Genomic DNA, 71,584 nt, shown 5'->3' on the forward strand with positions numbered 1-71,584 from the left:
TTAAACAGAGGGTGAGGTTGGACTAGATGGCCTGTATGGCCTCCTTCCAACTCTATGATTCTACGATTCTATGACTTTCTAATGTGTGAATTGGATGAGTGAGATAGTCAGAGTAAAGTAAGTACACAAGCAGCCTTGTCCTTTCAGCCTACACACCAATGTTACCAAACTGACTGGCGGTCTTTCTCTTTAACAGAGAAATCAATTGAAGGTGGTCCTTAGCAAGAGCAAACAAAACTTTCCGGCCAGGGTTTTTAAAAGCTTCCTTTGCATTGTGTTGTAACTGCACCAGAAATACTTCTTGGGAATTCTTACAGCTCTTGCATCAACGCCTTCCCTCTCCTTGCCCTCTTGTCGCAGTGACTAGAGCGTAGCTGTGCCAGACGGGAGGTATGAATCTTGGGCATCCTCCCTGCTTCCCTACCCTCAGGCTCTGTTTGGCAATAGAAAGCACATCATAGATCCATTTGCCAATATTCCACTGTCTCATCTGGTCTGACCCCCTTTTCCTGTTTCAGCAGTTCTAATCAGTGCCACAAACACTTAGCATACTTGCCAAGAACTGCTTCACACATCACACTGCCAGGTGGAGGTTTGTTCCCAACCATAAGCTGAATAGTGAGCAACAGCCAATTCTGACACCCAGATGAGTGTACCTGTACGACACCTGTGCTGCTTGTACCCACACTTAAGGGGAAACATTGATTGCATTTCATAGGGCCCCAGAGTTGTGAACTCAGGATGTTCTTTCCTACAGTGCCCACTCATCTGTTCCTGCTGTGAGCACGTGAGCATGTGAGGGGGAAATAAGAGTTTACCTTTCCCAGGAAACCTGCAGCAACCAAGGAACCTGCACTTTGGAAAGCATGTTGTTTATAAATTCACCGATCATGGATGCAGTTGTGGGATTTTGTGAAAGCATGCTGGAATAGTACGTGTGCATTGTGTTGCAAGCTGGTCACACTGAGAAGCAATCTCACAGGTAGTCCTGCCACATGCTGACCTCTGTATGGATCTGTCAAGCCCATGTTCTCATCAGGCCAGTTTAGCCCCGTGAACGAGAGACGGCTCTCATTGAGTAACCTCAGGTGTCTGACTCGCATGATCCAAGAGGTATGAAAACACAAATCTCTCTTGTTGTCTTACAGTGAGTCAGACTGTTGGGACCAGTATTGTTTACCCCAACCAGTAGCAGAAAAAGTCTTTCTCAGTTGCTTCTACCAGAGTTCTTTACATAGGAATTGGCCAGGGTGTGAACCAGGGACCTTCTGCATGCAAACCATGTGCTACCAATGAGCTAAGACCCTTGATCAGAGCTATCTTGCAATTTTCAGAGATTGCTGGGGGGCAACTCCCAGATCTGCGAGCAAACCAAGGTTGGCTTGGAGGCTATGACGTTGCCCAGAAGAGTCCACATTGGGTTGCAAACTTGGCATCATGCAGTCTGGAAGATCACAGCCAAACTTCTGAGGGCAACTCAGGGCAGAAGTACATGTTACTAAATACCACAGGGCCGCCACTAAAAAAAAACCCCCAGCCTCTCGTCCTCCTCTTCTATATCATACAGGTCATTTTACTATGACCTACATGACCTGATGTCATGTTAAATCTTTCCTTGCCCCTGCTCTGTTCCATTGGCTGTTCTGTCCTGCAAGGGACAGAAGGTATCGCAAACCAAACACTATGGCCTGTGGGAGGAAGGAAAGTTGATATGAGATTTAGGGAAAAGGTCATGGCTCAGTGGTAGAGCAGCTGCTTTACATACCGAAGGTGGCAGGTTCAATCCCTGGCATCTCCAGTTAAAAGGACAAGGTAGGTGAAGATTCCTCTGCTATTTTACATAACAAATTGAACGTTTTTTCTTCCTGATCAGAGTGTTCCCCACTGTGTAACCACAGCAGGAGCTCTCAATTACCATTTTTTAAAAATGTCAGCAAACACCAGTGAGACTTCTTTTCCCCCCTGCAACATCTGCACATCACAGGCTGTACACACTCCCTCTCCTGTGCTGGTGCACATCTGTAAACTTTTCCTAAGGACATGCAATCTCCCAGCAATTCACAGACAGAAGGATAGTTGCTCTCTTTTTCACTGTCCGTGCTGTACCTTTAACAACAGCCTGGCTCTCAGAAATTTAGCTGGTAGGGCTGTGGCTCAGTGGAAGAGACTCTGCTTTGCATGCAGAAGGTCCCAGGTTCACTCCCTGGCATCCCCGGTTGAAAGTACTAGGTGGCAGGAGATGTGAAAAGCCTCAGCCTGAGACCCTGGATCACCGCTGCCAATCTGTGTAGCTAATACTGACTGTGACGGACCAATGGTCTGATTCAGTATAAGGCATATTCATGAGTGTTCCCTGAAAAAGTTTCACCAGCTAAGTTTCCATGCATTGGGCTGCTTATAAAAAGGCATAGTGTTCAATGTTGGCACAGCACAAACTCGCTGAACAAATGCTGGTCCCAAAGATCCCACCAGATCCAGAATCATACTGTGGATGGCCAGTATTTGGTTCATGATGGAACTTGTGTTAACCGACGTCACCAAGAGAGGAAGAGTGTCTGCAGATCTCAGGCTCAAAACAGAATCCTTTCCCAAAGCTGGCGGAAGGATGAGTTCTCACCCCCCCCCCAGTGCCCTCCATCATTAGCTCTAGTAGTTAAGATCAGAATAAGACCGAAAAAGAAAGGAAGAGGTAGGAGTGTCTTTTTCTCCAGGAAGAAAGAGAAGAGAGAGAACACGATGTTCACCGACAGCAGCTGTTCTGCTAGAACATTGCAAAAGGATGAAATCAACCCAAGATTCCAAGAACAGAAGTGCCTTCTCGTGTGGATGGAGCCTCCCAAGGCATCCTTAGGCCACCGCCTCGCTCTCGTCCCAGGGATGCTACGGGAGGAGGTCAAGGGAGCTCCCATGCTTCTGTTCTTCTGCAGAATGTGTAAAATGGAATTGTTTAGCTGGGCCTTTTTATAAAGGGAACGGGACTGGAGTTTACTGCACTGCACTGCGTAAGGAGCCAGCATGGTGTAGTGGTTAAGAGCGGTGGTTTGGAGCGGTGGAGTCTGATCTGGATAACCGGGTTTGATTCCCCACTCCTCCACATGAGCGGTGGAGGCTAATCTGGTGAACTGAATTTGTTTCCCCACTCCTGCCCACGAAGCCAGCTGGGTGACCTTGAGCAAGTCTCTCTCAGCCTCACCCACTTCACAGGGTATCTGTTGTGGGGAGGGGAAGGGAAGGTGATTGGAAGCTGGTTTGAGTCTCCCTTAAGTGGTAGAGAAAGTCGGCATATAAAAACCAACTCTTACTATTATTGTATGTATTGTCGTCTTTTTACTGCATTTTCTCATCTCACTTTTGTAATCTAGTTGCTGCCTTATTTGTGGCATGTCTTCTACTCTTTCCCCGGTTGCGAAGAGGGACCTGGCAACCCTTAGCCCTCAATGGGGATTCGAAACAGGGTCTCCTTGATCCTAGCCTGACACTCTGACCTTAACCCACACTAGTTCCTAAGCAGGCACTACACAAGTATATGTCATCTAACATATTTCCCGTTTAAGATGCAAATTGTGCCGCTTCCCTCCCCGCCCCCACATATATTCTCCAAGTGCTCATTTTTCATCTTCTTTCAGGCAAAGTCTACTGGATCAACACCCACAGAGTGCATCTCTATCTCCCTGTCACAATACAGACAGGCAGCAGTTGTGAAAAGATGCTGATATATCATGCATACTGTTCTATTTACTCCTGTAACAAAACTTGCTGCATCTCTGACGCTACATTCAGACGACATGAACAAACCTGAGGTCGTTCATGATGAGCATTAACTTGGTTTGTTTGTAGGCTCACAGCTCCCTCTTCCTGTATTTGGAGAGGTGGCTAACATCTTCCTGATTTAGGAAGCAAGTATTCAGTCTTATCTCAGTTTGATGAAACATCTGAACTAAATCATGATTTAGAATCCTGGTTACTGGGAAAGAAAAATCCAGCAAACAACTGGTTAAGTTGCCCTCATTCAAAAGTCACAAGAAAATGCATTTCGAAGACTTGCTAAACCAGGAAATTACCAGTAGAAAAAAGCAAGAGTCCAGTGGCACCTTAAAGACTAACCAAATTTCTGGCAGGGTATGAGTAGAGTTGCCAACCTCCAGGTACTAGCTAGAGATCTCCTACTATTACAACTGATCTCCAGCCGATAGAGATCAGTTCACCTGAAAAAAATGGCCGCTTTGGCAATTGGACTGTATGACATTGAAGTCCCTCCCCAACCCCATCCTCCTCAGGCTCCGCCCCCAAAATTTCCTGCCGATGATGGAGAGGGACGTGGCAACCCTAAGTATGAGCTTTCGTGAGCCACAGTTCACTTCTTCAGATACCAGGAAATTGCCAGTCTGTCTCATACATCCACACAATAAACCGGGTTTCTGCTTGTCACACAAAAAACTGCAGCTTGTTTGAGATTGAGAGTTTGATGCAAACCCATTGGGCTTCCATTTATTGGCTTCAAACACCACATTAAGCCACTAAGTCCTTGCCAAGGGCGGCTGCTAGGGCTCCTAATCCACTAAGTCACAGCTACGCAAGTCGTACTGAGTTCAAAGATAGGTTTTGGATTGTAGCTTTGGAAACTGTAGTTTGGGTGTTGGGGGTGAGTACGGGAGTGGAGGAATCTGGAATTCCTCCCACAGAACCCTCAGCACTTTCACTGAACGACAGCTCCCAGGATTCTTTGAGGGAAGCCATGATATCTAAACGATTATAAAATCAGTAGAACGCGATAGTGCACCCAGGCTTCCTGGTGTCAGCTAGCATCCAGACGCTGCCAGACACTTGAGTCCACATGCAGTCATTGCTTCCCGGCATGATTCACATGTTTATGGTTTTTGTGGCAGGGCTCTTCTCCCATACGTCCTCATCTCACACCTCCGGGCCTTCTGAAACTCATTGGCTGGCTATTTCTCTCCCCTATTATTTCTGCCACTCCCACAAGACCAGGTGAAGGCCAACGGGAGCATTGGTGAAGCCAATTTTATGGAGGAGAGGTGTATCAATTAGGCTGTTAGGCATGATAGCTATTTAGAATCTCCATGTCCAGAGGCAGTGTACCCCTAAGCGTCAAGAGACTGAGGCTGGGAAAGGCAGCCATGAAGAAGCTACAAAAGATTGTTAAGTGTAAGGATGTGTCGCTAGCAACCAAGATCAAGATAATTCATACCACCGTTCTCCCTATTACTATGTGTGGTTGTGAAAGCTGGACAATGATGAAAGCTGAAAAGAAGAAAGTAGATTCCTTTGAAATGTGGTGTTGGAGGACAGTTTTACGGATATCGTGGACCACCAAGAAGACAAATCAGTGGCTTCTAGAGAAAATCCAGCCAGAACTCTCCCTAGAAGCTAAAATAACTAAACTGAGGCTATCGTACTTTGGTCACATTATGAGAAGACAAGACTCATTGGAAAATACAATAATGCTAGGGAAAGTTGAAGGCAGCAGGAAAAGAGGAACATGAGATAGATTGACTCTATAAAGGAAGCCACGGCCCTCAGTCTGCAAGATCTGAGCAAGGCTGTTAATGATAGGATGTTTTGGAGGACATTGATTCATAGGATTGCTGTGAGTTGGAAGCGACTTGACACACATATAGAGCCCCTTGACTTCCCAGTTGGGGGGGGATATTGGTTGGGGGGGGATATTTGGTGAGATACATAAATCTTCACCAGGGCTTTGAGGCTCTGCAGGCAAGCAAGTGTATACAAATGCAAAATTTTGCAAACATCCATACTTCACATCATTTTTCATGGCTGCAGAATTTGTAGCTTTTTCTTGATCTGGAGTATTTTGGATTCTCCCTGCTGCACTCTGTCCATGTCCTATCGGATATGAGAATTGGAGATAATGCATACAGATCACCAGACCCCCTACAACATGCGCATTTCCTGTGAAATTACAAAAAAATCACCAGTAAAGATGCAAGGAGGATAACGCTTCTAAGCTGCAGCTTGGGGGGCAAGCTCTAAGGAACTGCAATGAGTACCCAGAACCAGTAGGCACAACCCCCCATACACAAATATGCTGACCCCCACATACTTTTGCAAGTGTAAGACAGCACTGAAAATTTACAAAGAATAGAATTCCTCTTGGGGGTACGAAAACCAAAAGAGGTTGAGCGCTGTTTTTATGAGGATAATAGATAAGGTTGGCTCTTTGCACTGAGATTTACACATGAGATGCTTAATCAAGACACAAACCTGATCCCCCCCCACAAATATTGAAATAAAACACATCCAAATGCCTAGATTGCTTGGGTCACCAACCTCCAGGTGGTGGCTGGAGATCTCCTGCTATTAAACTGACCTCAAGTTGACAGAGATCAGTTCCCTTGGAGAAAATGGCTGCTATGGCATTGAAGCCCCTCCCCTCTCCAAACCCCACCCTCCTCAGGCCCCACCCCCCAAATCTCCACCTATTTCCCAACACGGAGCTGGCAACCCTATAGATTGCATACCTATCTCAACTTTTCTATGAAAGAATCACAACAGGGCAGCAAGTAAACATGGAGAAAGGGGAGATTTTTTCCCAATCCCCACATTTCCCAGGCCCTCCTTATGGTGCCAGTTGAATCTAGTTTAAGTAAGGATTAACTATGAAACTTATTTTCAAAGCAGGCACTCTGCACTGGAATATGTAATGGAAAAACAAAGACCACTTACAGCGTGTCTTTCCTAGAATATTGGGGAACCACAGCTAACCCACCTCCTGCATCCAGGAACAGGGGAAATGGTTTCCGAGACAGAGAACAGGGTCAGGTGGATTTAAGCCTGCACATTTAACATTCTTTAGAAATCAAAGGCTACCTTACTTTCCACCGCTGAAGACCTACATCTCCCCAAATAACAAAGTCTTATAATTTCTTTCCAGTGTGTGCAACAATCAGGAGAGCCCAATTTCTAAAATTCTGCAAATTTAAAAATAAAACGAACCCTGTGCGAAAGCAAGCAACTTTAAGACGCAGGTGCTAATTTAAGTAAACAGTTTTCTTCAGCATTAGAGTAATGCCTGTAGTGAAATCTGGGATTTAAAAAAAAAAGTTCAAATCCTCTCTCGTTACATGGCATTAATCCGTTCTTCCCAGTCTGCCAAAAAGTCAATGTAATTATATTTTTCACACTTGCAGAAAAAGAAACTGCTCTCCAAGCACTATACAAAGCATGCAATTAACGCAAAGCTAACATTTGTGATAACCTTTCTGTTTCTCGTTATTTACTGCAATCCGCTGTGTTGCAGCATCTTTAAGATTACTAACAATATTGTAGCAGATGCTTTCATGTATCCCAACCCACTTCTTCAGATGCATCATACAAAGCCGGCTGTAGCCTATGAAGATGTCTGTCACAATAAATGTAAAGGTGCCACGAGATTCTTTGTGGGTTTTGAATAACATATTGTTTATTCTAATGCTAGGAAATGTGATATATTTACAGTGCTATCCTAAACAGAGCAGCATCCTTCTATGCCCATTGTTTTCAGCGCACTTAGAAAGGTGTAACTCTTCTTAGGATTGCACTGTTAGGGTCTGATCCACAAATGTCCGGCACTATTTTGCCTCCTTCCCTCATGCTAGCCCATTCCTGGCTAACCTAGTGCAAACCTGACCATCAGACACAGTAACAGTGGGGCAACCACCCGCGGGTTCCCTGATTTGGACAGAAAATTCTGCAAGTGCTCTGGCCGCAAAACGCCAGATTCCACCAGCTTGAAACACCATTCAAACAACTATCACTGAGCAACCAGACGCCAAGACTCAAGTTAAATACAGCACAGGAATTGGCACCCTTCATTCTAGCAGTGGAATTTTTAACTAATGAACTTTAGGTTTTTTCACACATGTACATCTGTCTTTTCCCAGAAACGTCCCTGACCTGAAGTCACAGTTAAAAGAAGCATGGCACCGCCTCTTCTGTCCAAATCCTGACCCAGTTCTCAAATGCTTGTGGCTGGGCTGACGCACCCCCAGAAACTGCTGGGATCTTCAGGGAGGATCTGAGCCCAGCCTCCGACCTTGAGCCGGCTGGCACCCAAAACACGAGGCGTCGGAACAAACCCTAAAAGATACACCCCATGGCGATGAGTTTCATGTGTTCCGGTTCCCACACGTTCCGGGTCATGCTGCTTCACACTGTGGCAATAAGCCCTGCCTTTGCCTCAAGAGCCAAGCTCGGTCTGAGAAGTCCGACCTACATTCCCCAGGTGCTATCACATCCGGATGGAAAACAGCCACCCAGAAATCACCAAAACCTTTCCTGTGACATGACTACCCTTACCTTTGAAGCGAAGGGCTGTTAAGAGGGGACAGGAAAAGCCACGAGGAAGTCCCTCTTCTGCTGCTGGACCCAGGCCATGAGGTGGGGAAAGGGCAAGAGGTCACTGCCAAAGAGACCCCATTTCCCCGCAGGCCCCGTCTGCGAAATCTCCCCTTGCCTGCTTCCTGGTTTTGCCTGCACTTTTCTTTGCCTGCGAGCTGTGTGTGTCAGACCGGCGAGAGAGCGGTGACATTCCTCTGAGCAGGCAGGCAACCTGCCTTGACAAGAAACACCCACCTTTCCCCCCTCCCTTGTCTGCGAGGGTCAGAGAGACTCACCTGAGACTGACAGGAGCGGGTTCCTCTGCGGGGTCGCCCTCTTTCTTTCTCGCCTCCCCTCCGAGCGTGCTTTTCCTCCTCCTGTTAGAAGAGCAGGTGAGCAGAACTTTGAGCCGCCTGCCTAAGCGTAAGCCTGAACCGAGTAGGAGGACTGATTCTGTCGGGAGGTGGTTTTTCTTCCCTCTCTCCCCCTCACAATTATTTTTATGTAACCACTCCCCTACTTCGGGCTGCCCACTTCCTTAAAGAGCTCGGAAAGGAGGAGAGTGTGTGTCTGAAACTCAACCGTACATGTTCTGCAAGCAGGGGACTTCCGTCATCGCTGCCACCCAGGAAGCAGGAACAAAACACAAAACCGATCCTCTTCGTTCAGCACAACTTTTTTTTTTTAATTGTGATGCTATTCTAGGAAAGAAGAGAGACAGAAGCACTAATAGGATATCTTTTGTGTGAAGACAGCCTTGGTTAATATGAAATAGCCAAGCTTTCAAGTTGCGGTGGAGTCTTTGACTGCCAGAGGAAGAACTTTGTATGATACAAATGCTCGCACACTCTGACTTCAGTATTTCAATATCAGTATTTCAATCATCGACAAACTCACCTTCTGACAATGCCCCAAATTAGATACCTTTGGGGGCAATAAAATAAAATCACAGAGATTTAAAAGCTGTTGTTCAACTAAGAACCTCAAATTCTGAAAACAGGAAGCAAATGTATAGCATCAAGAGCATGGAAAACTGGCATTTCTCTTTGAATGCTCAAAGGAGGCATGGCTTTAATGGGTGAAATTGTATGCAATCTCCTCACAATTAAGAGAACAATGTTCTTCTTCTTTTCTTTTCTTTTACCATGACAGATGCTTTTATTTTTAAAGTAGCAGCTGGGCTGTGCATGGGTTAGCACCTTTGCACTAGAACCCCCTGCTAGTGAGCATATGAAAACCTGTGGGATTTTCTGATTGCCGTGGCAGTGATAGATAATCCCCAACATCATGTCTTAGGTATCAGGCTCTGCTGTATAAGGCATAAGAAGAGCTCTGCTGGATCAGACCAGAGGTCCATCTAGTCCAGCATCCTGTCTCACACAGCAGACAACCAGTTCCTCTGGAGGTCCAAGGCAAAATCCCTACATCTACCCCTGACTGCCTCCTTGCTGAGATTTTGCCCATGCTCTACTGAGCGGGGAGCAGATTGCAGTGGCCCAGCGCCGGAGAGCAGACCTGTCTCTATGCCAAAGTAAACCCTCTCCCCCAGCCTGGCCCTGCCACCCAGGTGTGTCACAAGCTCTTATTGCCTTGCCACATGGCATCTGAGTTTCCACAACAGTTCCCTTGCAGATCTGCCCTCTATCTCCCCCTACCAGTGTGCTATGGCATTGGGTACAGGTAGCAAGAGAAAGGAGAGGAATCCTATGGGTGGCAGATCTACCAGTGGGTTCAAAAAGGATCTTCAGTGGACTTGCTCCCTTGATTGTTCTTTCTGCTGCCTCTTTTAATAAATGAATTATGAGGATCCATGATAAACGCCTCGCCCCCCCCCTCCAATGTACATGCATCTCTTGGGCAAGATATGCACAAGGAGGTATGCACTAATCAGCCCCGCAGTAAGGCTGCCAACAGACCAGAAGACCAAAAATGCCTGCTTTGGCGTCAGTTGCCAGAAAAGCAAATAACGGGGTTGTTTCTGCCCTACCTCCCCCCGCACGCACACACTTTAGATAGACAGCTTTTTGAATTGGACTCTGGACCAACAGTGAAAATCAAACTCTTCCCCCCATCCCCCTGAGCTCTGGCTCTATCCACAAACCAGAATTCTTGATCTCAACAGTGGGTAATCCTGTCTAGAGTAGTCAGGGTAGGGTTTGATGCCTGCAGTGTGTATTTCCAAGTTGGAAGCCCCACACAGAAGATGTGTGTATCACAAAAGGGCCATGATGGGCCAGCGGAGGCTGATACTTGTTAAGTCTGGCAGTTATCAATTGCCTGCTCTGAATGGAGACTGTGGATTCAGCATCGTTCCCACCCTTACCATGCAGGCTGAGCTTTCCGATAATGGGAACCAACAAGCCACACGTGGCACATGGTTCTGCTGAATTGGTTCTCACTTGCAGAATGGCCAAGTTTCAAATTGCAGAAAGTCCCAAGTGAAAACAGCCTCTGTTTCCCCATTACAGCCTTCCAGAGACAACCAGCCTCATCACCCCAAAGGAAGAAGATACTCAATCTGCAGCTCTTTCTCCCCTCCCGGATGTCAAGAAGCTTTGCAGTAAAGGTTTGTGTGTAAATATCACAGCTTCTTCTGCTAGAAAATTAAAATAGGAAGTGAAGCATGCACACCAAACAGTTCTGGAGCACGGGAGGGTTCTGGACAGTTCCGGACAGAGGACTTCTCCCCACCTAGAAAGAAGCATGAACTTACTTTTAAAAGCAGAGGGTTGCTCCGACAGACAAAAACAGGAACACCAAGTAACGAAATGTGCATGGAGACAAGAGATTGTAATGATTCCCCTGTTAAAGAAAGAAACAACCACCAACCCCACCAACCCCCATAAATACATAAAACTGGGCGCAACTGGAAATACTTGTGCCTGTGCTGACACCTTGTGGCCACACCATTCATGCATTGTGAACAGGGTCGCCAACTGGCCTGAACAAAAACATCTCTTAAATGCGTGTGTGTGTGAAAGGTGCCGTCAAGTTGCAGCCGACTTATGGCGACCCCTTTTGGGGTTTTCATGGCAAGAGACTAACAGAGGTGGTTTGCCAGTGCCTTCCTCTGCACAGCAACCCTGGACTTCCTTGGTGGTCTCCCATCCAAATACGAACCAGGGCTGACCCTGCTTAGGGTCTGAGATCTGATGAGATCAGGCTAGCCTGGGCCATCCAGGTCACTTAAATAGAGGTCTCTTAAACAGAGGTTTAATGTGTGGAACTGGGGGGCTGGAGTAATTTAACTGGCCCTCATCTCATTAAATATTGGACACTCCATGATAATATATGTTCGATAGTTTCAACTCTGTCATGTGAGCATCTACGCGTTATATCTGCCCTACAGAACCACCATTCTTATTTTATTTTTCAAATTTGTAGCCCTCCCTCCCCGCAAGCTGGCTCAGGGTAGGTAACAATTAACTTCTTGTCAAAGTAAAAGCTCTTCTGGGCTTTGGTATTGTCAGGTGATAGAAATGCTTCGGCAGTTGCTTCAGAAGGGCGAAATGGGCATCATTTTACACTTCCTTATATGAAAAATTTATTTGCCATGTTGCTGACCACTCACAGAGCTCCACTATCCATCTTGGATTGCATCATCCTCATTAATATGGTGTCACCGGCAAACTTGGCCTCTACACTACTTACCCCCGATTCCTGATAATTTACAAACAAATTAAATAACACCAGCCCCAATACTAATTCCTGTAGGCCCCCACTACTCATTTCCATCCATTGTGAGACCTGCCCATTTATTCCTACTCTCTTCTTCCTGTCATTTAGCCAATTTTTAATCCATTACAGAACCTCTCGTCCCTTTCCTTTCCTTTATTTCTGTTCTTTATGCTCGCAGAGAAACAGGTCATGAGCAAAACAGATTCAACAAATTCAGTAATATAGAAATAACCAAACACTTCTCTCATCCCATGACTGCTAACCTTACTCAGGAGGTCCTTACTTTAGTGAGGTCCTTTTTCAAGAGCCTTTTGGAAGCCCAAGTATATAGCTATTAGATCACTGTGAGTGTCTGCAATGACATCAGGGTTGCGAAGGGCCAACACATCCTCCAGGGCCTTCTTATAAGGGGCCTCAGGCTAGAGAGGGGAGGGGGTTAACAACAATCTTGGTCTTGGACCTCCCTTTCTATGGCCCTTCCCTGTAGCCAGTAAGCTGGCAGGAGGGCTAGATTGTCCTTCCCAGCTTGAGTCCCAGGCCCTTATGAGGGAGACTCCCTGGGGTATGCCCACCTCTTCGTGCCCACTGAGTAGGGTTGCCAACCTCCAGGTACTAGCTGGAGATCTCCTGCCATTACAACTGATCTCCAGCCGATAGAGATCAGTTCACCTGGAGAAAATGGCTGCTTCGGCAATTGGACTCGATGGCACTGAAGTCCCTCCCCAAACCTGGAGCTACCCATGATGTCTGAGGTACCGTTATTTGTATGCTTGTTCAAATATTTACTAACATTGTTTTTAAAGAAGAAGAGTTGGTTTTTAAACCCTGAATTTCTCTACCTTTTAGTCTCAAACTGGCTTACAATTGCCTTCTCTTCCTCTCCCCATAACAGAGGCAGTGGGGGCTGAGAGAGTTCGGAGAGAACTGTGACTAGCCCAAGGTCATACAGCAGGCTTCATGTGTAGGAGTGGGGAAACCAACCCAGTTCTCCAGATTAGAGTCCACTGCTCTTAACCACTATGCGGGCTCTCTAGCTAGCAAAAAGCATACTGGTAGCAGTGGGAGAGGAATGTGTGTGTGTGTAAAATGCCTTCAAGTCGCAGCCGACTTATGGCGACCCCTTTGGGGGTTTTCATGGCAAGAGACTAACAGAGGTGGTTTGCCAGTGCCTTCCTCTGCACAGCAACCCCAGTATTCTTTGGTGGTCTCCCATCCAAATACTAACCAGGACTGACCCTGCTTAGCTTCTGAGATCTGACGAGATCAGTCTAGCCTGGGCCATCCAGGTCAGGGCGAGAGGAACAGGGGAAGGAAAATGCTGCCAGAAATGGTTGAAGAGGTTTGGAAAGCTGCACTTTCCCATCCACATACAGGCTAACCTGCTTTCATACAAAACATGTTGCACAAACCTCAGAGCCAAGGAGAGGGAGCTGCAGAAGGAGAGGTGGAGGTGGATGATGTCCTGTGGGTGTTCTGAAAAGTCCTGCTGTGGTTGGAGAGCCAGGCCATACTGTTTGTATGGAAGTAGCCCCTGTTGAGTGTACACTCAGCAGCCATTTATGCAGGGCTGTTTCCCTCGCGGTCACCCCCACTGGCTGTTTCGGGGCTTCCTTTTGATTATGTATGCCTTTCCCAACCGTCAGAGGTTGCCTTGTGCTCCCTGCACGTTTCCAAGCATTTTGCCCGCATTTTATGGATTCTGGCTAAAACAGCATCCAGAAAACACAGGCGAAATGGGCGGAAATGTGCGAGGCGAGCAAGGCAACCTCTGATCATCGGGAAAGGCATGCATAATCAAAAGGAAGCCCCAAGGTGGGGGTGACCACGAGGAAAACAGCGCTGCATAAATGGCCAATGGCAAACCCTCTTGCTTAATGTGTGAAATGGCCAAAAAGAAAAAAGAAAAAAAAAGAATCAGGTTTGCCTACACTAGTTAGTTTGCAAAGATTAAAGACCTGGGAAACCAGCTTTCTAATTGACTGGCATTGAAATTGTCAGCATAAAAATAGCTGGTTGGACTAGATGACCCATGAGATCCCTTCCAGGTCTATGTTTCTATCTACACTATCATTCTGGTTCTGGCTGATTATCCTATAGCCAGTCTGAATGCTAGAAAGGGAATTCTACAACAAGAGAGGATCATCATAATGGAGTCCTCCATCTCTCTGTCTCAGCGCTTGAAAGGATGAAGGTGGTGAGTCTGGTGACATGCCTTGCTGGTTGCTTCCTCCACCCTTATATGCTAGCATCCCGCAAGATATGTAGGTCAGTTCAGTGCTCATTTAGGGCACGGAAAACTGGAGCAACAGGGATGACTTGGGAAGTTTTGACACGGGTTGCTTAAACTGCTTTTCAGCCTCTCTGTCAATTTCACTCCTGAGACAAGCATCTGATTGTCCCTCACAAGGCTTAGGAAGCAGAGAGGTATGAATAATGTGCGAGAGCATCCTGGCCAGTGTTGGGTGAGTCCTCCTTCCCTGGCCTTCTGATGGGATATGAGACCTGCAGCTTGAATGATTTCTGTTGCCCCAGAAGGTCAGACCAGAACCATCGGGTTGAAATTAAATCAAAAGAGTCTAGACATTAGGAAGAATTTTCTAACAGTTAGAGTGGTTCCTCAGTGGAACAGGCTTCCTCAGGAAGAGGCAGTGGCGGACCTACATTTTTGGGGCCCTGAAGCTTGAACTGTTATGGGGTCCCCTTCGCAACCAGCAACAATAGGGAAACATCCAACAAGGTCCAAAGGGCCGTGCTGCCCTTGCAAGGACCTTGAGGCTCAAATGGTGGAGAACAGGGTGGTGGGGTGGAGTCCTTGAAAATGGGCCATACAGTGATGAACTAAAACTACAGAACTATTAAGCCATGCACCAACAAAGGATCTGACAATCCAGCTGCCAAAATGTAGGCTGTGAATGGATTCTGGCGAGCTCAGTAAGCCCATACAGCTGGGGGTTCGGGCTCTGTAAGCCCTCGGGAAAATTTTGAAATTTAACCAATTACAGGGACACTTTGAGGCCATATGAAATGGGTATTAGAGCATATTCTAAAGTCAATATTAAGTACTTCAACCCATTGGCTTCTGGTTCTATCACTTAAAAACGCCATCGATTTTGTTGAGAAATTCACTCATTAAAAAAAGTTGCTTCAGGGGGGCCCTCTGGGATTAGGGGCCCTGAAGTTTAAGCTTCATTAGTTTCACAGTAGATCCACCTCTGGGAAGAGGTAAGTGCTCCTTCCCTGGAGGTTTTTAAACAGAGGCCAGATGGCCATCAGTCAGCAATGCTGATTCTATGACCTTAGGCAGATGATGAGAGGGAGGGCATCTTGGACATCTTCTGGGCATGGAGTATGGGTCACTGGGTGTGTGTGGGAGAGGTAGTTGTGAATTTCCTGCATTGTGCAAAGGGTTGATGACCCTGATGGTCCCTTCCAACTCTATGATTCTATGATTATGCCGGCTGAGCTAGAGGGACACAACTCAGTGGTGAAGAATGCGTTTTGCATGCAGAAGGTCTCGGATTCCAGCCCTTATAATGCCATGCAAAAAAATTAAAATACATTTTTTTGGTCTCAGGTGCTTTTCAGCCCTGCCACCAGAGATCTTTTTGGGCAAGTGCTTTAGATGCATCTAGGATTGCACTATTATGCTGTACCAGTCTCCATCTGATATGGCGGAGCTACCTCAGGCTGAGCCCAGGAGCCAGAACAGCTAGCTAGAAAGAGCAATAGGGAGATTCTAGCCATAAAAATACGTGAAGTGCTTTAAACCCTAGAAGCACTGTGGGGATGCAAAACATCTGAACAGAAACGTACTATCGCAATCACAGTTTCAGTCTTCCGCCTACCTTTTTTTTTTTTTCCATAGAGAAGTATAAATTTGTTTTGTTTTCTCCCAACACTTTAACCTCTCCTTCCTGGACCAAAGCAAGGTGGAAAATCTTGGCCAGTTTTCTGTTAATATTATTGTTAAAACTGTTTAGACACTTCTTCGGAAGTCTGGCGAGGGGTCACTTTTTTAAGGTGGGTGGAGGGTCAAAAGGGTATCTTTGTTTTTTTTGAACTTTATAACTTTGTAACTATGAATGTATTAACTAGAACATACAATTGATACTCTTTTGTATCTTTTATTTTCTTTTTATTATTGTAACTTTGTTTTGTTTTATGTTATAAAAATAATAAAAATTATATATATATATATATATATATATATATATATATATATATATATATATATATATATATATATATATAAAATCTTGGCAAGTTTCATCACTGTAGATTTCTTTCACAGCCACCCTGACCCTCTCCTCTGATTCTAGGGAAACCAACATATTTGGGGAAAGCCCTATCACAGTGCCATCCTAAGTAGAGCTACACCCTTCCAAGGCCACTGATTTAATTTTCTTTCATTTCCCCCCCTGCCCTTCCTCCATGGAGCTAAGGGAGACATATGCGGTTCTCTCTTTCATTGCCCCTCGTGGTCCTTTTTGCTTCATTCTCTTCCACTCACAATACACACATCTGTTTTGTACAGGGGTCCCCAACCTTTTTCGGCCTGGGGGCACGTTTGGAATTCTGACACAGTGTGATGGGCACAGCTGGAAAATGGCTTCCACGGAAGGCGGAGCCAGTCAACAAACTGCTGCCACAGCTTACCTTCAGTTACAACGTGAAGATCCTGATGCCGTGATGGCAGCTGCTCCCATAGCAATGTTTTTAAAAATCTGAATGGCCGAGCAAATCTCCGAAGACCAGTCAGAAGCTTTGCTAGGCAAGAGCCCCACTTGGCCCTGCACACTTTCTAAAAACGCTCGGTGGGCACCAGGAAAGTTGTCAGCAGGTGCCATGGTACCCATGGGCACCATTTGGGGAGAGGCCGTGGCTCAGTGGTAGAGCATCTGCTTGGCATGCAGAAGATCCCAGATTCAATCCCCGGCATCTCCAGTTAAAGGGATGTGACAAGTAGGTGATTTGAAAGACCTCTGCCTGAGACCCTGGAGAGCTGCTGCCGGTCTGAGTTGACAATACTGACTTCGATGTGAAGTGACTGTGTCATGGTCTTAAGTCCCAATAACCATAACACAGGAAAAGGTTGATGATTCAAAGCAGTTTGTTTATTAAGCTTAATAATACATACCGGGTGGGAGCTTCCCAAAAGCTCAGGACAGCTCGCACACCAGAACAAAGGATTGCCACAACATATATAACCTCTGGTCAGGGGTGTTACAATATACGTAATATAGTGCATAGATACACAAAGACCCAATGATGGACACCTTTGGATTAGCACAGGCCTATCAGTGGCAGTTGAGGCGGCACCTTAGCTGGTTACATGATCTGGGGCAGGGAACATTCCTTAGGCCATAGGTAATTCTGGGCCGTGTCTTGGTGGATGGCTGTATCAGGCACTGACAGCCTGATTCCCTGACTCCTGGCTCCTGGTTGCCACCCTCCCAAAGCCCCCATGTGTGTGTGCACATGAATGCATAGTATCTCAAACCTGCTTTTATACTTTAGGCCTAGCTTTTCCAGAAGAGCAATTATGCAAACTGAACACATAAGCTTACAATAATGATTACAGGCATTACAGATGGACCAAAGGTCTCATTCAGTATAAGGCAGCTTCATGTGTTCACTTTGGGGACCCCTGGTTCAGTGTGCCACACAAATTGGTTTGTTTGCCCAACACTCGAGGCCCATTTGTTCGGAACTGGGGGATCACACATATTCTTTTAGAGTAGCAAATGCAGGCCTCCATCCCATAATATGAATGTCCAAAATTCACCATCACAGTATTTAGTTACAGCCACCAGTTTAGATGGGCTCCTTAAAGAGATTAGAAAAATTCATGATGAACATGTCCAGCAGTGATGGTTAGCAATGATGGCTAAATCAAACCCCCCTGTTCAGAAGCAATATGATTGCAAAAGGGTAGTTACATTAAGCCCTGATCAGGCTAGCCTGAACTCATCAGATCTCGGAAGCTAACCAAGGTCAGCCCTGGCTAGTACAAGGAAATCCAGGGTTGCTATGCAGAGGCAGGTAATGGCAAACCACCTCTGTATATCTCTTTGATAGAAAACCCCATGTCACCATAAGTCGGCTGCAACTTGACGGCCCTTTCCACTATAGGCACATTAATTAGTCTGTTGTAGCAAAATGAAACAAAAGTCCAGTGGCATGTTCAAGACTAACCACATTTATTCCAATACAAGTTTCTGTGAGTCACAGATCAGATATGTGTGACATGAATCTGAAGAAGTAAGCTATGACTCACAAAAGATCATATGGAAATAAATGTGGTTAGTCTTGAATCACAGAATTTATGCTCATATGGACTACTGCAATAACTACAGATTTCCCCGAAAAAGCCCCTTGGGCGAAACACATAGGGGAGAGCCAGCGAGGTGCAGTGGTTAAGAGCAGTGGTTTGGAGTGGTGGACTCTGATCTGGAGAACCAGAACCCCACTCCTACACATAAAGCCAGCTGGGTGACCTTGGACTAGTCATGGCTCTTAGAGCTCTCTCAGCCCCACCAACCTCACAGGGTGTCTGTTGTGGGGAGGGGAAGGTGATTGTAAGCCGGTTTGATTCTTCCATAAGTGGTAGAGAAAGTTGGCATATAAAAACCAACTCTTCTTCTTTTATTCTGAGTAATAAAAAAACTTTCTATCTATTTTGCGCCATCAGCCTTGACCTTATTTTTATTTCCTTTTTTTAAAGTCTTGAATGTGCAACTGGACTTCATGCCCCTGAAATTCAGGTGCCAGGGAAAAGTGACAGTGAAAGACACTCTTCTTTTGGAGGGGGCTGACCCCTCTGCTCAAGGATAGTACAACTTCATCCATAAGTATTCTGAATGTGGCCACAGCAGAATCAGCAGTAGTGTTTTATTTCCTTTTTTAATCCCTTTCATAATACATTCTAGCAGTGTGATGAGAGAATTTTTAGTTCTCCCTTGGGTTCTTGAATTGGAATTTCCCTGCCTGCTCTACTCACCAAAAGCAATGGCCAGGGAAAGAAATAGGGAAACACAGGCCATGTATCAGAAAACTCTTACATACTACACAAACATACTACAACACCTTAAAACTCTTTCATACTACGTCAAAAGAAACTCTTTCATACTCAGGAAACTCTTACACTCTACCCTCTTACATTCTACCCTCTTACACTCTACACTCTTACACTCTACACAAACATTATGATGGTAAACCAGACAGATTTACTAAGCTTACAAGAAATATAAGGCAAAGGAAACAACAATACGTAACTGAATATATATGACAACAGTTAACAAGCTTACATACATTGGACATACAAACAGCAGAGATCTCTGGATCATTCCAAGAAGGAGACGGATGGCAATCAGGCCCTGGTCTCTTTCTTAGAAGGACCCCGAACTGTAATCTTGGAAGACGTTTTAAAGGCTAACTGTGAGAGAGAGGGTTTAAAACAGCCCTTCTTGCTAATTCTCCCGAAGATGAGCGTTTCACAAATCATGGTTTTATCTTGCTTGGTTTTTCCTGTTCCTGAATTGGAGCTGTATCTTGCGTTGAAACTTTCTGGTCCTAATATGTTACTTAAAGAGTCCCTAACAATTGCCTGCTTGTGAAGCTTGTGTAAATTCCCTCATTCAGCAGGATAGTTCTGTTGCTGGTTCAGAGGCTCTTTATGTCCCTGAAAGGAATTGTAAACCCCCATCTCCTAATCTGAAGATGGGGTCAGACTAGAAGCAGCTTAAGGCTAAAAGCCATAGTCAGGCCTTAATATGATTTTTAAACTATAAGTTAGAGCCTATAAATGGTTCTTTCTTAACACAAACTAGTAATATGTTTTAATACTAAAGAATCCGCACCACACAGTGTATTTGCCTTTTCACCAAAACTACCCTCCGGCTACCACCTGTGTAATGTGTCAGATAACATTATCACCTGAGCACTTTCTCAGAACCTTTACCTTCAGAGGCAATGTGGGGGATTAAAGACTGAGGGTCTTTTCTGTGATGTTAGAACATAGGAACTCTCTCCCTAGGCATGTTCTCCTGTCACCCTCACTGTTAATATTTAGGCAGCCAGCCATCTTGTGTTTTTTAACAGCATTTCAGAGCCTTTTAGTTGGTTTTGCAGCTATTTTATTAACTTTTAATCCTGCTGTTTGCTATATTTACTCATGTGCCGGGTTTTATTGTCTGTGTAGTGTAGTGTTGTGGTTAAAGTACCAGGGAGACTCAGGTTCGATCCTCCGTCATGAAGCTCACTGAGCTATTGTGGGCCTGGTCACTTTCTCTCCGCCTCCCTTCACAGGGTTGCTGGGAAGATAAAAGGAGTGGTCCTAGATAGCCATTGTGGTGTAGTGGTTAAGAGCGGTGGACTCTGATCTGGAGAACTGAGTTTGATTCCCCACGCCTCCACATGAGCGGCGGAGGCTAATCTGATGAACTGGATTTGTTTCCCCACTTCTACACATGAAGCCAGCTGGGTGACCTTGGGCTAGTCACAGCTCTCTTAGAGCTCTTTCAGCCCCACCTATCTCACAGGGTGTTTGTTGTGGGGAAGGTGATTGTAAGCTGGTTTGATTCCTCCTTAAGTGGTAGAGACAGTCGACATATAAAAACCAACTCTTCTTCTTCTTCTAGACACAGTGCTGAAATTGTTGGTGGAAGGGTGGGATAAAAAATGAATCACCTTCTAAAATTATTTCCTTGTATGGTCTTTTGTAGCTTGAGATGGTTTACCAAACATTAAAAAAAAACACCTCAAAACCCTAAATAAATAATGTGTAGTTAAAGGGTTTTGCCCCAATATGCAACACTTCACACTTATTGTTGCCCACTGATTACATTTTAGGACATCTTCTTGGAGTTCTTTACAGTCAGCTTCCACCATTATGAATCATTTCGTGACACTGGCTAACTTGCCTATCACTGCTCCCCCTGTCATCAAGTCATGTAGTGATGATAAATAATACTGGTATTAGTAAAGATCTTGGCAGACCCCGCTGCTTACTTCCTCCTTGCAAAAGCCATCTTAAGTGGCTAATGTACTCGGTAAAATGTGTTCATGGACTTTGACTTTTCCTATGTGGAAACACTTTCCCAAGGAAGCCATGTTGCCACTGTGTTGTACATGGTGAGTTTCCCTGCATTTCCTCCATGGGGGCCATTCCCCCCTCCCCCAGCCACAAATTATCAGAAAGCTTTTCTTGGAGGTTTTAAAAAAAATTGGTGATTGACAGATCGGGAGGGAAGGTGGCATGGTATAGCTCGATCTCATCAGATCTCGGAAGCTAAGCAGGGTAGGTACTTGAAAGGGAGACCAGCAAGGAAGACTCTGCAGAGGAAGGCAATTGCAAACCACCTCTGCTTCTCCCTTGCCTTGAAAGCCCTTTGCTGGGGTCACCATGAGTTGACTGCGACTTGACGGCACTTTACACACACACACACACACACATAATTGACACATCAATATACGTTATATTAGTATATTGCTATGTTAATGATTTATTTCTTTTATTAATTTATTTAAAACATTTACCTTATTTTTCGCTCCATAGGACGCACCTTTCCATAAGGCGCACCTAGTTTTTAGAGGAGGAAAACAAGAAAAAATCTTGTTTTCCTCCTCTAAAAACTTGTCCTATGGAGTGAATGCCCTGGGAGGCAGGCAGGCGCACAGAGTGGGCTGGGAGGCGGGCGGGCGCTCGGGCTGGGAGGCGGGTGCTCAGAGTGGGCTCTGGGACCCCCCAGCTTCCCAGCTGGGAGGAGGGCAGGCGCACAGAGCTGTCTGGGAGGTGGGCGGCTCGCCAAGCTGCCTCTGTGCTCCCCCCCGCTTCCCAGCTGAAGGCAGGCAGGTGCACAGAGCGGGCTGGGAGGCGGGCGGGTGCTCAGAGCGGGCTGGGAGGCGGGCAGGCTCTCAGAGCGGGCTCTGTGCTCCCCCCCCCACTTCCCAGCTGGGAGGCGGGTGGGCGCTCAGAGCGGGCTGGGAGGCGGGCGGGCGCGCCAAGCCGGCTCTGTGCTCCCTCCCCCCCGCTTCCCAGCTGGAGGCAGGCAGGTGCACAGAGCGGGCTAAGCCAGCGCACAGAGCCGACTGGGCGCGCTGGAACAGCGCGAGGCGGCTTTCCCCGGCCACCTCCCAGCGCGCCCAGCCGGCTCTGTGCGCACATTCACTCCATAAGACGCACCGACATTTCCCCTCACTTTTGAGGAGGAAAAAAGTGCGTCTTATGGAGCGAAAAATACGGTATATCCTGTCTTTCTGCCCAATTACGGCCCTCAGGGCAGCAAACAATTAAAAAGACATTAAAATCAATTATCCAAAACAGTACATGTATATAAGATCAGCAATTAAAAACAAACAAGAAGGAGGCTTAGTAAGAGTAGGCCAGATGAAACAGAAAAGTCTTCACCTGTTGGCAGAAGACAATGATCCAGGGAGACAGACGAATTTCCCTGGAATTAATGATTTTAAGAAACCTCAAAAAGCCCCCCCCCCCAGTGATGTGGAGTGGAGCAGGGGATGGCTACCACAGGGACGTCGTGAGGGTGGGGGAAGAGGAAAATAGTGCCAGTCAGGAAAATCCAGACTTTCCCACCCACTTGGCAGCCATCCAGGCATTGCTGTGATCTTTTCCAAAACATCGCAGAAAAGCAGGTTTGGGAAAGATTGCAGAAAAGATGAGGATGGGTGGTGTGCGAAAGAATCGTGATGCTGTGGGGAAGCAGGAAGACAAAACCTGTTTCCCAAACAGCACCCAAGCTGGGCCACATAACATATTAGTAAGTGATCTTGTCAAAAGGTTTTCAAAGTACAGGTACATAATAAGGCCCTTGGAGGGACTTTAGCTCCACTGTTCACTGACTATCTTAAAGCATTCTAAAAGGTTGTTCAGTCAGGATTTCCTGCGGCAGAAATCACCCTGGTTCTTCCTCAACAAGAACATAAGAAAGGCCATGCTGGATCAGCCCAAGGTCCATAAAGTCCAGCAGTCTGTTCACACAGTGGCCAACCAGGTGCCTCTAAGGAAGCCCACAAACAAGACAACGGCAGCAGCACCATCCTGCCTGTGTTCCACAGCACTTAATATAATGGCCATGCTCCTCTGATCCTGGTAAAATTCGGATTCGGCAAAATTCGGCCCGTTTTTATTTGGGAAATGCCGAAGTCCGAACTCCCCCACTTCGGGTCCGTGCAATTCGGCATGAGATCCGAGTTCGGGGGGAAATTCAGCCGAATAAAGCCATTAAAAACACAATCGCGCCTTTCCGCGGCTCCGGGGGGGTATTTTTTGGGGTAGAGGTCCCAAACTTTCAGCGTAGCTTGAAGGGACCCTTCTTGCAAGAACCCCCAAGTTTTGTAAAGATTGGGTCAGGGGGGGCTGAGATATGGGCCCCGAAAGGGGTCCCCCTTTGCAATTAGCAGAGCTTGCTGCCCAAGCCCAAAGCTCCCAGCCCCAACAAACAGCTGAGCTGCGGGGAGCAAGGGCGGGGCAGGTGCGAAGAAGTTTGCAAACCATGCAAAGCAACACATTTGCAGCCATGCAAACCATGCAAAGCAACACATTTGCAACCATACAAACCATGCAAAGCAACATGTTTGCAGCCATGCAAACCATGCAAAGCAACACGTTTGCAACCATGCAAAGCAACACCTGACACCTGGGAGTTTGCAAACCATGGAAAGGGACAGAGGCAGCCAGCTATGCATAAGGAGCAGGAGGGGTGGAATTTCCCCTTTTGCATTGGACTCAGGACCAGGAAAATGCATTCTTTAAGTCACAATTTGAAAACCAGTTTTGAGCAAGCATCAAAATAGACCGAACCGATCTTATGAATGAGGGAAAACCTGAGGACACACAACTGAAGCCCCCCCCCCTCAAACCAGGTAGAGAGAGACTCAGGGGGCACTCGCCCGCAGAACTGGCGAAAGCCCCCTTTGGCTTCCCCCCCACCCACAGAAACTGCTCCCTCCCCACACACACACACACACTCACACAGGAGAAAAATTATAGAGAAAAGCCCCAAAATGGGTCTTACTGTGGATGTCTTCTGTTCCATCAGGGGGCACACACACACACCCCGTGCAGAACAGGCGAAAGCCCCCTTTGGCTTCTCCCCCACCCACAGAAACTGCTCCCTCCCTACACACACACACAGACTCTGCTTCCCCCCCCCACACACACACACACAGGAGAAAAATTATAGAGAAAAGCCCCAAAATGGGTCTTACTCTGGATGTCTTCTGTTCCATCAGGGGGCACCCCCACCCCTGCAGAACAGGCGAAAGCCCCCTTTGGCTTCCCCCCCACCCACAGAAACTGCTCCCTCCCCACACACACACAGACCCTTGCTCCCCACAGCTCAGCTGTTTGTTGGGGATGGGAGCTTTGGGCGTGGGCGGCAAGCTCTGCTAATTGCAAAACCCCATTGTCAGAGATGCACATTAAGGGTGGGGAAGAAGACCCAGCTTGGCCACCGATTGGCCATGAGAGAATGCTGCTTACTAACTGACGGTTATGCTGCTGTGCCGAACCCCGAATTTGCTGAATTTATTCCCTGAACACCCCGAACTCGCTGAATTCGGCTCCCCGTTTTCCCGCCTTTTTTGAGTTTGGTTCCATCCGAACGAAAAACCGCTGAATCAGGGGAAATTCAGCTGTTTTTCGGTTCGGGGCGAACCGAATCGACAGCCCTAATCATGACTAGTATCCATTTTTGCTAAACACTTAGGGTTGTTTAGCTTGGAAAGAAGGCAGCTAAGGGGAGACATGATAGAGGTCTATAAAATTATGCATGGTTTGGAGTGGACAGGGACAAGCTTTTCTCCCTCTCTCATAATACTAGAACACGGGGTCATCTGCTAAAGCTGGAGGGTGAGAGCTTCAAAACGGATAAAAGGAAGTATTTCTTCACACGGTGCATAGTTAAATTGTGGAATTCCCTGCCCCAGGATGTGGTGATGGCTGCCAACTTGGATGGCTTTAAAAGGGGAGTGGACATGTTCATGGAGGACAGAGCTCATCAAGGCCACTAGTAAAAATGGATACCAGTCATGATGCATACCTATTCTCTCCAGGATCAGAAAGCAGGCCTATTATATTAGGTGCTGTGGAAGACAGGCAGGACGGTGCTGCTGCAGTTGTCTTGTTTGGGGGCTTCCTAGAGGCACCTGGTTGGCCACTGTGTGAACAGACTGCTGGACTTGATGGGCCTTGGTCTGATCCAGCAGGGCTTTTCTTATGTTCTTACTAGTAGCCCTGAATATCCCTCTCCTCCATGAATACGACCACTCCCCTCTTAAAGCACTGCCTCGGAGGGTGGTGGAGTCCTTGTCTTTGGAGGTCCATCTGTCGGGGGTGCTTTGATTGTGGTATCCTGCACGGCGGGGGAGGGTTGGGGTCACTGGGGATGCGGGGGAGGGGGAGGTCGTTGTGAATTTCCTGCATTGTGCAGGGGGTTGGACCAGATGACCCTGGTGGTTCCTTCCAACTGTATGATTCTCTGAAAGCCTCCCCCCATGTCCACAATGCTTTCCTTTTTCTAGTGCAATTTGGATAATCTGGACCCCTATCCTCCCGAGCCTTTTGCAGGTCCTTTCCGTTTGGTGCACTGGTTCCCAGCCGGGGGTCCGTGGACCCCCAGGGGTCCTCAAGAACTAAATTAAGGTCTGCGAAACAAAGTTATAAACCCATAATAAATTAATCTTTTCAATTAAAAGTTCTCTATTATAAAAATATATATTCAAATATTATTCTAAGTTTAATGTTTAACTAACAGTTATGATTAAAGTTTATTTTCAAATTCTCAGAATTTTTATTTTGAACCCTGGGGTCCCTGCACCGAACAAAAAAGTCCTAGTGGTCCCTGGTCAAAAAGAGGTTGGGAACCACTGGTTTGGTGCCATCCAGCAGGAGCTTCCTTTTCACGAGTGTCCCCAGCAAGCGAGCGTGGCCAGCGCCGGCACACCCCCTTTGCTCCCTTGCCCTACTTGCCTCGCCCACCTGGAAGGCTCCCAAGCGCAGGTAGGGAAGGGTAGCGAGACCGGCCGGAGGAGCTCGGCAACTTCCCCCCACGCACCGACTGCCTGGCCCGAGGTTGCGGGGCGGGGTTTACGGCGCCAACTCGGCTCCGAGACATAAAAGGCGAGGCCGGGCATCCCAGCCTCTTTCCGCGGAGCGGGGAAGGGGGGACATCTGGGGATCTCCGGCCGGGGCCGATGGCGTTTTTCCCGGGAAATCTCGCCAGGAGCCCCAGGCGAAGGAGCTCCAGGATTTGCTGCCAGAGATGCCTGCCCGCCCCCTGCAACACAACAAGGTAAGGAAGGGGGGGGGGAGAAGTGGAAGGGTTTGCCTTTTGAGAAGAAGTGCATGCAAGGGATCCGGAGGCCGATCCCGGGACCCACGTGTCTTGATCTTTTCCGACCATCACTGGCCGATCTAATGCTGCAAAGCTGGAACTCCCCAGAAGCCTCATTTTGCTTTAAAAAAAAAAAAAAGTCCCGGATAGCTCCTCGATCGCCGCTTTTTGGTTTTCCGTCCCCGCGTGGCTGGCTGGGAATCTCCCCTCCCCACGACAACTAGCTCTTTCCCGCTTTTCTAACCCCCGGTTGCACAATACTAAAAAAAGGACAGATCCCAGGCATGCAATTGAAAGCCGGCTAGAAACCAAATCGTAAATCAATAAATTAAACCCGATTGCGTGCATGCTTTCCTCGAAAGTCGTACAGTCGCCGCTTCTGTAATGTTCTGGCGTTTGGAAAATCGGGGGGGGGGAACCCTCTCGTTTACGGAAAGCAAAAACTTCAAGCCCTCTAAACGAATTGGATGCGTCCGAATATTCCGTGGACTCCCTCCCCAGGACGTGTGCTTGGTTTATAGGGTTACTCGCGAGTAAACCCGGCTCCCCAATTTATTCATGGAAGCTTTTGCATTGGATTTGTCACTCTCTAGATGCACATTTTCCCCATCTGAATTCTCAAAACTCTGCATGGCGGCTTATTGTTGAGTTTTGAGAATATGGATGGGGAGAAAAGTGCATCTGAAGAGTGGCAAAGCCAATGCAAAACCTTCCATGAATAAATGGCAGCCGCGTTTTCAGGGGCGTCACGGAACCGTCTCGCTAAAGGCGGAAAATGAAACTTGGGCGAACGCGCGCTGCATGGTCTGTGCATGAAACACCATTGGAAGCCAGGGACGTCAATTCCCGCGAAAATATCCTGCTGGGATCCGATGTCCCGCCTCCAACATTCGGGAGAAATCCCCCCCTCCCCCTCCCCCTCCCCCTCCCCCTCAAAAAGAGCATTTACTCCCGATTTAAGTGCCTTCTATTTATCTATTTGCAATACTTTCCCTGCATGTTGCTTCAGTTCTGCCCCCCACCCCTTCTCTTTTGCCTTGTTCTAGAGGAATCCTACTGGGTAGAGAGGCAGTAATTCTACAAACAGAACCCAGGATCCTTTCTTCCATTGGTGCTAAGCTCTGTCACTCCACACCCCTTTCTGAATTAAAATCAAGCAAGGCAGAGAGAATTGTAGTAAGGCGGAGCGAAAGTTGTTGGCGGTTAACAGCTGTGAGTCAGTGGCGGCAGCTGGGCGTTTTCTGGAGAGAGTTTGCATTTTCTTCCTGTTCTTCCCCCCCCCCCATCTTCTCCCCAACAGGTCTATGGCTAAGGAACCTTCTGCAGCGTCTTCTCGGGCCCCCTCTTTGCCCACCACTACTATCAAAGAGGAGCTGCTGTGCCCAATTTGTTATGAGCCCTTCAAGGATGCCGTCACCCTCTGCTGTGGCCACAATTTCTGCAAAGGCTGCGTGGGCCGTTCCTGGGAGAATCAAGCCCGCCACGTCTGCCCGGTGTGCAAAGCGAGGTCTTCTCTGGAGGACCTGCGCACCAACCACACGCTGGCCAACATCGTGGAGATGTTCCTCAAGCAGGAGAAGAAGCAGGAGCAGCAGCAGAGGGCTGGGGAGGCTTCTGCCCTCTGCTCCTTGCACCGCGAAGAGGCCCGGCTTTTCTGCCTGGAAGACAAGGAGCTGGTCTGCTTTGTGTGCCAAAACTCCAAGCAACACGCAGACCACAAAATGAGGCCTGTAGGGGAGGTTGCCAAGGATTACAGGGTAAGTGTTCGTGCCAGATCTGTGTTCAAGGGAATCTTCTGTCTCCTGGAGGAGGTAGCCGTACATACCGCAATCGGCCAAGGGTGTTCTCTTTAATGCGTCCAGAATGATATGTGCAGGTATGTTCTGCAGAACTCTTTCTCTCTTTGTTATTTAGCAAAACCAGAGTCTGAATAGCCTTGAGCGCTCCCCCCCCCCCATTTCTGTCTCATGCCTTTTTTTAGGCTAAACTACTCATTTTTATGCTACATAAATAATGAGGCACATTTATTTCCATGACAAGTTTCTCCTTTTCTAGCTATGTTGTTGAAAGCACTTGCATTGTGAGTTGGGGTCCTTGCATAGCAAACTTTCCTGGCATGCCATGACCAGGGATGGTGGGAACCTGGATGTGTGATGATCCTGATTCATGTGAGGTCTGTAGTGAATTTCACTTGTATTCTGGACCTGCTGTTTTGTACCAATGAAGTTACACAACCACGTGATGTTGCACAGAAACTACCTTAAATTGAGGCAGACCCTTGGTCTGATAAGGTCAGAATTGTTTGCTTTGGTGGCCAGTGGCTCTGCAGGGTCTTGGGGGAGGAGATGTTTCATGTTCCAATTCAACAAGGACAAGTGCAGAGTTCTGCATCTGGGTAACAAAAATGAGAAGCATACTGGATGGAGGATACACTTCTGAGTAGCAGTGTCTGTGAACAAGATGTTGGGGTACGGGTGGACTGTCAGCTAAGTATGAGCAGCCAGTGTGATGCAGCAGCAAAAAAAGGCTAATGCAGTGTTGGGGTGTATCAACAGAGGCATAACATCCAAATCGCAAGGGGTTATAGTCCCACTGTACACAGCATTGGTGAGGCTGCACCTGGAGTACTGTGTGCAGTACTGGAGGCCTCACTTCAAAATGGATGTGGACAGAATGGAGCATGTGTAGAGGAGAGCAATGAGGGTGATCAGGGGCCTGGAGACCACGCCCTATGAGGAAAGGCTGAGGGACTTGGGAATGTTTAGCGGAAAGCTGATCTTTATTCTCAGGGGACCCCCAAGGGTTGGACCGGGTTGACAGAGCGCCCCCAACGAACAAGGCCAGCAGAAAGCGGCCTTTCTCTTCCCCTTTACCCCTCATTGAAGGTTGGACCAGGTTGACAGAGCCTACCAACTAACAAGGCCAGTGGAAAGCTGCCTTTCTACGAGAGAAGACAAGATTGAGGGGGGACGTGATTGCTCTCTAAGTATTTGAAGGGCTGTCACTTAGAGGAAGGCAGGGAATTGTTTCTGTTGGCAGCAGAGGATAAGACTTGCACAAATGGGTTTAAATTACAGGTGGAAAGGTATCAGTTGGATATTAGGGGAAAATTTTTACAGTAAGTGGAGTACAGCAATGGAATGGGCTGCCTAGGGAGGTGGTGAGCTCCCCCTCACTGGCAGTCTTCAAGCATCAGCTGGACAAAAACTTGTCAGGGATGCTTTAGGATGATCCTGCATTGAATAAGAGGTTGGACTAGATAGCTGGTATGTCCCCTTTCAACACTATGATTTTATTATTCCTTTAGTTGGGAATTCCAGGGATCTTCTGCATGGAATGCAGATGCTATGCCCTGAGCCACAACCCCTTGGAACCCTTCATGGGCCTATACCTTGTGTGATGGATCAGATAATGTGACTGATAGGAGCTACTAGTATACATCCAGTCACTGTAATCAACTTCCTGCTGTCTGAGGCCATTTATGCATAGGAGGTTTTGCCTTGAATTTGCTACTCTCTACATGCACATTTTCCCCATCTGAATTCTCAAAACTCTGCATATTGTTGAGTTTTGGAAATTTGGGTGGGGAAAATGTGCATCTAAAGAGTGGCAAATCCAAGGCAAAACCTCCCATGCATAAATGGCCTAAGGCCTCCTCCAAGAAACCACACGCAAAGTTCTCTTTAGTCAGCCTGCTTTGTCCAGCGTGCTCAAGAAACTACACTATAATGGCTAGTGATGGGTGAAATTAATCATCCAAGCGTGTAGTAGCATGGGAAGCAGACCTTGACGACACAGATGGCTGCTTTATTGGATTTGTTAAATGGGCTGAAGTCTCTCAACCTGCACAGGTGTTCTGTGTCAGACTCGGCTATTAAGCATGTAGTGGAACAAGGTGAATCCTTAGCAGCAGGACTTCCAAGCTCCTGAAAGGAAAAAAAAATTACAAGACAGGGCAGAAGTCAATTGAGCTACAGTTTGATTAGGCAGATGATGGGGATCTCACAGTAATCCTGTTAACTCCACTGTGCTTAATAACGTTGCCACTGGCTTGAAAGGCCCTTGTTGAGCTAACTAAACGGAAAGGAGAAAGGATTTTAAAACATAAATGCCCATTGGACAGTATTTGCATAATAGAGCAGGATTTTAAAGAACTGCTATTATTTCTAGGACAGTGATGAAGAGCAAGAACAGGTGATATGGGCTGGAAGCCATCACTGTGTAGATGAAACGCCAGTGAGATCCCGATATGGCCCTACCCTTGTATAGACTCCCTACAGGCCTTGGGCAAGGGGCTCTTGCAGCTTTGGTCTTCCTCCCAAGAGCACTAGATAACTAACCTTGCAGAACTGTTATTTGAGGAAGAACAGAGCCAGCGTGGTTTAGTGGTTAAGAGCAGTGGTTTGGAGCGGTTGATCTGGAGAACCGGGTTTTATTCCCCACTCCTCCACATGAGCGGCTGAGGCTAATCTGGTGAACTGGATTTGTTTCCCCACTCCTACACAGGAAGCTAGCTGGGTGACCTTGGGCTAGTCACACACTCTCAGCCCCACCTATCTCACAGGGTGTCTGTCGGGGGTGGGGAAGGTGATTGTAAGCCGGTTTGATTCTGCCTTAAGTAGTAGAGAAAGTCGGCATATAAAAGCCAACTCTTCTTCTTCTTACTGTTTTAATGAGAAGAGAGGACATTATACCATGAAGAGTTTGAAAAAGCATTGCATGAATCTCCCAGTGAATAGGGAGGACTGGGGGTGGAGAGGAGAGGAAAAGGCAGTTACGAGTTTGAGTCACCCTTTCCAGGCCTGAGTTCCTGTCTGCCTCTGACACAACATGAGTGGCTGTGAGTCACTTAATCTCATGTTGATTCTTGACTTTTATGAGGAAGATACAGGATGTGGGATTCAGTACGAAAAGATGGCTGGGATAGATCAGGGGGACAGTATAGTTTGGAGAAGCAGTGGTGCCTGGGCCAGATGTCATCCCTTTCCCAAAGTTGTTTGTTCTGCCCCAACTGCTTAGCAAGCTTTAATCAAGATGCGGTAAAAGCTGTCCCATGGTTTTACTCCTAATGAAATGTATTTGCGAGTTGCACCAAAAAAAGGAGAGATTCTGTACTGTAAATGTTGCAGCTCTTTATATCCTGCATGCGTGTAGATGTACATATTGGGATGTATTGCTATGCCTGAGTGCATGCAGTCTGTAACTGGGGAGCCCTTGGTATTAGATGGGGCTAGCAATATAATAATAAGAAGAAGAATAAGAAAAGTTGGTTTTTCTATGCCGACTTTCTCTGCCTTAAGGAAGAATCAAACCGGCTTACAATCACCTTCCCTTCCCCTCCCCACAACAGACACCCGGTGAGGTGGGGTGGGGGCTGAGAGAGCTCTAAGAACTATAACTAGCCCAAGGTCACCCAGCTGGCTTCATGTGGAGGAGTGGGGAAACAAATCCAGTTCACCAGATTAGCCTCTGCTGCTCATGTGGAGGAGTGGGGAATCAAACCTGGTTATTCAGATCAGAGTCCACCACTCCAAACCACTGTTCTTAACCACTACACCACGCTGGTTCTCAAGATAATAAGAGGCTTGACACCTTGTGAAAGGGGTCAGCGTATGAGACACAATATACTTCTGGGTCCTGGACTACCACCTAGGGAATGGATTGAATAAAGCTACGGGGTGGCCTCATTCACAATACTGCATGCAGTTCTGGTTGCTGTCTCTCAAAAAGGATATTGCAGAGCTGGAAAAAGTCCAAAGGAGGGCAAGCAAGATGATTAGGGGATTGGAGGACCTTTCCTCTGAGGAAAGACTAGAGAGTCTGGGACAATTTAGAAAAGAGATGGCTAAGGGGGGGAACATGATAGAGGTTTATAAGATTATACATCTTATAGAGTAGAATAAGTGGTTAGAAGGAGCCTTTTCTTACTAGAAAATACTAGAACTGGGGGGCATCCAACGAAATTGTTGGGAAATAGGTTCAGGACAGCAAAAGGAAGTACTTTACTCAATGAGTAATTAAACTATGGAACTCACTGCTAGTGGAGGTAATCATGGCCACAGGCATTGATAGCTTTAAAAGAGGGTTTGGCAGATTCATGGAGGAAAGATCCACCAGTGGCTACTAGCTGTGGTGACTGAAGAGAGTTCCCATATCCATAGGCAACAAACCTTGAATAGCAGTGCTGGGAGGCAGCAGCGGAGTGTCTTGGCCTCTATGTCCTGTTTATTTGGCCCTTCATAGCAACTGGCTGGCTGATCTGTAAAACAGTACACTGGACTAGGTGATGTGGTCTTATGAGTCCTCCCCAAGGATACGGAGTTTGCCTTTGGTTTGAACTATCCAAGGATATGAAAATCAGAACAACATGAATATACTCTGTTCAGTTCTTAAGTGAAAAGAAAATACTTATACCATCCAAGAAGCCAAACTGTTGGGTTGTAGCCTTTCAGTGGGGTCCAAGGGCATGAAATTTCTTCTCAGTTCTACCCTCTTTCCTCTCATTAGCCATTCCTTTTCCTTAACTGTTCTCTTATGCCTTTGAACTCAGAGCTCTTTGCTCTTTTACTGAACTGAGACCTCTTCCCACTCTGCTTTCTAGGTCTCAGTTTTCCAAACCCACCCTGTTCCTAAGGCCTGTGAGAGGGGCGGTTTTCAATCAAAGCTGGCTTTGTGCTTCGTAATGCCAGCTCAGCTGTATGGATGCTCTTGATGTTTCTAATTTTCGAAGAGGTTAGAATCTTAGTGCATGTTCTGTGATATCATAGCAGTTCAGCCAATCACTGTCACAGGCTGCTTTGCCATCACATACAAACCCCTTCATGGCCTTGGACCCTCATATCTCCAGCACCCCCTCTCCTCCTACCACAACAACTTCAGTCACCTGAACAGGGACTTCTACAGGTGCCGCCCTGCAAATAGGAAAAATCAACCCATATACATGCTTTCTCTGTAGTGGCCCCCGCTCTGTGGAATGGCCTGCCTGAGGAGGTCAGGAAGGCTCCCACACTTCTGGCTTTCCACAAACTATGTAAAACCAAACTTTTCAGGAGGGCATTTTTATAAATGATCAGGGCTGCATTATAACAGAATGATTCAGGAAGGCATTTCAATAGAGGGAACAGGACTGCGGACTATATTACTAATATTTATTATCTGTTGCTATATGTTTTTATCTTGCTCTCACGACATTATATTTCCACTTATGTTACACCGTTTTTTTTTGCAGTTCAACATGTCATGTTTAATACTTATACCTTGTTTCAGATTTCTGCAATTCTATACTTATTACATTATTAGATGTCTCTTCATCGTGTTAATTGTACTGACTTATACTACGAAATCCACCTTGAGTCTCAGTGATGAAGGTGGACAATAAATAACATACAATTTCTTAAACTGCAATATAGAATTAATGCTTCTTTTTGAAATGGAGGTTTCTCCTTTGTATAAACAGAATGCAAAACATTTAACATAAGAGCTATACCTTTTGTCCCTTCTCTAATTATCTAGGCCAAATGCAAAGACATGGAAAGATCTCTGTGGGATAAAATGCAGGAATTTGGAAGAGTACAGTCGTCTTACAGACAGATCGCTAACCACAACAAGGTACCTGCGAGTATAAAAAAAGATGACTTTTTTCTGCTGGGTGTGTGTATGTGTGTGTGTTTGGCTGGCTACAAATGGAATATAGATGGGGGCGAAGGGAGTCCTGCTCTGTGTTTCAAGTCCATATGATCTTGGTGTAGCACCCATTTGCCTGTGTTTTAAGTGGTCTGGATTAGAGTGTTTAATCTGTAATGGATAACCAGGTGTGTGGTAGAGTCCTTGTTAAGTCCGCTTGGGAAGGATTCACGAGGTCAGAGATGGAGGTCAAACAACAACCACGTTTATTGATTACAGGAACAGAACTGGTTAACACAATGAGCAACCCCTGTTTATATGCCCCCTTGGCCGCCTGCGGCCACTCCCCCCTTGATCCATGATAGGGGGACATAACCTCCTGGTGACCAATTGTACATATTGGCCAATAGGACCCAATGGGGTCCGTTTGCTTGACCAATAAAGTGAGCAGGGTTTAGGATCCTTCGTGCAGAACTCAAGCTCCTAAGTCTCCCTTGCTTACTCCCCAACTATATACATACACAACAGTCCGGTCATGGGGAAAGGAATGAGATTTTATCACCTTCTGGCTTATCAGCCCTCTTACTCTAAAGCAGGGATGGGGAACCTCAGGCCCAGGGGCCGTATGCGGCCCCCGAGGACATTTTTTGTGGCCCTCGGGAGCTCCAGGGCCCCACCGCGGAGGTGCGGAATAGGGCGGCCCTCCCTGAGGGTGTTCCTGGGGCCACGGCTTGCAGGGGTGCTGCAGTGCCCTTTGGACCTTTCGCCGACTGACGGCAGAGGAGGGGGAGGGACGCTTCCCCCAAGGTTGCCCCTATAGCCGCAGCGTGCAGGAACGCCGGGGCACACTGTAAGCCCCTCTTGCTGCCTGTTGGCTGTTGAGCAGCGGGGCGGGGGGGAGAGGCCGCAGAGCATGCGTGCAGGAGCTGATCAGGCTTCAGGGGGCCTTTTGTGGACTCTGGGTCGGGGAGGGCATGGAGCCTGGGGCCAGTTCATGTGGGGCCAGCGGGTATGTGTGTGTGTGGAGGGGAAGGCTTTTCTCTCTCCCTCTTTCTGTCTCTCTTTGTCTGTCTCCTTCCATCCTTTTCTTTCTCCCCTTCTTTCCATTTCTTTCTCCCTCTCTCCCTTTTCCTCTTTCTCTGTTTTCCTTCCTTCCTCCTTTGCCGATCAACCGCGGGCTGCGCCTCCCTGGTGCCTCGTTTGCTCGGGGCCCACCGCTGGATGCCCTCCCGCCTGGGAGGGGGGAGGACCGGAGGAGCCCTCCAGGCCTTCTCTGCGTGGCCTCCCCTGGGGTTGCCAACCTCCAGGTGGTGGCTGGAGACCTGGCAACCCTCGCCTCTCCCCCTCCCACCGGGAGATCTACACCTGGTATGGCCCCCGAATGATGTTATAAATGTGCAAATGGCCCTTGGCAGGAAAAAGGTTCCCCACCCCTGCTCTAAAGGTATCTTTGGTACCCTAAGTAGGCAGTCTCCACTTTAGTTGGGGGAATTAGCTGGAGATCTGGGGGAGGGGGGTAACTGGGATCGATAGCCTATGTATACCAGGGTAGTCCTGGGTGAAAACTCTCAAATGAGCAGGCAGTTTTACTGTTGAAAGACGTTTTTATTAAAGAATTAAGTAATTAAAAAAAGAAATATATCTCAAGCAATGGGCATAAACACACAAAGCATACAAGAGCTGACTATGAGAAAAGGGGTAAATTTGGCTAGGGTTTCAGGGATGGGTGATAGTTACCAGTCTTGAAGAGATGTCCAGGGAAAGCAGCGCTGAAGAGGAAAACAACCATCATTTCCAGGAGCAAAAGGAACTCACAAGCATGTGGGGGGATAGGTGTATGGATCCAGAACACACACACTATGAATGGCCAAAGGACCAATATTTATACCCCAAAATGGGTCCTGAGGTGGTATGAGGTAAGCTGGCAGGAAAGCCAGAGATGAAGAATTGATTGTTTTCTGGGGTTCCAACAAAAAGATAGGAGAAGCTTGATGAGTTGTCAGGACCCAAGAGAATGCCTGGGCTAGTCTCTTGAATACTGATTGATTGCTGGGGTGTGTGCAGATAGGGTAAGTAATGGTCTGCTTGGAGCGCTGGTTTAAATCACCTTAGGGTAACACAATGGGGATTTAGCTGGCCCCATTCTCAATCCAGGCTCCCAAAACCCTCTGAGAGGCATCCATTTTGTGGGGAGCAGTGTCTTGCTCTGATGCCAGTCTTTGGCCCCATGCCTCCATGGCACCCCTTAGCGAGTGGAGGGGTCCCACTGCTTGCACCTTTGGCTGAAGAGCAAAAGCAAGCACATATAGGCAAGCTTCTGTTTGTCTCCTGGGCTTATGTCAGGACCCTGGATGTCACTTAGCATCTGGAAGTCACAGCACTCCCATGCTCTAGTTCCAGTTGCCAAATTCCTGTGTGTTCATCTGGAAACCAGTTCCCAGCATAATGGTGGGGGGTGAATAGGAGCAGCCCTGCTCTTTTGAGCCTGGGATCAGGTAGCAGCTCATCCTCTTCCCTAGAGATGCCTGAGAGCATCTCCTGAATGCTTTGTGTTTAAGTAACTAGTTGTTATCTAGATAAAAGTGTTGCACTCCGAGTTGCTATTGTGAAGAGAGTGAAACCTGATTTTACAGAGGTATATGATGGTGTCTTTCCATGTGCATGCCATAAGGACAGATTTTTTTTTAGCCATAAAACAGAAGGGAGATCTTTGGCAGGTCCAGCTTTTCGGGGAAGTACCTCATTAGAAACTGTGATGCTTTCTCTTTTAAGTGTTGTAATGGAAAGTGCTGTCAAGTCACAATTAACTTAGGGTGCCCCTGTAGGGTTTTCAAAGCAAGTGATGTTCAGAGGGGTTTGCCATTGCCTGCCTCTGCGTAGCAACCCTGGATTTCCTTGGGGGTCTCCCATCCAAATACTAACCAGGGCCGACCCTGCTTAGCTTCCAAAATCTGACAAGATCGGTCTAGCCTGGGCCATCCAGGTCAGGGCAAAATGTTGTACCTACCCAAAAGGTTGCAGTGAGGGAACCTTTTTCACAAGCTTACTTGAGATCAGAGTAAGGCTGCTTTCAAATACATTGGATTATGCACTCTCAATGCACTATAGCAATTGCAACAGGATTTTTCTGTTTCACACCGGAAAATCCAGTTGCAAAAGATTGCTATAGTGCATTATCCAATGACGTATGAAAATAATCAGAGTTGACAGCTTATTGTTTTTAAAGGCAAGTCTTTCACTGATTGGCCCCTGTTCATTCCTGGCAAGTTCTCCAGTTCTGAAGGGTGCAGTTTTGTACCCTCATTTTCCGGTAGGATGATAAGTCACAGGTTTGCTGTTTGTTTTTGTATCTTTCTTTCTCATTCATCTTCCTATCACCACTACTTGCCAACAGGTAGAAAGTGCCAGGCTGGAGAAAGAGCTCAAAAAGCAGTTTGAACAATTGCATGAGTTCCTGTGGAATGAGGAGAAGGCCACACTGGAGGAGCTGCAGGCTGAGACCCGGCAGAAGAAAGACCTGATCGAGGACAAGATCAAAAAGCTGTCGGAAGAAAGCAGCATCTTGCAACAGGAGGTCGACCAGTTGCAGGCTGACCAGAAAGAAGATGATGTCTCCTTCCTCCAGGTACGGCCAGGAGACACCTGCCTCTTTCCCAAAGTAGCGGGGAAGATTCCACCTTCGCAAACTCCGGGAGTTCTTTGACTTCTCAACTTCCTTTTTAAAAAAAAGGAAGTCTAGTTCCTTCAATTATTGGGACTTGCCTTTCCCCTTATATTTCAACAACAGGATGGGCTAGAGACTTTTTAAAAATAAAACCTGTGAAGTCAAAGAACCCATTACGCATGTTGTTATGACAGTATAGCAGATAACCTGTGTGGAAATGGCCTCTGTGTTCAGTTACAAAGTTTAAATTCTTATTATGGCTTTCTCCCTTTTTTTCCTTTCAGAAACACAAAAACCGGAAACGCAGGTAAATCAAGTTTTTCCTGTTATGACTTGAGCAGTCCATCAGTAGGGGGGTAGAGGGGCCATAGCTCTGTAGGATACTGCACACGTGAAGTGGCCGATCAAAGATCTCTTTTACCTTAGGCTCCCCTAAGATTGTGCATCTTGTTTTCATTCCATGGGGGAACATGTCCAAAGCAGCACATAAACTGAAACCCTCATGCTATTTCTGGCAAGGCAACTGACTGCCCTTTGGGTTGCACCTCTCTAGGCAACTGAGGAATCTAATCCATGTGCACACAGGAATTATGTGCATGGATTGGTTTCCTATTCTGAATTTGATGAGGAAGCCATTTCTAGAGCTCTGTGCATGTATTGGAGCTGCGCGTGTGTGCTTGAACACCCAGAACAGATCCTTGGTGCTTCTAAGCACGGATTCTCACACCCTGCTTTATCTGGATTGTGCTCTCCAGAATTGCCTGGACGGCGGAAGAGCCAGAAGCTGTTCCCCTGGGGATGCTGATAGAAATTACAAAATACTTGGATTCCTTGCAATACAACATGTGGAAGAAAATGCTGAATATCATCAAAGTAGGTACGTGTTTCTGAAGGTGGCAGGTGATATATATAGAGAAGATGATGCTAAAGGTAACCTACTACAGGTAGCATTGAAACTCTGTAATACCCTTTCCCAGAAAATGAGAGAATGCATGAAAAGCACTCCTGTAACTGTGCTGAGTTTGCCTTAACTGCTTGAAGAATCAGTGAGGCTCCCTTAGAACACCTTCTGTCTTCTGAAAGAGGCAAGGCATGCAAATGGACATGTCTGTTGTGCTTTGGCTTTCTTGGGTGGTTTGTGCCAAGTGAAAATATTGGGGCTGTTTTTGATTATGGGCCCCTGTTGGCCTCAGGGAGCTGGCAAATGTCTGACCTCTGCCCCCTTTAGAGCAGACTGTGGTGTCTGGGGAAAATGAGTGATGGTAGCAGGGACTGATCCCACCTTTCTGGAAATGGTATCTGTCATAATGGCCTGAGGTTCTTAATCCTCTCCCCCCACCTTGACCATCCCTTACTTTAAGACAGCAAGTGGCCAGGGGAGCTCAGTTGCCTGGGATGCATGCTTATGAGAAATCCTAACTATCTTGGGGAAACCCTTTCCTCCCCAAATCCCCTTCTTGGTTTTGGGGTCCTTGGGCAGAATCTGCCACCACTCAAAGTATCTCTGATTCTGTGTGCCCCAAAATCTTTTCAGTGCCTTGAATCTCCAGACATGTGGTGTGTGTGTGTGAGAGAGAGAAAGACTATGTGTGTGGCGCGTGTGTGTGAGAGACTATGTGCGTGTGCATATAAGCCTATCTGAGCAGCTAAAACTAAAACAAAATTACTCCTAGTTGTGCTGAAATAGTTCAATACAAATTACAACAATAGGCTCAATATTAAGCAAACAGTATCAAGTGTATTCAAAGTGCAAAGCAACAATACGCAAGCAAGGACTGTACACATAAACAATGGTGCTGAACAACAAAAGTGTACTATATACAGTATTTACAACAAATAGTCACCACCCGATTCATTCATCAAGCTATTCAGCTTACTGATACTAATAATGTCCGTAAACTCACAGTAAAGCTCCCGGCTTCATCTGTTTCTTGAACTTCCCTTAAGAGGGTAATGCCAAATGTCCGGTGGGGACCACAACTGAATCCAAATTGTTCAGAACCAGATCAGAGAGAGGAACGCAGATCCATGGTATTCATTGTGTTTCACCTAGGGCTTCATAAGCCTGAAGTATATGAAAAAGCATATACAGTCCTATATTAGACTTACAATAACTCTAAAAATGTACATATAAACACTGTAAGACAGGGATAATACTATCCTACCTTAAAGATGGGGGCTGGGGCTGAAAGAATGCCATGCCTAAGACCACCAAGAGGATTAGAAGATTAGGCTGGCCCTTTCTAAATGGTACTTTAAAAAGTGTTTTGTGGGGAAAGTATCTAGTGTGTAAAGCAATGCAGAGTTACACCAATTGAATCCTGCAGAAGGAAAAGCCAGTGTGTGTGAGAAAGAGAACTTGAATCAGAAGCTGTTCCCCCAATTTCTCCCCCCCAAAATAGCAGTAGCAGGTGTTACTGCTTTTCTTGCACCTTTATTTTTTAACAGTGTTTCTGTTTAACAGTGCTTTCCTTGGACAAGCAGATGTTCTTTGTAACCACTAGAGGACAGCAGTGTACTGCTGCAGACATCTATGTATACATTGGACGTTGTTTTTTGGAAGCACTGTTTGGACCTCTTATATCCAGGGCTCCCGTTGGGGATCCATAACTGAGCTGGCAGAGAATTGGGGGTGGGGGGAGGTGTCCCCTCCCAAGGCCTGAGAACTGGTACAAAACACATACACTCCCTGCTTGTGTCATAAGAACATAAGAAAGGCCATGCTGGATCAGACCAATGTCCATCAAGTCCAGCAATCTGTTCGCACAGTGGCCAACCAAGTGCCTCTAGGAAGCCCACAAACAAGACAACTGCAGCAGCAGCATTAGCCTGCCTGTGTTCCACAGCACCTAATATATTCGGCATGCTCCTCTGATCCTGGAGAGAATAGGTATGCATCATGACTAGTATCCATTTTAACTAGTAGCCATGAATACCCTCTCCTCCATGAACATGTCCACTCCCATCTTAAAGTCTTCCAAGTTGGTAGCCATCACCACATCCTGGGGCAGGGAGTTCCACAATTTAACTATGCATTGTGTGAAGAAATACTTCCTTTTATCAGTTTTGAATCTCTCAATGCCTGGTGGAAGGCATTGTTTGCTGTTTTTGTTCCAAGGAAGATGGGTGAGGTGGATGGTGTTGCTTTTTGAGGAACTTTGCAGTGTTTCTTACCATAGTGAACACTATCCCTGCTTGTAGAAACATCAGGTGGTACATATATATTTTCAGGTTAAGTGCCTTTAGCTTGCCATGACAAGTAGTAGGTTAGTGTGCCTACTCATGAGGAAGCACCAAAGCTTGTAACAAGGGGCCTTCACTCCTGTTCTTTTCTGTTTGCATGTTTGTATAATATACAGGGCTGGATTTCCACTCATGAAAAAAAAATTAGGTTTTGAGTACTACTTTTGATTTATTAAAGACATCAGTCTGTTTTTATACAGATATTTTTACAATTTTGTTGTTGTTTTTCAGTTCAGTACTACCTTAAAAAGTAATGGGGTTTTCTGTTGATCTATTATTGTGTCCCCAGAGACTTAGAGAGAATGGGAAGGATTAAAGAATCCAAGTTGACAACATGTTCATTTTTTTTAAATCTGCATTAATTAATTTGCCACTACTGAGCTGTGTGCCCAGAATTAAACATCCATCGCCAAGAGAACTAAAAACAAAGTCTGAGAAATTGTGAGCTGGGGGATGCTGTGATAGGCACCCGCATCATCTACATGGGCATGCTTGGGGTATTTTGGTGCTGATTCACCTCTTGTTTTCCTCCAGTATCTGGTCTTCAGAGACATATGATCTCCGTACCTGGTGGTTGCCTTTTAGCTTGTCTCCTGTACAGAGGCAAGGTTTAATGTCTGTTTTAAAACGAGTTGGAATTCGGTTTGTTTAAAGGTCTTCGAATCATATTTTTTCCCTACCCTCAATGACTGGTCTCTTCTTTGTAGTCCCATTCAGCTTTGATCCCAACACATCTGCAGGAAGGCTGTCTGTCTCCGATGACCTCACCAGTATTTCCACCAGTAACTACAAGCTGTTGGTGGATGTCCCAGAACGCTTCTCTGCTGGGTTACCGTGCGTCCTGGGCTCTAAGAGCTTTTCCAAAGGATCTCACGCTTGGGAAGTAGATATTGGCGGCATTGATAACTGGTGCATTGGAGTGGCCAGGAGGCATTGTGGCTACCAGTGGAGCTTTGGCAGCGATTCCTATCTTGGGTTTGCCTACACGTACCGTATGCAGGGTGCCAGCAACAAGCAATGCCAGTCCTCCAAGTCAATCCTGCTGGGGGCTGCAAGTGGGAAGGACCTCAAGAGGGTCAGAGTGGAACTGGACTGTGACGAAGGGGAGCTATCATTCTACAACGCAGAGCACAAGAGTCATATTTATACTTTCCACGACAATTTTGGGGAAGTTGTCCCATACTTCTGCATCTGTGGTGTAGATGCTGTTGAGTCTTCATCTGAGTCGCTCAAGCTTTGCCCACTTCAGGTTCAGATCAAGGAAGATTATCCTAATTGAGAAAAGTGTGCTTATTAATCTCCATCTATGTACTTCCCCTCCTCCAATTAAAAGAACTGTTGTTATAGTTTATATATACTTACGCTAGCATATGTTGATGCTGTAACACTATATCGCTTCAACTAGTTTATATGCAGTATTTGTAAGCAGTATTTGGAATCCAGGGATTTTTTTGAGGTGATTGCCTCAAGGAGTGGATTTTGGATGATAAGGGTTGTTGGAGATGGATTGTTCCCACTGAGTCAGAACTATCAGCTCAGAAGCTGTTCTAGATAAGCTTTAAGGAAAAAAATGGAAATTGCCCAAGAGCAGGGTGGTATTTGAGGCTTGTGCAGCAGAATTACTAGCTGGGTTGGATCTTATGTGGGAGTCTAAAAGGCAGGAAGGGGCCTTTGGGTTTGCTGGCTGGTGGAGTACTCTAATACCTTTAACTGGTCCTGTTCGCATTTGTTGCATATGTTGTAAGGGCTTTTGTTATGACACTGCCATCCCAACAAATTCCCAACAAATTCATACATAATGTAACATCATGATGTGGCTATGATACATAGAGGAAACAGGCTATCATTTCACTGATGGGGATATTGCAAGAGGTTGTTTCTCTGCTTTCTCTCTAGAACAGTAGACTACATTGCAATTAAAGACTAATCAAATCTACTGTATAAAGCAAAGCAAAAGATTCCTAAAGACAGAGGACTTGAAATAAATGAGATGGTTTCTGATTGGCTCTTATCTGACAGCATTATGTCATAGTTACCCAATCAGAAGCAACCTCTTTCCCATTAACAGAATGTGTTGCAGACTAGCAGGGAATTAACCCCTTTTGCTCTTCAAGAGGAGAGGGTTCTTGGAAAGGTTTTAGTTGCTACTGCTGTTCTGCCCTTTTATTAAGAAAGTGAGTCACACAGCTACTTTGTTCTACTCTGAGGATGCCACCTTACTCTCTTTACTGTGTAGGCCCTGTCCCAGGTGTGTGACAGCAACAGCTTTTCCCTCCAGTCCTCAGGCTAGGAAAAGCTGAGCTCTAAACTATTAGGAGTAGGAAAAGCTCTCAAGTGGTTTCTTTGGGATGTCAGGAAATGCCACAGCCTGGAGAAGGAAATTGAGTAGCACAAAGATACATCAAATTAAAATCTCCCTTGGGAATGCCTTGTACCTTTAATGGCAACTTTACTTACATCTGCTAGCTGTAGATTAAATTTCTGTTAGAGGTACAGGAGCAGACCAGGCTAGATTTTTGACTTGGGGGTCATCTCAAAGAGCACGTTTTGTTCATTTTTAGGGTCTTATTGATTCCCAGCAAGGTCGGGGGGGGGGGGAGTCTCTTCGAGGTCAGATGAGCTATCAGTTCTACCTGCCCTGCATGGCTTAGCTTGCCTCTGCACCACCTGGAGATTTGCATGTACCATTTTGCAATACAGCTGCTGTCTGAGGCATGCTTTTGTGTAAAATAGCAATGGGATGGGCCTGCCTTGCAGTATATTATTCAGATCCTTGTAGCTTATATTCAAAAGTAATCCCCCCCCCCCCACACACACACACACACTGGATGAGCATTTGGTAACTAAGAAAAGCACATGTAAACTTGAAAGGACTCAAGTGTTCAACCAATAGTGAAATCAATCAGATCAAAATAACTTTATGCAAGAGATCAGCTGCAAACTCATGGAAGCGCTCACTTTACAAACACTACTTATAAAACTTTTCTTGAAAATATCTGTTTATTCTGTGTCTCAGTGTGTTTGTTAAAAACGTATCTTTAGGAATGTTGTCTGACAAAGTTAAACCTCAAATATAGGCCCTATATTTGAATCCTAAATCTTGGGAAATAAATCTCACAACAATAAGTAAACATGACAGGGGTGCACAATAAGCATTGTACTGCTAGTTTATTTTCTTGATATGAGACTGGGTCAGGAGGCCTCTTTAGGATATCAGAGAAGCAGGGAAATATGTAAATTAACTATTTTTAAACATCCCATATCAGAAAGCTGCTGAATTTTAAGTTAGCTAGCCCTGACTCTTACCAGGTTTCTGTCTCTTAAAAATAAATTATTTGTATTAATTGTGTGAAACTTTTCCCATTAAATAGATGGGGCACAACCATTGGAAGCAAATCTTAAAAATACCTGGTCTTGAAGGATCCGTTGCTGGTTGCCCTAGCTAAACATATTTGTTTTGGTTACTACCCAAGTTCCAAAAGACTGCACAGAAAACTGCATCATCTTCATCATTCTCAGGTGCCACTAAAAAGGGAAACTCAAGCATTTATTTTCTATAATAGGTCAATAAAAACAGCTCAGGCAAGCATAAAATCTTAAAATCCAACAGCATAAAATATAACAAATGTAAAAACAACAGTATAGATTAAAAGAAAACTGCAAAGTACAAATAAAATCAAGGCATAAGAAAAAATTTAAAATCACAATTTAAAATGCATGGCAAAATAAGCTTTCAGCTGGATATCACATGGTCAATAGGTTTAGTGCCCAGTGTAGAGTAAGGAAAGGTGTTCCAAAAATGAGGGCCATAATAGAAAAGCTTTTGTCTTTTGTGGCCATCCATCTAACTACTGAAGGCGGAGGGGGGCGGGGTCATGAAGCAGGGTCTGTACAGCTGAGGCAGGCTCATGTGCCACCAGGTTGTCATGCTTAAGATACCCTGGACTCCACATTAGGGCTTCAACGCTCATAAGGAGTATTTGGAATTAGACTCCACAATTAAAAGAGAAGCACTGGGAAAATGTTTTGCCTACTGTAGACACCTGCTGCAGTATGAACTATTTAAAGTGTATGATTTAACTTGCCCTGGAAGAATAGAGCAGTGACTAAGAGAATAATGTATGGACTAGTAATTCCCCAATTCAAATTTCATCTTTGCTATAAACTTGCTAGGTGGCCTTTGGTAAGCTGCTGTTAACCTTGCTTGCTCCCACATCTACAGGTTGAGGACAATACAAACACTGATTACTGAGGCCAGGTTTGCCCATGGAGGAGAGTGAAGTGGTGGAATAGACTCTGGCCTAAAGGTGGGAGATTCCAAGTGTGAATGCTCCTTTGCAATAAAAAGAAAAGTTAAATGGAAAACTAGTACAGCAGGGAACAAGTTTACTCACTTGCTTTGCTGATTTTTTGTTGTAGGTTGAGCACTGCAAAATCCTGACGTGATACATCACCTCATTCGTCTGTGTGTGTAATTAGTCCTGCGATAATGTATATGAGGTGTTTTGAGTGCCCTGAAGTCCTATATACATTATAAGCAGTAGTAATAGGAGCCAAGTAGCTTTGCCAGAAGGATTACCACAGAGGAAAGAAATTGCCAGCGATTCTACTTAAATTTATCCAGCTGTCTTGCATGCAATGAGGTTCTTCTGCTGGACACAGTGTGTTCCAAAGAGAGTCTCCCAGAAAGCCAAACCTATGAATTCTTGACAAGTCTTTTAATTTCAGGTGTAAACATATTAATGGCCAATTTGTTGCTGTAAGGTTTTGTACCCATAGCCTTTAAACTAACTGCTCTGTATCCCTGTTCTGAATTGCCCCTCCCTTCCACAGAACATTCCAGCTTCACTTTTCTGCAGTTTTTAAGCAAAATGTCACCCAAAGGCCTCTTTCAATTGTTTGGTAATGACTTTTTTTTTAAAGAAGGCACCACTGTTAACAATTAGTGAAACAATGCCTTTTTCTTCCAGCATAAGAGAATCCGTGATCTCCCCTGGAAAAGTGTCTAGCCATATCGTTTACTGCAGTGCCACTCCCTGCGTTTCTTAGTGACACAAGGGCCCTATGACATAAAACTCCAACAAAGGAAACTGAAGCACATGCTGCAGGCTAGCAGCTGAGACTGAAAATGGGTAGTCACCAGTGCTGAATTCTGATAAGAACTGGTACTGGGGCTCAAGAAAGCATATATCCCCCACCCCCTCCAAATAGGATGACCAGTTGCAAAGAACTGTACGTTTAAAAACAGATTTTAGGAGCTGCAGAGTGTCATACAGGGAGGAGAAAAACTGTACTGTCTTTTAAAAGTCAGCTGTCCTTTATTGCCTTATGCTTGGATATCTTTCCAAATCCCAGATACGTGGATATGATAACTATTACTCAAATGATAAGGAAAATATACTCTGCACATGATTGTAAACACCCTAATTTTAAAACTTCAGATGCCTTGATGCTGAAAACGAATGTCATTATTTTTCTTCTTATTCAGTACCATCAAAATGCATGGTTTTTTACAGGTCCCTGCTCAGAGGAGCTCAAAATCTAAAATTTGAGACAGACTACCACAAAGGGGGGGGGGAGGTGAAAATAAACAACACTAGAATATGTATTAATTTCTATTATATATAGTTTCATGAAGAAATGGGAACTAATGGATTTTGCTAAAAGTGTGAGTTCCTTACTTCCAATCTCCTCAAAATTAATCATTTTTTCCATCTAGTTTTGTTATCCCCAGCTGAGATGGGTAAATCTAATTTTACAGGTTTAAAATTTTATATTGCCTTTATATTGGTTTATGCTGCAAATGGGTTTTAAACTTTTACAGTTTCATGATTAGTTTCTAGTTACTGCTGCTTAGTGCTGAGAATATATTTAATGTTTTGGATACTTATTATTTTATGGTCATTTTATTGCTATTAAAGGGATTATGTTTCTTAACTGCATCCAAAATCTACTGATTCAGATGGTTACAAATATCTCAGATAAATATGCAGGTTGTGTATCCCTTATCCGGACTGTTTGGGACCAGAAGTGGTCTGTATTTTGGATCTTTCCGTATATTGGAATATTTTGGAATTTTTGCATATACATAATGAGATATCTTGGGGATGGGATCCAAATTAATTTGTTTTATATACACTTCGTACACGTAGCTTGAATATAATTTTAAACAATATTTTTAATAATTTTATGTACATTGAACCATTAGAAAGCAAAGGTGTAACTATCTGAGCAGAATACTTGTTTCATCTGTTAAACAAGAGTAACAACAATAAACTAACAACAGCAGGCTTTCAGACTCTACGATGCAGTGTATACTGTATTTTTTTTTTTTTTTTTTAGGAAAACATTGAAAGTAGGCAGCACGGATCTGCCTGCATGCTGGCTCAAAGGGTTCGGTTTTCAGATCAGTCTGGATATGGGATGTCTGGATAAGGGATACTGTACCTGTATAAGCAATATGTACAGTTAGCAACTTCTATACGTTTTGTTTATGTATTCTGCATTTATATGCTGCTTTTATCTCCCCTGGAGTCCCAAATGGCTTACAAAAACACAGGAAAAATGAACAAAGAATACAAACACCTCAGCTGCTCCTATATCCACTGAACACCTGATGTAAGGCCACTGACTATGTGCCAAGATTGGGGTGGGGGTGGCCAGTGGCGGACTTTTCCTCCCTTTTCACCAGCGGAAAAACTGGGGATCCAACTCATCTAATGTTTAGTTGGGAGACTGTATAGTATACCATAGGAGAAATGGAAGTCCTAGAGTAGCTACCAGAAGGTGCATGCTCCAGGACTTCTGCTTCTATGTATATTTGACACAAACTAGGAGAAACAGATTGTTGTGTGTAAAGCTACCAAGTGTCAGAGACTGGTTGGGAATTGAAAGAGGGATGGGACTGGTGTTTGCTGGCATCCCCTGGATTTTTCTCCTTAACACTGAGGAAAACCTGAAGATTTTGAAAGCTTTTTAGGTTGAAAGGAACATAACTGGATAGTAGTCAGTTTGTTATCCTAACAGCAATATTTACAATCCAAGGGTTAGTGTGACATACAGAATACATTCACACAGAAGCCTACAACGTAATGAAAGGTGTGGGGGGGGGCAATGATAGCAGGGAGTGATATGCACTAGGAAATTAAAATTTTCAATTTTGGTGGGAGGAAGTAACCACAGGAAGGGGGAGTCAGGGGAACTCGAGTGGTAGAGTCACCATTCCTATGGTTTCAGCGCTCTTCTGCCTCTTGGGGTTAAATCATGCACTAGGCTAGATGCATCATTGTGTGCACTGGGGATGACAGCCTCCAGGTGGGACCTGGGGATCCCCTGTAGTTACAGCTCATCTCGAGACTACAGAGATCAGTTCCCCTGGAGAATAGGGATGCTTTGGAGGGTGGACTCTTTGGCACTGTACCCCACTGAGGTTCCTGTCCTCCCCAGTAATCCGTCCCCAAATCTCCAGGAGTTTCCCAGCCTGGATCTGGCAACCCTACCACCCCCATTCCCCACCCGTGGCCAGGGGGTACCTGGCAACCCTAGTGTGCACATGTGTGCACATGTATGTATATATGTTGGCACTCTGACAGCAACCCTCTTCTGCACTAGTAAATTGATCCTTAAGGGGTTTTTTTCTGTGACATGTGGGAAGGTATACACCATTTCAGAATCCATGTATTTGATTCCAGTCCTCCCATTCCTAAATGGCTATTTTTCTGCCCATATTTATTTTATTTTATCCTCCTATGTGTCCTTTTGCCCGAAATGCCACCCCCGAGGCTATCAATACAAAAATTTGCAATGGTATCAATTACAGCGAAAAGCAACAACAATGTAATACAATAAAATGGAAAGGATGCTAAAATCCAACGAGCACCATTCCACAATGAAACTCAAATGTCTTTTGACCACCCCCCTCGCCATAGTCCCATCTCTCCTTCTTCTGTCCCTCAAAACACTCCCTTCACCCTTACTCTCCCTGGATGCCTTACGCTAGCATTTTAAGCAAGTCTGGTTTTCCTGCCTCACAACTGTCATTTCCCTTACATCTGAGGTGGCAAAGAAAAGGCTAGGAACCTAAGCAGGCAGGGTGCAGTGGATGGACATCATGGTCACCAAGAGACGAAACCAAGAAACCAAGAACAAACCAACAGAAATTCCAGACAGAAAAAGCTGTTCAAAAAGAAGGGTTAAAGAGTTGGAGAATACTGAAACGATGGGAGAAGGGGGAAATGGGGGGGGGGAAATAATGAGTTTTTTAAAATTACATATTAATGTAAAAATATATGGCAGTTTAATGAATTTTTTTTAATATTTCTTATTAATTTTAACTGATTGTATATGTGATTGGATAATATATTAAAATGGGTATATAACAGATGATAGAAATAAATAGAAAATTATAAGTAAATACTCATTAACGTGCTAGGAATAGACAACTTTTAAAATAAAGGAGTGACCGGATTAAGAAATGGGTAAGAAGAAGCCGGGGTGGGTGGGTGGGGAAGTCAATTTTAATATCTGTATTTAATGAAGGCATACATTGGGCAAATATTGTTTTTTACTGATATATGGAAAGATAAGCTTTATGAAATGCCGAATAAGTTGGATTGTATTATTTTTTGAAAAACCAATAAAATTTATATTAAAAAAAAGAAAAGGCTAGGAGACCCTCTCCGATCCACCCCAGAAGCCCTCTCCATAATCCCATCCCCCTTCTATTTTTATAATCCCTTCTTTTCCTCGCCACAATCTGTGTCCCACCCTCAGAGCTCTTTCCTTTAGGGCCTTCCGCCAAGTTAAGGCTCCTTCTGGCTTTTAAAACCGAGTCTCTTTTCCCGCCACTTTCAACTGTCATTTCCCTCAGCAGTGAGGCAGCCAAGTAGCCTGGGGAAAGGGCAGGGAAAGAGTGGGGGGGGGGGGGAAAGCAACCTTTCACAAGAGAAATATACCGTTATAAATTATGAAGCTATAATTTAGCAGAGTGCTAATGAGAGGTTTGTAGTTCCTCACAAGTGGGGTTCAGAGAAAGTTGCTGAACAAACTGTCCTTTAAAATCTTGTCGAAGGCTTTCACGGTCAGAGTTCATTGGTTCTTGTGGGTTATCCGGGCTGTGTGACCGTGGTCTTGGTGTTTTCTTTCCTGGCGTTTCGCCAGCAGCTGTGGCCGGCATCTTCAGAGGAGTAACTGTCCTTTCATTAGTGGCAAGCCCCTCACCTCATTAATATTTTGGGAAATTTTAACTTCAGAATGAGTGTTTCCCCGACACCCCTCCTTTTAAATACCAAAAATATGAATATCCATTAAAGCATCAAATAATGTTCTTAAATGCCATATTTTTAATAGTGTATACAAAATATAGAGTACAAAGTACGTGGCTTTAGGGTACCACATAATGACATCTAAACAATTTATTTCAACAAGTAAGCATCAACGATTTATTTATTTATTTATTTATTTATTTCTGGTTACAAGACAATAAAAGTTCTGTTTCATACTATAATCCGTCTTTGAGATAAACCGTTCACAGATAACCTCCTGGCAAGGACTAAAAGAATCCTCCTCCATTCTGTGATCTTTCTTTTCTCTGTTCTGTGATCTCTCTCAAAGGAAAATCCTTGGCAATGAAATCTGTAAACTGTCTTCTCAGAATAAACAGACAGAAGTCTTCTCAGAATAAATCAAAACGGGTTGGCGGCACATGCCCCATTTCGAATTATTCAAAAGATGACTATACGTTGAGATTTATTACTATGGATGAATAAGAATTATTCTGATGAAGACTACTTTGAAATGGGGTAACAATATATGATAATGAGCACTTTAGGTAGTGAGCAGTTACACTATTCAGAATAAAACCCACAAATTTATGATTAACTGGCATTAAATACACTTTAATATGTAATAAATTAAACTTATTTTTCCACCAGAAAGCATACATTATAAATAATTGGCCAATAAATGGCTTATTGTTGTTTTGGTTGTATCCAAAGCCCCAAAAAGGTATCCATACATACCATAGACATTAGAGCAGGAACATCTGGTTTATTATCTTTCCATAAAACAGAAGACTCCAAATAGCACTACAGCAATGCTAAAAGACCAATAAAGCAGTTATTGAATTTAGTAGGAGAGATCTGAGCATGGGATTAATTTCTTCAAATCAAATGAACCTAAAAGGGCTGAACTGGATGGATCATGCCATTAGCATGCAGCAAATGGCACCCTAATATTTAGAGGTTTTCTCTGTTACACTGTTGCCCTCTTAATATGTCTTGCAATGGGACAGATCTAAGTGCACGCTTATTCATCTGATGGCAATAAAATGGAACAGAAGAACTTAACCTTGGCTGGATGTTCATAGTTTTTGAGCTTTCAGGAAAGTCAGTGGCCAATCTATAGTTTTTGGCAAAACTGTGGTAATCTTCCCAAACCATACTATAAATACCAATTAGCTAATTAATTAGTTATGAATAATTTGGGTAGGTAATAGTTCCTTTGCTAACAGTGCCAGCCAAAGCAGAGTTAAAGTCTTCTAAGCCCAGCAAATTCAGTGGACTTAGAAAAGACTCTGTTTGAGATGGCACTATAAGTCACTGATGTAGGTATCTCTTTCTATGTGTTTCCATGCTACCCATTAATTCCTTGCTATAGAAATACTCCTGTTATACATTTCCTCCACATATATAAATCCATATGTCCATTCATCTTTCAACAACTATCTATATACTTTTTAAAAAGTAAATTGCCATCCATTCATCCTCATAGATTTATATCCATTCATCTCTGCATCTCGGTGTTTCTCAGTAAAAACTAACATCTTCTCCTGGTCCACTTTTCCAGATAGGACCTCAGAAACCAGATAAGACTTCACGTGGGAACTGCCACTTACAATATGGATTGGTTTCATTGCAATCAGTGCTTCACCCAGCGTGGACCTGACTTTTGTGTCGCTAGCTGTGGACACATATTTTGCAAAAAATGTGCTGGCAGAGGTATGAATGACAACGAAATGTGTGTACTGTGTCTGAGACAGAATATTTAAGCACTCATGAATACTTCCTCCCCCTCCTTCCCAATATGAATGTGAAAAAATCCTTCACTGTATAAAAATTGTGTATAAAATATACCTGTATAAAAATTGTGTTGCCAGCATTGGCAATATTTAAGAGTTTCACAAAACCTTGTACTTTATTTGAGTTGTTGGAGTTCACCCTTTTAGGGATACAAGAGAGCCTGTGTGGTGTAGTGGTGAGAGCAGTAGTCCCCAACATGTAGCCAATGGCACACCGGCACAGCCATGGACAACTTTTCTTGCACCTGTGACACTTGCTGGGAATGTGGCAGATTTGACAGTGTTTGTTTTGACATGTGGATTTTGACTGGGTGTTTGTTTTCGCATGTGGAAGAGAACTTCCCTCTGTCCAGCTGACCTGGCTCAAGTAACTTCTTTGATCTGCTACAGCCTTTATGGGTCTCTTTTTGTGTGGACCTGCACCACTGAGCTACATGGCTAATCAGATGCTAGCAGTGCTGTGGGGGAGTGTACGACCCAGAGACCTCCAATGCTACAGCCACACATACCCCTTGGACCATCCATCAGCCCATTCCCGTGCAAGATGCAAACAGAATCCAGCAGAGGGTATGGATCAATATGTATAGTCAGTCGTCAAGGTGCCACTGGACTCCTGTTATATTAAGAAGATGAACAGAAGTCCAGTGGCACCAAAAAGACCAACAACAGCAATCTCAGCTTGAGCATATTTGAGCCAGAGCTCACCTACTTGGACAAGTAAAGGGGAGATCATCTCAGGAAGCTCTAAGGAGGAGTCACAGATGGAGGAGAGGAGGAAGTGGGGCAGGGAGGGGCAGGGATCAAGTCTCAAGTCTTTATTGAACAGCAAATTGGGATGAGGTCTGATCAACTGGGTTGTCAACTCCCTCTGTCTGGAATGGCTCCTGTGCCTTTGCAAGCTGCTCCCAGCGGCCATGGAGAGACAGGCTGAGCTGTCCCTAGCACCGCATGTATGTGAGCGGGGTGGAATTGACAGAAGAAAGGCTGCCTTAGAGAGGATGCTCCAGGAGCTGGACTGGTACCAATGATTGATCACAGCGGCAGGAATAGCACTGGCCATGCTGCTAGGTCCCCCTGTTGAATCACCACCTGCACAGCTGCCAAGCAGAAACATGTACAGTGACGGCAAACAGCATAAATGCTGTGCCCACTACTATGGGCATGGTTGTGGGGCCTCTGGCAGGTTCTGCAGTTCCGCCATGGGGGAGGCCTCAGTTTGCTAGGGAACCACCCTTACATCCAAATGATATTTACCAGTCCCGTGGGGAAGTGCTCTGCAACTGTTCCATCCACTACTGCTGATGCTGCAGAAGGCTCTAATGCTGCAAGGCAACAGGTGCCATGGTCGCTTGGCCAGCTGATTCAAAGAGCACAGTGGGTAGCTACCAGTCTCCCCAAACCACAGTTGCCCTGTTCCCTGCCTGGGTGATACGGGAGCCAGCATTGTCGAACAAAGCATAGGCCCATGTGAGGGGGACAGGGGAGGCAGGTGTGGATTCCCAGCCTGGGGCAGCTGGATTCCTACCCCTGCTCGCTTGCATGTGTTTGCCCCTTCAGCTTGTGTTTCTAGAGATGGCACCTGTCAAGGTTCTGAAATGAGACATGTTAGCCATACAGCATGGACTTTGCTCTCCCCCTTGTGTGTTAGTGCTATGTGCCTCCTCATGCATTCTCTGTGCCTCTCTCACCACCAAAGTGCATCACTGAACTGGAAAACTGCAGCCTAATACTTAGATCAGGGGTCCTCAAACTACGGCCCGGGGGCCGGATCCGGCCCCTCAGGGTCCTGAACCCGGCCCCTCAGGCTGGGCCCAAAACCAGCGCCACGCCTCCCCACCAGGAGCTACGAGCCCCATGATGCAGCTCGGCCCGCCTCTGGATGGAAACAGGAGGGGGAGAAAGCCCGTTCCCCCCCCCCGCTGCATGCCGGGAGTGGTAGTTCGAAGCAGCCCTCTGGCAGGAATGGCCTCCAACTGGCTCTGCTTGAGCGCTATCTTGTGACCTGAGGTGGCCGTCACCGTCTCCTCCTCCTTTCCCCCTCCCTCCCTACCTGCCTGCCTGCCTGCCTTCATCCAGCCCCCCAAAAGAGGGAGCTGAGGAGGCTGCCGCCAATTGCAGCCGCTGCTGGTGGTTTGGGAAGAAGCCGGAGGCAGCCGACCCGGACCTCAAGCTGTAAGGGGGGCAACGGCTCGCCTCTGGGGCAACTCTCCTTCCTCTCTTTCCCCCCCACCCCTTCCCCTCCGTCTAGCCTCCTCCCTCCTTCTGCTGGTCCCAAATGCGCCTACTCAGAAATAAACCGCATTGACTCCCGGTAGAGCTTAGTCCGCCTCCTCCTGTCCGGAGTTGCTCCTGTCTAAGCCGAATTCAGCCAATTATGCACGGGAGGTTTTGCCTTGGATTTGCCACTCTCTAGAGCAGTGGTTCCCAGCCTTTTTTTGACCAGGGACCACTAGGACTTTATTGTTCGGTGCAGGGACCCCAAGGTTCAAAATAAAAATTCAGAGAATTTGAAAATAAACTTTAATCATAACTGTTAGTTAAACAATAAACTTAGAATAATATTTGAATATATATTTTTATAATAGAGAACTTTTAATTGAAAATATTAATTTATTATGGGTTTATAACTTTGTTTCGCGGACCTTAATTTAGTTCTCGCGGACCCCTGGGGGTCCACAGACCCCTGGTTGGGAACCAGTGCTCTAGAGGCACATTTTCCCCATCTTGCATGCTCAAAACTCTGCATTGGGGGGGGGGGCTTATTGTTGAGCTTTGAGCATTCAGATGGGGAAAATGTGCCTCTAGAGAGGGGCAAATTCAAGGCAAAACCTCCCGTTCATAAATGGCCAAAAATAAGCCCCCATGCAGAGTTTTGAGAATTCAGATAGGGGAAATGTGCATCTAGAGAGCGGCAAATCCAAGACAAAACCTTCCACGCATAAACATTTTCCCCCATCTGAATTCTCAAAAACTCTACATAGGGGCTTATTTTTGACTTTTGAGGATTTGGCTCGGGAAAATTTGCATTTAGAGAGCAGCCCTAGGATCGCACTGAGATAGATTTTTTTAAAAAAACAAATAAGCCCCATATAGCAGCATGCCCAGGAAGCATCAAGTCAACCTCCTGCAAGACTAGTGACCAGCCCTGCAGCCCTCTCCTTCAAACTGACCTTCCCCACTTCCCCTCCTAAATTTACCTCTTTTTTTATCCTTATTTTCCCTCTCCCTTTTTAAATCGGTCCTAATTTTACCTCTCTTCCCCCCTCCCCCACCCCGTCCTCCTTTCTTGGCGTCTCGCTGAAAACTGCACAGCATCTTTTGCAGAAACGAAGATTTTGCAGAAAGCCTAAGTGGGGGGACTGAGCCTAAGCAGGCAGCTGGCCCCTTCCCTGGGCATCGGTAGTGTGAGCGACGAGAGGTAGGCATATATGCCACATCTGGTGGCACAGGGTGGCCAGTTGCCCACTTTTCTTCTGTAGGAAAAGAATAGCCGGTTTCTCTTTGCTGAGTGACATCAGTGGGGTTTTGTAGTCAGATGATGACCATGAGAGATTTTGTGTGCCCTTTCAGTTCCGGCGGTTCCTGTAACAGTGCAATCCTGGCGCTATAAAACCCAGCCAGAGCAAAATACTAACTATATCTTTGTTACGCTGCAGAGGTGAGCGTGGTGTAGGGGAAACCTTCACCTTTAATAGTATAAATGCCTGTTAATTAAAGAGCTTGTGTGTGTGCGTGCTAGTGAGTGGGCTTGTGTGTGTGTGTGTGTGTGTTTGCTAGTGAGTGAGCTTGTGTGTGTGTTTGCTAGTGAGTGAGCTTGTGTGTGTGTGTTTGCTAGTGAGTGAGCTTGTGCGTTACTGCTGAGCAGTATGTGCAGTGTGAATAGGAATTTGTTCATACTTTTTTCAAACTATAGTCCGGCCCCCAACAGTGTTTGAGGGACAGTGAACTGGCCCCCTGTTTAAAAAGTTTGAGGACCCCTGACTTAGATTCTTAGTGATACAACTGGATTCTTAGTAAAAACCATTTTTAAGAGCTCTTTTAGATAGTGTAATGATTTTGAAGACTGCATTCTGATTTTCCACTGACCCATCTTGTGCTTTTGGAACATTACTGGTTTCAATGACTTTTACATTTTAATCTTGGCAGATAAATGTCCATCTTGTGGAATGAACAGCAAGTATTTGCTCCTCAACGATAAAGTGAGTTGTGACTTCTCCAAGGCAAGAGCTTGCCTGCTTCCTTTCAGCTCTTTGCAATACATAAATTATATTCATATTAAATCCATTTGGACTAATATAGAAATCTTCTATTTATTATATAGTACAGGGAATAAATACAGAGCTGGATGATCAAAAGTGTTGCTATTTCTATACTTATCATTAGTGAGATTCTGGGTTGCCAACATTGGTCTTCTGAGCATATGATGATGTCAAAAGTGTTCGTTTCATTGTTCTTTCAAAAAGGCAGCCTGGACCTCAGTTGTGAGGAGGAGAGTCTAGAAGACAAAATGCTTCTCTGAGGCCTGAAGGAACATCAGGTTCCCTGAAGAACTTGGGGGAAGGGTGTCAGTATATATAAGCCTTTCTCACAAGCAGATGCACGCACCAACCTTTTATGTTGCAATTTTAATTCAAGAAATACTTTCCAGCTTATGCATTCCCACAACAGATATAGATTTGGACATTTTGTGCAATCCCAAAACAGATGCAGGGTTGGATCCAGCCAGCTTTTTTTGCTCCATCTCATCTATCCCCCACCCTTATTACAGCTCCCATCCCACATGACTGGTGTCCACGCAGGTCCCATAATCCCCAGCATAGCCTTGGGGTGGTCAATGGGGACGCCCTCTTCTCTCTTTCAACAGCGGAAAAACTGGTTGGATTCAACCACTAGATAGTTATTCCTGTATTAAATATATTGGGGGAGGTTACTTCTCTGTCCTTTACTTCCCTCTCGCTTACTTTCTCTTTCTGTCCCACAGATCCAACCCAAAGAAAGAAAGTTTTTCAAAAGCCCTGTTGAAACTGCGCTCAAGTTTTTTGCCCTTGTTTCACAGGTAATAATAACCAACCGGATACTCTTTTGGAACTACCTCCTAGATTCTGGATTCAAAATGTATGACACTGTCTGGCAAAAAAGGAGACAATGAGGGGACGGGCGAAACCCAGAGAGGTGCTGGGTGGGGGGGACCCAGGGAGTATAAAATTCCCCTGGGCCAGCTTGCTCTGAGGGCCCCGCTAACTTGTTTCCACTCCTGCAAGAATGAGGGGGCAGGAATGACTAAAAGCAAACCATATTCCACCTTGTGTTGCTGTGGCTATCATTGAAGGAGGATGCAACTGCCTGCTTTGCCTCTATCCTCTTCCTCAGAAGCAGGGCAGCAAGCACCCAGCTACGAGGGGGAAAAGGTAGGCTTTGGCTGTGCCTAGGTTTGTTGCTTTCAAAAAGAAACTACAATTCCCAGGTTCCCCAGACGCACTGACAAAACACCACCCCACACACACACACAAACAACACCAACTCCAGCTCAGAGTATCCGTTTTGGAGAACAACTGAAAAGTGTGGATCTGCAGTCAGAACACAAGCTGTGCAAGTTTTCAAATTTTTGGCGTGTTATATGTTTTGTATGGAAAAAAGGAATGGGAGAGGCAAATACCTCTGTATAGATTTTTAGAACACTGGAAAAGGTACAGAAAAGGACAATCAAAATTATCAAAGTGATTGCATAAGGAAATATTTGGGGTTTCTAGGTTTTTGGGTAAAGGCCACTAAAGGTGCGGGACATGGCAGAGGTTCGTAAAACGAATGGGTGGAGGAAGTGAGTAGAAAGAAAAATGTTCTCCCTTTCTTCAAATACTAGAACTTGTGGGCATCCAATGAAGTTGATGTTCATTGGATGCAATATAAACAAAGGAAAGGGCTGCTTTACACAACGTATAAACTTGTGTAATTCACTGCCATAGGATATAGTGACAGCCAAAAGCATAGGTAGCTTTAAAGAGTAGGTTAGACAAACTAATGAGAATGACTCTATCAATGGCTATTAACTGTAAAGTTTAAACAGAACCTCAGTGTGTACTGGCTGTGAATACCAGCTGCTGGGAAGCAGGAACAGGAGGGAGGCTTTCGTCTCTGCACTCCTGCTTGTGGGTCTTTCTCTAAATGATAAAAAGGATACTGGACTAGATGGACAATTGATCTGATCAAGCAGGTTTCGTCTTATGCTATTAAAAAGATGTTTTACAGCAGGATAGAAAAGGCACAAGCCAGCAGTTTGAAAATGGAATATAGAATATGTTGCAGATATAATAAGAACAAACTGTGTGGGGTACAAAAAACTTTTTTTAAAGAAAGAGTGCCATGATTGATATCTGCTTGATCCTTTTAAATGAGCAGACTGTAAAAGGTACTCCGCTTATGTTTAGAAGTACTCTTTACTATATTGCTTTAATATTACAAAGCCCTAGCACTGAGAACTGCTAGGGAGCCGAGCTCCTCCAGATCCTGGAATAAGTTTGTGGATCTTTGCAAATAGTGAGAAAAGACAAACAGCATAAAAAAAGAGAGAGGAGAAGGGCATGATGACGGATGCTTGAGATGTATTCAAGCTGCTTCAGGGTTGCTTAAAGTGTCTTCACCAAGAAAGAAGCTCATTCCCTATCCAATGAGCCAGCCACTTCCCCTGATGTGGAGAAACAGTTCATTCTATTTCTAATGTCAGAAGGGCTATTACTGTGCATATATGTCCTTTTATGCACAGGTTGTTCCCGTCACAGTCACCCCCCAACTACTTCAGGGCTTCCTTTTAATTATGCACGTATTTTCCAACCTTCAGAAGTTGCTTCACTCTCCCCTCGCATTTCCCCCACATTTTCAGGATGCTGTTTTACCCCGAGTTTAAAGTCTGCCTCGATCCCAAATCGAAAGCTGATCCTGTGCATTCTTGTCACTTTGGGTTTTTCCTCCCCTCCCCATTCTTGCTTCTCCCTTCATTTCTCTGTCCCCCTCATCCAACCCCTCTCCTCAAAGCCATTTGCCAGTGCACTGGGGGAGAATGCTGGAATACTATGAGGCTGTTTTAGTCAGTTTCTCGGTGACTGTGGGTCAGTTTCAGATGGAACAGTTGAGAGAATGCTGAAATAATCACAAATGCTCTATGTGGCTGCTTATTTAGTCAGTTTCACAGTGAGTGTGGGTCAGTTTCAGTCCTTGGCTGGATGGAACAGAGCTGGGCTGATTTGCCGCCCTCCCCTTATGAGTCTCCTATTATAAGCATGAAATTCTTTTTTTTTTTTTTGCAAGTGCAAGACTACCAATAGAGATAGCCAGAAACAAATTGGTGTGTGTGTGTGGTGGTAGTGGGGGGGTTGTCCAGATCCTTTCTCTACTTTGGCTGTAAAGTGGCCACTTGGTTTAGTTCCAATGTGGCCAGGCCTGGAATGGCTCCTGGACAACACAGTCAGGCCCAGAACAGCTCCTGGACATTGTCGCCATACCTCCAAGATAGAGGTATGCACAGACAACAGTATTATTTGGGGGGATTTAAACCCCTATTCTTTTCATTTCAGATTTTTTTCTGAAAACATAGGGGTCCCCCTGGTTTACAGAAGCATCTGTTTACTATCAGTGTGGGTTCAATCCATGGATTTAAATATCAGCAGACAGGCCCACACTTGGCTATTAGATAGATAGATAGATAGATAGATAGATAGATAGATAGATAGATAGATACAGAAAACTGGCCAATCATCAAAGATAATATCACTGGAAGCACCCAAATGGAGAGCATTAAAATCCACAATGGTTGCCATGTTGTGTATTTCTCTTAGGTAATCACTGTCCCAGACCTCTTCTCTGAGACAGACAGCTGTAGAATTGAGCTGACTGGGAAGCTTCTGGAAGCTGAAAGAGTGTGTTTGTCTCATGACAGTACCCTCCAATTATGTCCATTTAGTAATTACAGTTAACATTTTTCTTCCTATACAAACATCTTGGTACAGTGGACAAATTCGTAGTAGTCCTGAAGCATTAGGGCATAGCTAGAAGAATGGACAAAATTCTACTAGTGCAGTCCCAACAGAGTTAATTCCATCTAAGTCAGTGATGGCGAACCTTTTAGAGACCGAGTGCCCAAACTGCAACCCAAAACCCACTTATTTATCGCCAAGTGCCAATACGGCAATTTAACCTGAATACTGAGATTTCAGTTTAGAAAAAACAACTCATACATTCACATATTTTGCGTTAAAAGAAAAACACAATAACAGAGCTTTCAATTATACAAACAACCTTTTATTGAAAGGTAAAAGTTTGCATTTGGCATGCATCTCTCCAGGACTCATCCTCTGCTCAGCCAGCGGACATAAGTAAACAATTATACTGTTCCTGAACCTCCTCAAGAAGTGCTTGAAACTGTCAACAATTCAGAGCACGAGCCATGATGTAATTCACCATTTTTGTGACATCTTTGAGGACATCGTCAAATTTTTTGAACAATTAATGTGATTTTTTGCTGTTGTGTGCATGCTGATAATTTGTCTACCCTTGGCTCATACTTTGTAAGTTTGAGAGCAACACATGCAGCACTCAGGTCATCTGTTAGCCTGTTTCTGGTGTCAGATTTGATATAATTCAAAGCTGAAAACAGCTGCTCACAAGCATAAGATGATCCAAACAAAGTAAAGGTTTTGCTGCTGCAAGAATTGTAATAGCTAAAATTTGGAAGCAGGTACATAAACCTTCAATTGTTGACTGGAGAGAGAAATTATGGATGTATATGAGGATGGCCAAATTAACGGAATTCCTACATGGAAACGATATAGAAGAATTAAAAAAAATATGGTTTAAGGCCGCCTCATATTGGGATAAATTGGCAAAAATTGATCTTACAATATTACTTAGCGAGTTATAGAAATTAGTTTTAATAAATGTATATTATACTGTTGATAAGTTTATTATAAAAACTGTTTTGATACTTCTTCGGAAGTCGGGTGTAGGGTCACTTTTTGAGATGGGTGGGGGATGAAGGGGTATCTTTTTGGATTCAATGGTTTGGTAATTAGGAAAGTAATAATTAGTATATAAAGATACTCTTTTGTATTCTTTGTATTTTGTTTTTTTTACTGTAATTTTTTTATTATTGTATTGTTTTGTTTTGTGTTATAAAAATTTAATAAAAATTTATAAACAAAAAACAAAGTAAGGAAAGCAATCCCAAGTGCTTTCATTGACTTAAAATTATTTGGCAGAGAATTCCACCCTTTAAAGATTTCATTTTCAGAACTAACTGTGCTGTCCTTTGGCATCCCTTCTATCTTTTCAAGTGTTTCACGCAGGTCATAGAATTTATTTTTCCAGATAGAGCTTTCTTGAAATTCTATTAGCTCCATTTCCAGATTTTCTAAATCTAACCAGTGTAGGCAGGAAAGATCAAGTTCTCAAATTTGGCTTTATCTGGAGAAGTAAGAAAACACAGGGTTGTCTCCATCTTACGGAACTGTAAAAATCTGTTACTAAAATTCACCTTTGCAGCTGCTACAATGCTAGAAAATTCCTTGTAGATTTCCTGATGGCTTGTAGGATTGTCTGCAAATGTTGTAGAATTTTCTAAATGCTTTTTTAGAGGGGCGGGGCCCCTGACAAACTAAAGACGGGCGGGGACCCACAGCTCAGCTGAGAGGGGGGGCGTGGCAAGGTGCTTGGCCACAGCTTCCCCGTCCAAACTGAAGAGGGGCGGGAGCCCGACAAACAGCTGAGCTGTGGCTGCAGCTCAGCTGAGAGAGAGGGAGGGGCTTGCCCCGGGTGCAAGGAGAGGGAGGGCACCAGCGCAGGCTTGGGGAGCATGGGCTTGGGGAGAAGGAGCACCGCCCTCAGCGCCCTCACCACGGCAACATGGCACGGCCCTAGGCAGACTCCACAGGTCCATGCATGCCCACAGAGAGGGCTCAGCGCATGACATAGGTTCGCCAACATGGATCTAAGTCCATCAAAGTCATTGAGCTTAAACATATGTAACTCTGTTTAGGATTGCACTAATAAATACTTAGCTCATCCAAACATCCTCTAGCTTTGGGTGGTTCTTTAGCTGGAAGGTTCTCTTGGTTCTTTCCCCAGGTATGGACGTTCCAGAAAGGCCAGATGGAGCTTCTGGCCTCTTTCTACAAGCACAAGGCTTTAAAGGCTAAGGCTGCTCTTCAGCAGGCTCAACAGAAGCTAACTACCCAGGAAAAGTGAGGCATTTATCTCTATTTATTTTATTTAAAATATTTTCTCTGCAGTTCAAGATGTACAGAAAGTAATAATCCTGTAAAATCAGTGACATAAACGTCAAGAATAAATTAGAAATTTTTGTATTTTTATTCATATGCATACTTACTTTTTATACACAGGTTGTATTCACATGGCAATATTAATCATGTCTGTAACAGCAATTCAATACTGTTCTGCTCTGTTATTCCTCTCACTCTCTTACACACTTTATGTGCATTTCTTGTATGTGTACAGAAGACATGCCAGTGAAATATCTCCAAATTCTTTTGTAGCTCTGTGAGAGGAAGGATTTCATCTCTTTTTTTGCTGGACAGACATCCAGTATAGGATATAGCAAGATCCAATCATGATAACATTAACATGGTCTAATTATTTGAGGGTAACCTTTCAGATACCTTACTGTTGCTCTCTGTCATTGCCAAAGTGTTCCCAGTGGGGGACTGGAAAGACAGGAGAGACAATGGACTGGATCCAGTGACTCCCTTCTACCAAAATCTTCCTCCAGCAGAAAAAGACTTTCCTCAACAAAGACAGACTTTTGTCTGTCAGAGGAATCCTTTCTCCATCAGAAAAAAAATCCCATTCTCCAAGAGTCATGGGATCCAGTGTCAACTCCTTAGTTAGACAACGCTTGTCTTTTATCCCCTTCCCCAAATGCTTAGGGAGCTGAAGACTCTGCAGAAGGAAAACAGTGAACTGAAGAAGACTCTCAACTATTTAAAGGTAGGAGATAGATAATTTATTTGCAGCACTTAGCCAGTCAAAACATGATAAAACGGAAAGCATGGACTAATAGATTCTTACAATCAAAGAATTACAGCCCGAGTCTTAAAACATTTTTAAAACATTTAAAAAAGTATTACAGCTGGGACACATCTGTCAATTGTGCTGTTCTAAGGCGACGAATTTTCATTGCTGCTAAATTTCGCAAACCTGAAGAGTGGTTGAAAGATTACCCCCTTGTAGGAGCATCTCAAACCTTTCACCTGCCCTGTCAGGTCTCGATAAGAGGGGCTCAATAAACTTCGAACGGGGTAATGTATAGAAATTGCAGTTCAGGAGGGCATGCTCAACAGTTTCTCAGTCCCCTGATTTGCAGGGGCAGAATCTCTCTTCCCAGGGTGTCTTCTTATATTTCCCCTCAAGCAAAGCAGATGGTAAGGCTGCACATCTGCCCAGGGTAAAGGCCCTTCTATAATTATTTATCTCTAAATAGTGGAGATAGGCTGCTGGTGCTAGGATGTATTTAGTATGGAGGGGTGCAGTGAATAGAGGCGCCCTTGCTAGATCTGTTTGTCTCCCAGAGTCTTTGATCCTCTGGGATATAATTAACTTAGCTTGTTCCCACCCTAACTGAAGAAAAGCTAGGGGGTGTAAAACCCAAGTTGTTTAATTTGACATCTATGGCTATCACCCATCTGGATCTAAAGGAGTCACATAGGATCAGTGGGAGAAGACCATTAGCGTTGAAGTTAATTTTCAGCCAGAGAGAGATCGAGGACAGGACAATCCTTGCCTCCACCTTCATCATGCCAGTTTCTAAACGTATCAGAGCATTTGGAACACATCTTGGCAATTGCAGGGCAGCTCTAAGGAACTTAGATTGCACACGTTCAATGGGAGTAAGACTAGAGGGTGAAGAGTCAAGTTGTGTTCCATATAGCATTTGTGCTATCTGATACAGTTTGAGTGCTGCTGGAATGTAATGTGCCCCTTTGGTCTGGAGGAAATTGATTATCAAACGGGCTGACCTTTCCCCCAAATTGGCTACATGAGTATTATGGGCCAACTTGGATCCAGATGCCTGGATTGTCGTTCTGAGATATTTATATTAGGTGACCTGTTCCAGCCTGGGGCCATTAATGCTCCACCTCCTATATTTAGGATGTCTACCAAAGGCCATGATTTTTGTTTTATCGTAGTTGATCATTAGGTGTTCTTTCTCGCAAAACGTTGCCACTCTCATAAGCGCCCTCCTGAGACCCACTGGGGTTCTGGAAAGAATTACCGCATCATCGGCATAGAGCATATGCCTGAATATGCCTGTCCTCCAGTTTAGGAGGATGCAAATCTGGTGCTTTCAATGTGTTAACTAGATTATTTATATAGTAGGCAAAAAGCTGGTGGGGTAAAGGTAGGAATTGTTAGCCAAAGGCAGGCCCACTTCTGTATGTTTTGTTTTCTGACTCCCATCTACTGAAAGGAGCAACATCCGCTTTCTCTGTGCATTTGTCATTGTAAGGAAGGAGAATCCCCCCCCCTGCATGTATAAGTTTAGATCCTGAAACTCCCCCCTTTCTCTTTCAACAGGGTTCTCCACAGCATCTCCAGGGTAGTAGGTTAGTAAATCTTCTACTCAGTTTGGACAATTGTTAGGAGCTGCAGCATATCAAATGTAATGACTGTAACATTTCCCAAACGAGCATCTGTCAGGTTACTTTCTCTTCAGGTTTGTCCAACGAGACAGCAGGCAGGTGAGCAAGGAGAGTTAATTTTTTCTGAGGGAAACACAATCTCCCTTGTAGAGATCCCTCACTTCTCCCCAACTCTCGGGTGGGGGGGCTTCAGTAGCTGCCACCATTTCCCAGAATTGACCCCTCTCACCAGTTTGATGCAAGAAGGACCATCAAATGGGGCTGGTAACGTGGGACAGGGCAAGGCTTACAGGTAAGAATCAAGTTCGTCTCTTTATCTCTTAAACAAGTACAAAGCTTTATTCTACTACTATCTAGGCTACAGAAATGAGGGTGCAGATTCTAGGAAAGAAGGATTTCTAACCTAACTTAGAAACTATGGTTATCTGGCATTTGCTTTCTCTGCCTTCACCTTCTGGTGGGAGCAGATGGGGGCATGATGAAGGGTGCTCACTGGCTGTCACTTACACAGACACGCACACAGAGAAAGGGAGAACAGCTTCTTTTCAATTCCCCCCCCCCCCCAGCATAGAGGGTCCTGGCCAATCTGAGTTCTGGAATCCTGACTTCTGGATCCCACCTGAACTCTGTAGCGAATTGTCAGGTTACTTCAGTAATAAGATACTTGTGCTGTGGTTGCAGCTACTACCAAAACAACTTTTTTTTAAAAAAATCTTCACATCTAATCAAATCTCCAATAGCCAATCAGAAGCCTTGTTGGGCAAAACCCTACCTGCCCCCACCCATCACGTTAGGGATCCCTGCCCTAGGGGCTCTTCAGAATGAGAGTGCTTGGATTTGTGGTGAAAGGTCAGTTGAATATCTGGGACAAAAGACACATGACTGAACATAATTTCTTTTCATTTAATGCAGAAACAGCACCCCAAGACCAGTTGCCATCACACCCCCATTACAGACAGGTAGGAAAATGGGGGTCTTGGGAAAATATGCATATGACAGCATAGTTCATGAGTGCCTGCATTATGGCCTTTTACATCTAAGAGTAAATTTGTTCTTGATAATGTACAGAGAGAGAGAGAGAGAGAGAGAGAGAGAGAGTCAGAATGTTCCCCCTCCCTACTGGACATATGGAGTCCTGCATATTTTTCTTGCAGGAATACAAATATGGTAACATATGCCCAGGTACAAAAGGCAGGTTAAAAATGCACATGCATTTGTTTGTCTGAGAAAAAAATGAGCACTGCTTCCCCTTTGGATATATAAGGATCTATTGTACTCCAGGTCAGACCAATGGATCCCTTCAGATCAGTGGTACTGACTGTGCAGATCACAGAGATCTATATTCATAATTAGTATCTACCAAAAGAGCCACATTTACATCTCTCCTTGGTATATGGCCTGCACCTTAGAGAACCAATTGCTAACTACAAGACAATTTGGATAAAAGTCTTTTCCTCTTTCCTGAAGCTTGGATTAAGTGCCATATTGGGGAACAGTGCTCAGAAGTGCTTCGGGTATGTCAAAAAGCCATACATGGCTTCCGAGCCACTGAGTAAGTATCACTGCTCTAGATAGTCCTGTTTAGCTCAATTAGCTTTCCAGAGCCTAACATAGAAAGTTCTTCCTTGGTCCTGTTGCCCTGGATTCCTTCAGCAAAAGATGCCAGGAATTGAACATTATACCTTTTATATGCAAGGATTGCTACCACTGGATTCAGCTTCATGCTTTCTCTTCACAATAATTCTCTGTCTCATAATTGGCAGTCACACCAAGGCCCAGTTTCCAGCGCTCCAGTGAGGTGGTCAGGTAGGCACAGAAGGAACTTCATTGTCTTTGGGTGTAATAAAAAATGGGGAATGTTTATTAATTAAAAACATTTATACTCTGCCATTCCCCAAAGAAACCTTTAAGGCAACTGACCGTATCCAGTCTTCATCAATAATGTCTTGATTTTTGTGCCTCTGTCTTTCAATAGCTGTTGTTCTTCTATGGACTCCATCTCCTCCATGGTAGGCAGCCATCTACCAAGCTGGCATGTGAGTTACACCACACCACACCACCATTGTTCCCAGAAAAGGAGAAGGGAGGATGGGTATATTACTTTGTTCCTTATAGAGTTTTTGGTGAGGCTCTTGTTTTTACCCAGCATGCTACAGAGGGCAATAGGATGAATGAAGGGAGGACAACTGCAGCCAACTCTAGAAATGGTAAGAAATATTGGTGGCACAAAGTGAATTCCAAACATGTTCACGTTTTTCAAGGATTATTTGAGACAAGTTGGCAACACTGGGCCAGAAATAATAGAATGCAAACTATTTGCCTCTCCTTGCCCCAGGATTTCAGATACAGCTTTCCTGGGCCAAGACACCAACGATCGCACTGTGGTTTATACTGGAATATAAATTTTTTGGTTCTATGGGGGGGATTATTCCAGCTGTCCAGTGGATCATTTGCTTCTAGTCTGTATCCAGAATTATCCTGTGTGAGATCCCACATGCTAAGCCTTCTTTCTTCTTGCGTCATGTCATGTATAATATAACATGCCATGTATAATGTCTTCTTTCATGTCATGTATAATATAACAAATTCTATTTTCCAGCAACTCCTTCTCCAGCTTCCAATCAAAGTTTATTCTACAGGTGAGTCCTAACGTGAGGTGTGCTGCTATCTCCACCATGATGCTACTATTGCATCACCATAAAATATGCCATTGAGCTAGCATTATTTATAATTTTCACTATTAATGCAGGTTTTTTTTCAAGTTGACATATGAAGGCCTTCTAATTATTCAGCCTGTTGGTCTGTCTAACTGAGTGTTGTACTCTCTGACTAGGAACAACTCTCCAAAGTCTTAGGAAGAGTTTTCCTAGCCGTACTGTTTGAGATTCCTGTGACTGAAGACACCAAGGATTGGATCTGGGACCTTTTGTATGCCAAGTAAATGCCCTGTCACTCAGTCATGCCCCTGCCTTACACTTCTCTCCCCCCCCCCCCCCAATTTCTTTCAGGAGCCCTTTCTCCTCTTCTCTTACTCCTGGCTTGAATGACTTCACCCTGCATCCTCCCATGGTGAGACAAAGTCAGAGTGCTAGCAATAATAGGCAGCAACAGGAAACCCCAAACTTCAACCTCAACATTTTCAGTGGTGAGTAGGGGGTAGCCTGCTGCTATCTTGCATTCCCTCTATTCTAGGTTTCCTGTCTGTATTCAAACCCTGCTTCACTGACTACTCCGCTCTAAGGTCACTTGTTGCAGGCATTCAAATGGAGAGCACTCTCCCTGTTCCTGAGGATGTTGTCTAAGAGTTCAGGATAATGTAGGAAGACCCATTCCAGATCCCCACCAATGTTCTTTATTGGTTTTGGCCTTTAGTTCAGAGAGATGCAGCCCCTCTGTCAGAACGTCGCGGCACTGAAAGGCTACGCCCTGAACAGGTAAGAGACATTTGTGTGTGAGGTCTACACACAAGTTCACTAGATTATTTAAATAATTTTCTATTTTTATCTCATTCCCAGTTGAGATTTACCCTCCAACCTATACAACCCTTTCAGAGCAGGTAAGTGCACACCAGCCTTGAGTTTGATTACAGAGAAAGGCGGGCTAAAAATTATCTGAATATGTAAACGAGAGTCTGCCTGGTTGAGCCACCATGACTCTTCAGATAGCTGAGAAAACACAGAACATATGGAAGGTGGCTCCAAAAAACCCCACAGAATATCTATACGGCATATCGTACAAAAGTAGGGACTTAGGAGATATTTTTGTGCACTGTAAAATAAAAGGCTATAGACTGGCTAATGATATAAAGAAGGTCATCGGGGGTTTTTTCACCCCTCAGAAGAGTTTCAGTCCTCAACATACTTCTGAGAACAACTCAAGAACAGCTTGAGAAAGTGGCAGTTTGTTGCAGACATGATAAATCCCTTATATATATTTAGGGATGAAGGGTCCCAAGCACAGTTTGAAATTCTCTGTCTGCCATTAAGTATCTAAAAATCAACCCCACCTGAAATCTCCCCATACAGTGAGGTCCTTGTTCTATATAGCAATGGCCTCTTCTCTAGTTATTAAGACTGAACACTAGTAGGGTTAGTAAATGATTCAGTCAGCTCATGGTATTTTCTCTCCCAGGCTCCACTCTGCCAGCAGAGTCCACCAGCAATAACTGGGAAGACCAAAGCAACTCCGCTCTTAAGCAGCATCCTCATGGCACAGAAAGTCACCCCAGTCCTCAGTTCTGATCACATGGGACCAGCAGCAGAAACTCTGTTGAATTTTGCATTCCGGTGAGAAAGATGCTGTCTGGTACTGACATCTTCCCCTATAACTTCAGGCAATAAACCAAAATAAACATGTTTGATGTCTCAATAGAAGTCTGAACTGGATGAATAAACAAAGATCCCAAGCAAACAGTGATACCGCCTCTTTTCTGCAAACTCTTCTACAAGGGAGATAGCATCTATAACTTCTCTAACTCCTAAGTAGGAAACTTCTTCTAATTAGTAAGATTAGCCAATTAATATGATTATATCCATCCCAGCGAGGTTCCAAGGGTAGAGCTTTACCTGGTTTGGTTCCTGTTGCAGGATATGTTATGAAATCTCAGCTGCCATTTTGGAGGTTGCCTAGTAAACCCCACAAACAAAGCTATACCATGAGAAGAAGAGGAAGATGGTGGTGCATGCGCAAGGAAGAGAGAGATGAGGCAGGAAAGAGGCAATGGGAGAACACAGCAGCAACTGTTAACATGGGTGAGAGCAGGTGGGGAGAGAAAAAGTGGGACCAGTGGCAGGGAGAGTTGTGGGTCTAACATCCATCCCTGGCTTTATTTATTTTATTTATTTAATATATTTTTAACCTATCCTTCCTACAAGGAGCTCAGGGTGGCATACGGAGTGGCCAATGGATGATTAAATACCATGTTGACAGTTGTCATTGTTCTATTTCCAGTAGAGTTTTATTCCACCCTTTCTCCAAGTGTGACTGGCCCAAGGTCACCCAGTGTGTGGTGGGGATGATGGTGTGGTGGGGATTTCAACCTAGCTCTCCCAGATCCTAGTCTACCACTTCAATCACTACATCAAGCTGGTGATCGGTTGGGGCAGTGGGATGGGGAGGGGAGGCAGGCTTGGAGTGAAACACCTGTTCTGGTTTCTCTGCTTTTTAAGTCTCTTGCTTAAAGTTGCCAGATCCCTCTTCCCCACCGGCAGGAAGTTTTTGAGTCGGAGCCTGAGAAGGGCAGAGTTTGGGGAGGGGTGGGGCTTCAATGCCATAGAGTCCAATTGCCAAAGTGGCCATTTTCTCCAGGTGAACTGATCTCTATTGGCTGAAGATCAGTTGTAACAGCAGATCTCCAGCTAATACCTGGAGGTTGGCAACCCTGCTCTTGCTGCCACTGTCAGCCTGTCGATGAGAGGGGAAGAAGAGTTGGTTTTTATATGCTGACTTTCTCTACCATTTAAGAAAGAATCAAACCAGCTTACAATCACCTTCCCTTCCCCTCCCTACTACAGAAACCCTGTGAGGCAGGCAGGTGGGGCTGAGAGAGCTCTAAGAGAGGTCACCCAGCTGGCGTCATGTGGAGGAGTGGGGAAACCAACCCGGTTCACCAGATTAGCGTCTGCAGCTCATGTGGAGGACTGGGGAATCAAACCCAGTTCTCCAGATTACAGTACACCACTCCTAACCACTGCTCTTCACCACTATACCCATGCTGGCTGGGATAGGAAAGCATGGTAAAGGTACATGAGGGTACATAATACAGCAAGCTTGTTGAGGCTAAGCAGGTTTGGTCCGTGTCTGAATGGGAAAGCTTTGCATGCTGCCTTGAGGATGGCAGAACATAAATAAATAAGCAGAAGAGATCTTAATAAGAGCTATGTTCAGGCAGAAATATTCATTTTCCAAGTGGTCACAACTATGGAACAGTCACAGAGTGAAAACATTTTGTAGTCTGCCACATAGCTTGCCTGGTCTACTGACCTTGGAGTCCTATCATTCCTTCACCTATTGCACTGTATGCAACAACATATATTCCAATAAGCGTGGCTTTCCCCCCAAGATAAGACGAGATCTGATGTGAATGATATATATAGCCTAATCATTCAAAACCAGTTTTAAAAAGCAAGAAATCGTCATGTAATGTATTCTGTCATGAACTGGAACAATTAAGTGTTCTGGACTGCCAAACTTTATTTTTTAATTTGCAGCACATCATGGCAAAATGGGGAAAGGAGTTTAGAATTAAACTCTTGCATTTAACAATAAGGAAGGATGTTCTTAGCTGGCATAACTAGGGGTCATTTGCATCTCTGATGCCAAAGCAGAACCTCTGCAGCCTTTTAAAGCACTGGACATTGGGTTTACACACAGGATACGGGTGGTGTGGAAGTCCTAGATTAAACTGTAGACTCTGCTAATGTCTCTTTATCAGTTAAACATTTCATGCCTAAGGCTGAAATTCTGTCTAGTCAGAGATCACCAGAATTGCAAGTGACAGGCAGTTCTTGCCTGGAATACCTTTAAAATTGTTTTAACAGGCATGCATATCAATAGCAAAGCACAAATTATTTAGGGAGGTTGTTTTTGCAACTGCAGCCTAAAATGTGTGCCTTAATATTAGCCTTCCGCCGCCGCCACCACCACCACTAGTAGTAATCGGGACAGTGAGATATCTCCTTACAAAGTACTTTGGGTAGAATGGTACTTATAAGAAACTGTGGGCAAAACAACAACAACACGGTATTGGGAAGGTATTCAAGAGGTCTATGCATCTGTGAGCACAAGAAAAAACAAATCTTTTAAATTCAAGCAGCCTTGTCCATTTCTCTTCACCTCCATTTGCCATTAGGGATTAAATTGACAAAAGGTCAGAGCAAGGCATTTCTCCCTGTCTGTATCCTGCTCTGTAGGGTTTGCACATGGTATGATGGGTACTGTATAGGAGGATAAAGAACAAATCACA

At 45.0% G+C, this 71,584-nt stretch overlaps 2 protein-coding genes across 2 annotated transcripts; both read left to right on the forward strand.

The window, feature by feature from the left end:
• Nucleotides 1-26,229: 26,229 nt before the first annotated feature.
• TRIM35 (tripartite motif containing 35) lies at nucleotides 26,230-42,211 on the forward strand. The gene is made up of 7 exons (XM_056853041.1): nucleotides 26,230-26,327; nucleotides 27,670-28,126; nucleotides 33,882-33,977; nucleotides 37,387-37,617; nucleotides 37,941-37,963; nucleotides 38,412-38,533; nucleotides 41,607-42,211. The coding sequence occupies exons 1-7, from the start codon at nucleotides 26,230-26,232 to the stop codon at nucleotides 42,176-42,178; spliced, it is 1,599 nt and encodes a 532-aa protein (XP_056709019.1). The 3' UTR covers nucleotides 42,179-42,211.
• A 9,585-nt stretch (nucleotides 42,212-51,796) lies between these two features.
• LOC130481080 (RING finger protein 212B-like) lies at nucleotides 51,797-68,801 on the forward strand. The gene is made up of 15 exons (XM_056853740.1): nucleotides 51,797-51,896; nucleotides 56,123-56,175; nucleotides 56,958-57,032; nucleotides 62,090-62,205; nucleotides 62,908-62,968; nucleotides 64,556-64,584; nucleotides 65,533-65,579; nucleotides 66,384-66,426; nucleotides 66,596-66,629; nucleotides 66,767-66,827; nucleotides 67,220-67,259; nucleotides 67,629-67,765; nucleotides 67,993-68,054; nucleotides 68,136-68,176; nucleotides 68,752-68,801. Exons 1-15 carry the CDS (start codon nucleotides 51,797-51,799, stop codon nucleotides 68,783-68,785), a joined length of 933 nt encoding a protein of 310 aa, XP_056709718.1. The 3' UTR covers nucleotides 68,786-68,801.
• The last annotated feature ends 2,783 nt before the right edge of the window (nucleotides 68,802-71,584 follow it).

Source organism: Euleptes europaea, chromosome 7 (assembly GCF_029931775.1).
Source record: "Euleptes europaea isolate rEulEur1 chromosome 7, rEulEur1.hap1, whole genome shotgun sequence".
In the NCBI taxonomy this organism is placed as follows: Eukaryota; Metazoa; Chordata; class Lepidosauria; order Squamata; family Sphaerodactylidae; genus Euleptes; species Euleptes europaea.

Bases quoted from the DNA above. Each gene is read 5' to 3' on its own strand.
- LOC130481080 (XM_056853740.1), top strand. From the start codon at position 51,797: ATGGATTGGTTTCATTGCAATCAGTGCTTCACCCAGCGTGGACCTGAC. The intron at 64,585-65,532 runs GTTAGTAAATCT...CATTTAATGCAG, and splicing joins CAGCATCTCCAGGGTAGTAG to AAACAGCACCCCAAGACCAG. The intron at 66,630-66,766 runs GTAGGCAGCCAT...GTTTTTACCCAG, and splicing joins TGGACTCCATCTCCTCCATG to CATGCTACAGAGGGCAATAG.
- TRIM35 (XM_056853041.1), top strand. From the start codon at position 26,230: ATGGCGTTTTTCCCGGGAAATCTCGCCAGGAGCCCCAGGCGAAGGAGC. The intron at 33,978-37,386 runs GTACCTGCGAGT...ACTTGCCAACAG, and splicing joins AGATCGCTAACCACAACAAG to GTAGAAAGTGCCAGGCTGGA. The intron at 37,964-38,411 runs GTAAATCAAGTT...TGTGCTCTCCAG, and splicing joins CACAAAAACCGGAAACGCAG to AATTGCCTGGACGGCGGAAG.